General features: G+C 37.4%; 5 protein-coding genes, 1 non-coding gene and 1 pseudogene across 9 annotated transcripts in view; 3 read left to right on the top strand and 4 right to left on the bottom strand.

Annotated features, from left to right (window-relative positions):
• The first annotated feature begins 8,995 nt into the window (after positions 1 to 8,995).
• On the top strand, positions 8,996 to 12,708 carry LOC149015691 (TMV resistance protein N-like). The gene is made up of 5 exons (XM_089156573.1): positions 8,996 to 9,750; positions 9,883 to 10,984; positions 11,078 to 11,389; positions 11,485 to 12,135; positions 12,256 to 12,708. The coding sequence occupies exons 1-5, from the start codon at positions 9,092 to 9,094 to the stop codon at positions 12,706 to 12,708; spliced, it is 3,177 nt and encodes a 1,058-aa protein (XP_089012699.1). The 5' UTR covers positions 8,996 to 9,091.
• Positions 12,709 to 13,581: 873 nt separating this feature from the next.
• Positions 13,582 to 17,097, bottom strand: LOC149015690 (kinesin-like protein KIN-12C; annotated as a pseudogene).
• An 11,291-nt stretch (positions 17,098 to 28,388) lies between these two features.
• On the top strand, positions 28,389 to 29,206 carry LOC149015689 (disease resistance protein CHL1-like). Its single transcript, XM_089156571.1, has 3 exons — positions 28,389 to 28,464; positions 28,581 to 28,698; positions 28,846 to 29,206. The coding sequence occupies exons 1-3, from the start codon at positions 28,389 to 28,391 to the stop codon at positions 29,204 to 29,206; spliced, it is 555 nt and encodes a 184-aa protein (XP_089012697.1).
• Positions 29,207 to 31,959: 2,753 nt separating this feature from the next.
• On the bottom strand, positions 31,960 to 32,066 carry LOC149015688 (small nucleolar RNA R71). Its single transcript, XR_016173774.1, has one exon. It is a non-coding gene; the product is annotated as a small nucleolar RNA R71 (small nucleolar RNA).
• A 22,737-nt stretch (positions 32,067 to 54,803) lies between these two features.
• Positions 54,804 to 64,014, bottom strand: LOC149015687 (uncharacterized). 4 transcript variants are annotated; one of them, XM_089155182.1, is made up of 12 exons: positions 63,764 to 64,014; positions 63,457 to 63,610; positions 62,193 to 62,291; positions 61,167 to 61,308; positions 60,543 to 60,686; positions 59,055 to 59,207; positions 58,862 to 58,906; positions 56,138 to 56,324; positions 56,052 to 56,105; positions 55,879 to 55,982; positions 55,681 to 55,783; positions 54,804 to 55,584 (listed from the first exon to the last, which is right to left on the bottom strand). In XM_089155182.1, the coding sequence occupies exons 8-12, from the start codon at positions 56,274 to 56,276 to the stop codon at positions 55,118 to 55,120; spliced, it is 867 nt and encodes a 288-aa protein (XP_089011308.1). In that variant the 5' UTR covers positions 56,277 to 56,324; positions 58,862 to 58,906; positions 59,055 to 59,207; positions 60,543 to 60,686; positions 61,167 to 61,308; positions 62,193 to 62,291; positions 63,457 to 63,610; positions 63,764 to 64,014; the 3' UTR covers positions 54,804 to 55,117. The 4 variants fall into 4 exon arrangements, with proteins under 4 accessions (XP_089011308.1, XP_089011307.1, XP_089011310.1 ...); XM_089155181.1 differs by having other exon boundaries at positions 60,543 to 60,681; XM_089155184.1 differs by lacking the exons at positions 62,193 to 62,291; positions 63,457 to 63,610; positions 63,764 to 64,014 and having other exon boundaries at positions 60,543 to 60,681; positions 61,167 to 61,440.
• Positions 64,015 to 64,550: 536 nt separating this feature from the next.
• Positions 64,551 to 66,583, top strand: LOC149015686 (kinesin-like protein KIN-12C). The gene is made up of 6 exons (XM_089156570.1): positions 64,551 to 64,762; positions 65,235 to 65,358; positions 65,440 to 65,511; positions 65,645 to 66,012; positions 66,144 to 66,216; positions 66,323 to 66,583. The coding sequence occupies exons 1-6, from the start codon at positions 64,551 to 64,553 to the stop codon at positions 66,581 to 66,583; spliced, it is 1,110 nt and encodes a 369-aa protein (XP_089012696.1).
• A 1,591-nt stretch (positions 66,584 to 68,174) lies between these two features.
• The window catches only part of LOC149015685 (disease resistance protein RUN1-like), a 3,340-nt gene continuing 208 nt past the window's right edge, over positions 68,175 to 71,306 (bottom strand). The window contains exons 1-5 of the mRNA XM_089156569.1: positions 70,782 to 71,306; positions 69,482 to 70,589; positions 69,063 to 69,374; positions 68,325 to 68,966; positions 68,175 to 68,213 (exon numbers count right to left, since the gene is read on the bottom strand). The exon at positions 70,782 to 71,306 is cut by the window's right edge and continues 208 nt beyond it. Coding sequence (XP_089012695.1) covers positions 68,175 to 68,213; positions 68,325 to 68,966; positions 69,063 to 69,374; positions 69,482 to 70,589; positions 70,782 to 71,306 — 2,626 coding nt within the window. The remainder of the gene's footprint in view (positions 68,214 to 68,324; positions 68,967 to 69,062; positions 69,375 to 69,481; positions 70,590 to 70,781) is intronic.

Below are 71,306 nucleotides of genomic sequence, written 5' to 3'. Positions count from 1 at the left end.
TATTGTTGGGGCAGATGCTCTCATGACCCCTCACGACTCCCTGGCCGCTCCTTGGATGTCCATGAGCCCAAACCCTAACATATGCAACCCTACCATCGTATGATCAACAATGGACCACTGAGTCTCTGCACTAACTGATTACTGCTGTAGGATGAAATAGAGTCACATCACCATTATCACGGGTCATTCGGTTTCAATTCACCTATTGAAAGGGTAGTAGCATGTAAGGGTACCTAGCCATGCAATCTAGACTTCCTAGGTATGTCATCTAGCAGTCATGATAGTGATAGAGGCATCAGTGAGCATGTGTCCCATACCACAGCCCTCTAATATCCCAAGCAATGCATACCCAATTGGATACCCTTCCATCACAATTACATCACACTACACCATCATAATATAGTCATTCATTCAATATAATAAAGTGATAAAGTATATAAAAACATCATTTATGACATATAATCAATTACAATTCAATGACTTAAACAATTACAGCAAGTTATGTGATCAATGGGTAGTGTAAGAAAGATACAATTTATCATATAGCATGTCTTTACATATAGATAAGATAGTGTGTCCTCACCTATAAATATGTAAAAGCTTATTAGAATACAATTAAACTTCACCCACAACACTTCTAGCAAACTCAGAGAACACCTAAACATAAGGTTACAAGAATATATAGAAGACATGAGTCAAATCAGAGCAAAGACAAACTTCACAAAGCTACTGTGACCCAGCCAATCGCTTGGGGCGGTTGGTTGGGTCAAGCGACCGCCATAAGCGACCGCCTTGTTACAAACAGTCTGTAAGTCCGAATATTTGACTTTCAATCATCCAATTTTAATTCGATTTAGGGATGATTTAAGTCCGAATTTCATTCTTAAGAAGCCTATAACAAAGGTACGAAACAACAACCTAAAATTCTAAAGATTCATAATTCAATTCATCTCCTTTGATTAGATCCATTCTTTATTCGAATGCAAGGATCCGTTTTCGAATAGGATCTTCTCAAAATCATTGATAGAGAATAGAACCAATACAATTTAGTTACTACCAACAATAAAGAAATAGATCTACACCATTCCAAAAGATGAGGGAAGAGAATGGAGTGAGTGAAGATCACTTACCTCTTCAAGATTCACAAAACATATGAGGGATTGGTTCTACTTCGCAATCCACGCTTCTCTCACCTTCTAGAACGTGTTCTCTATGTCCAAACCATCCACAGTAGCAATCCCGAGTAAAATAATGAGTAAAAAGGTCGAGGTTTGCTATATATAGGGAACAAGGGGAAAATTAGGGCAAAACCACGGAAGCAGACCTAGCGGTCTCTTTGGGCGGTTGATTGGCTAATCAACTACCTTAAGAAATCGCCCCTAGTACTTTTTAGTACTTGGGTGCTTTGCTCAAGGGGTTGATCCCCAACTCCAACCTAACCCTAAACAACATGTGGGGGAGGTCTTACCTTCAATTCAGACATCTTCAAACACCTCTTGACTGGAAATCCACTTTCCCAATAAGACAAGTTCTTCATCAAGAGAATCCAGATCCATGGACTCAGGATATGGATCATAGACTTCAATCTGGATATTCCACAACTTATTTTGGCTTGACCTTCAGGTTATCGGACCTGCAATACGGATTTCGGGTTAGAAATATGGGGGTTGTTACAACATCAACTTTCCTTGTTTTGCATCCATTTCGTCTCCGATCATTAGGATTTGATCCTTATGCTATATACTTGTTTATTTAGGGTTATTTTGGTGATTTTTGACTTACCCTTTGACCTCTTTCTTCGGAGATTATAAATCAAATATAAGGTGAGTACGTTCACTCACAATTAACACGGTTACATGATTTGATATGTTAGAACTCGTATGCAAGCGTTAGCTACTGTAATAGTACTTCTTCTACAATGTTTTACTTTTGTAATTCCAGAATATGTTTCATTATGTAAATTTCATACTTGTGTGAATGTGATCAATTCACTTGTAAGTTGGACTTTATTGTGATATTTATGGAATCATGATTCAATGTGATTGCCTACGTGTGGTTTTGGAATGGGGAATGCCAATTGAGCATTTTTGTCATTGGACACCAGTGAAGGTGGTATCGGACGCATTCCTATGGTGCCCCTTGGCACTTTCCACAACTACCAGATGTCATACCTAGGACTTGTCTAGATGAGTTTGTTTAGGAAACCCATCATACCTAACCCCATTGGCAAGGGTATTGAGGCCGAGTGACACATGACAATAATGGGGATTGTGGGCGCTAAAGACCGGTAACTAACCCGTGAGAGGATGTAATCAAATTGTGGGAGCCATTCATTAGTAAAGTCTCACATAATAAGCCTGGGCTCATGGGCACTCAAGACCAGTAACCAACCTGTGAGAGGACATGAGAGCTTCCCGTTTATTATATGTGGATGACCAATAGGGTTAAGAGTCCGTAGTCTGAGTTGGTTGGAGCCATTGGCTACGATGAGTCTTGGGAGGGAGGTACTAGAATGGACTGCCTAGGCACGAAAGGGAGGCTATCATACCGGAACAGACTGTCTAGTGCATTGAAGGGAGGTATCCGACTCCAAGTTGATGTGACTCAGTAGAGGACTATTGTCAAATCCACCTAGCCAGTACCCTATTTGGAATACCTGAGTGTATGATCCACAGCCCCGAAGATCAAGTTTTGAAACGATCATATCCACTTATCACAATAACATAATCAAAAGCAAGAAAAAATCATTGTATTCAAGTAATTTAATAATAAAAGTCAAGAAAGGATCTCAGAAGGATCACAAAAGAATATCTTAGTGTGGAAAAACAAGATACCAATCAAAAGAAATTGTAGAGTATGGCAGAAATATACCCCACACACAAACGCGGTAGGTAGATCGAAATCTAAAGCAAAGCCTAAAGCTATCATAAATAAAATATAAGTCTAGAAGAACAAAGTAAACTAGTCAAAATCTTCTGTCTGCTCTTCTTCTTCTTCAGCCTTCATCTTCTTCATTGTCAGGTCATGCTCTTGTAGCTTCAGGTCATCATCTAACTCACGATCCCATCGGAAAACAAAATGATGCCGGCTGCCATCAATAGGAACCATCAAAGCAATCCAAACCTGTGAGCTGGCTGCCCCACTGGTCATAACCTTCTCTAGAGACTTTCAGAGCTGCACCATATAAGGAAGGGTCCTCCGTACCATAGTACGGGTTCTCTTCTGAACCTGCAAGGTCATCTAAAAATATGTCCCCTGAAGGGTAAGCTCAAAAAGAACTTAGCAAGTATCCAATCACAATAAACATCTTCACACACATTCCATGGCAAACATAAATGCAATGATATGCAACAATATATGCAAATATGCTTCTAACTCTATTTATGTATGCTGGTCTCTATTGGCAGACATGCTTTAAGTCATAGCACCATATTCATCTGGGTGGGTCTCAAATCACTCTCCCTCAGCCTTCTCGGCATCTTGGCACTACAAGAAAAAGGGCCTACGGCGGCATTTTCAAAATGCCGCCGTAAGTCTAAAAGTGTTGCTGTAAACTTTTCCCGGCATTTCAAGAACACCGCAAAAACGCCGACAAAAGCAATTGCCGTATTGTTACCCCAGCATTAAATGCAAACGACGGTAATGGTGACTTACGACGACACATTTGCCGGCGTTTTATATAAACGCCGTTAAAAGTGTTAAAAGTTGTTTATTGGCTATTTTTGCCCGTTAAAAGTTATTTATTGCGGCGTTTTCTAAACGCCGCTATAGACTTTAGCATTATTTTTTGCCGGCGGTTTTAATAAGTGCCGTCATATGTTACATTTGCCGGCATTTGTAAAACGCCGGGATAAGTTTCTTAATTAAAAAAAAAAATTTGTAACATATTCATCTGATTTACCCCACGATAAAAAAATCCTTACCTCGATCTTCATCCTCAACCATCTTTTCTGGGAAGATGGAAGTATCGTGGGTAAATATGTTACCAAAGTCTTCTCAGATGTAAGCTTCAAAGTCACTTGGCCCTTGCCAACTACAAAAGAGGAATCCGAATTTCCCATGAAGACTTTATCTCCAGAAATAACTGGAGTGTACTTTGAGAACATGTTCTGATCATTGCAAATATGTCTCATTGCCCCAGTATCGATGACCCAGTTTCTTGGTTTTTCAACTGAATTAATTTCTGTGATCATCGCTGTAAAGATGTCTTCCTCAATGAGATTAATCTTGGTTTTTTCAACCTTCCTCTTAACGCGACAGTCCTTCTTGTAGTGACCCGGTTTACCACATGTAAAGCAACTCCTATTCTTCTTCTTGAAGTCTTTATCCTTCCTCACTTGAAGACCTCTCTTGAAGCTTGACTGCTTTCCGGTTTCCACAAGATTTGCCTTGACTTTCTGAACTCCACTGCCCTTTTCTTTCTTGTCCCTTGCTCTGTTCCTCTCTTCAATTTTATTCGAACAACAACCTGCTCAAATGTCCACTCCTTCCTCTTGTGTTTCATATTCAACTTAAAAATATTCCAAGAGTTAGGAAGCTTCTCAATCAAAGAGTGAGTAACAAAAGCATCCGGCAGAATCATCCTTTCCTTGGCTAACTTGCCAATCAGAACCTGATATTGGTCAATCTGTGGGGAAATTTCCTCATCATCGTTCATTATGAAATTTAGGAAATTTGCCACCACATATTTACCACTGCCTGCATCCTCCAATGTGTATTTCTTCGAGAGAGCATCCCATATCATATAGGCATACTCAAACGTACAATACACATTATACAGGTTCAGAGAAAGAGCATTCAGAATCCGGTTCTTACACTGATAATCAGCTTGAACCCAAGCCATTCTCTTTGCCTCAAGTTTTGGGTTCTCTGTTTGTGTAGGCTTTGGCTCTGTCAAAGCAAAAATGACCCCTATTTGGGTCAGAGCGAACAGCATCATCTGTTTCCACCTTTTAAAATTCTAACCAACGAATTGGTCTATTTTGTCAAATTCTGACATAATCCGCATGTGGTCTATAGAAGACCTCAATACATGCACTGGTGGGATAACATTCGTTGGAACAGAATCATTGGTTTGCAGGACTGGGATGACATCTTGTGTGTTTGGAACAACACTATCAGGAGGAGTTTTGCCAGAGGCCATTGAATCAACAGCGGGTGTCTCCTTGTCACTGGCCATGTCTTATATTGTGTTTTCAATTACCTTAAGATTGTTAGAACCAGAAGACCAGAGGCACAATACAGACAGACTAATTACAGAATCAAAAAGAAATAAATATATAACGTATTCTTTATGTCAGTATCACTTACCCGAATGTAGTAGAATGAGCGAAAGGAAAACAACACGAACTTTCACAGGGTGAGTTGAGGTGTACGAACCGTACTTTTCCTTAAGGTATTTGAACGCCCCCTTTATGCTGCTGGGTTTGACCTTGACGTTCTTACCTCCAAGATACAACAACTCTTAGATCCGAAGGCAGCACTCCACCGGAGTCTACTTGCAAAGGAGATCCGAAGGTAATACACAGCACCGAATGAAGAAAACAAAAGAAGGAATTTTCTAACACTAGATTTTCGAAATTCTGTTTTTCACCAAAAACGGAATAGAATCTTGTTCAGAGCTTAACCTCTATTTACTGACTCGTATGGACACCTTCAGAGGGCTGCATATGTACGTAAGGTTACCTGTAGAGAGTTGTGAGTGTATGATCAGTCACCTCTCTACTGCAAAACCCAAAGCCGGGTTTTTTAGATCCATGACCCACGTCCCCAAGTCCAAGTCCCATCATAGACAACTTAATATTATTTATATAATATTACGGTGCCCCATGGCTTGGTTAGATTAGGGTCTACGGACCACTACCGCACCCATGGCTTGGTTAGACTAGGGTCTACGGACCACTACCGCAACCACGCTCGACTTGGTCCAGCTCGTTGCATGCGCGTAATCCACGCATAGCTCTCTACCAGCATACACCCCACTTAGGAGCTATTTACGATTATATAATCATATAATCATTAGCTCCATCCGATGTGGGACTAAACGCATATGGTAATCTAAATCACCTAATATACATCCAGAAGAGTCTTATAGCAACAAGAGTCCTAAAACAAAACTAGGGAGATAGAGTTTTAATGATTTTGAAACTTATCTAAATAGTATATTATATTATATATTTTTTAAAACAAAATCCAACAACAAATCGCAGACATTCTCACCAAAGGCTTATCTTCTCCAAGATTCTAAATTTTAAAATCTAAGTTCACTGTCTGTTCTCAACCAATGACCTTGCAGGAGAGTATAAATGATAAGTCTTTGAATTCAAATTCACATCCACCGTAACTAACTTTATCTTCGATTGATTTTATCTTCAACATATTAAGAAGAGTTTGAGTTATAGTTAAAGTATGAACAAATTGTAGAGTTTGATGATAAACAAGTTGTAATTCAAACTCAAATATATTGTAATTCAAATAATATTAATATACATCTTCTACTATTGAGCATGGAGAATTCTCTCAAAAAAAATTCTTTGATTGATTACAATTTTAAGAGGTCTATGTGTAATTTGTCAACCGCCATCAAAATAGTCATTTTGAGTCAACAATTAACACTTAAAGAATTCTACTAACCGTTAAGACGTATCTATAATTTTGGACGGCCAAGAGAATATCACTAAGCTTTATGTAAATCATGTGCACTCATTAAAATCTCAAGAATTTAAATTAAAAAAATCCTTCACCACGACTACATCTTCAATACGCTTTTTATATAATTAATTTAGGAAGGGAATTTGAACTCTGACCTCTTACGTGAAAATGTTGGGCTTTGCAAACGGAGCCACCCCTCGAGGTTCCAAAAACGCATGACTTGACTTATCAATTATTATTACTACTACTACCACCCTTTTGAATAGAATCTTATTTCTTTTCCGAACCACAACACCAGCAGCGGGTCTCACATTCTATCTTTTCACGGTTTCACATTGCTATTTCTCCTGCAACTAAATTCAAAACTCCTTAACCCAAAGACGCGTGACTCGGTTTAGTTTTTTTATCCCAGTAGTAAGTCCTACTTTCTATATTTTTCAGGGTTTCAGATAACTTTCCGCCACTCCTTGGGTCTCGATCAGATCAGATTCCTAATGTAATTTGAATCGAGTGCAGACTTTCCAAGCCTGTAGTTAAATATAACCAACAAGGAAGACTTCAAAGATTTGATTCGATTCACCTAAACTACTCTTCTGTCTTTCGTGCGGCATTGGAATTTTTTTGGTAATTGTTGCATTGTAATCTCGATATTCTATTGAGCCTCTCCTTCCATTTGAATACTATAAGTCTTGACTTGTCTTTGTGCCCGATCAGTCAAAAGATTCGGCCGCATAATATTTTAATCTAAAGTAGTCATTATATTTATCTTAATATTTGATTATAATATAATTACATGATTATTTTTTAACATGAGACTTTTTTACGTTAAGAATGAAAATAATACATAATCTGACGGTTTATTTAAATAATATATAAAATAAATATGGTTTACTTTCCCTTCTAGTTGATCGATGTTTAGATTTCTTCTGAATATTACTTGCATCTTTTTTTCCTTGGTAAAAATATCAAACACCTTATTTCATAATTGCTTAACTTTTCCAATTAAATTCTACTTGTATACTATTAAGTATTTACTTTTAAGCTTCAAATAACCCTTAATTCTATTTTTCAAAAGTTAAAAATCCCTTAATTTTATTTATAAAGAAATTTTCAGTATCACCCCTAAATTATCTGTTAAAATGAATGTTCCTTTCTAAGTTTTCCAATTTATTTTTAGACTTTTTATAAGAAAAAAATATATTAATGACATCTTTTTATAGTTAAAAAATCATAGTTAAATGTTAATGTAAGTAAATTAAACTTAAAAAAGAAAATATACCCTTAAATGAAAAATCTTATATTTTACTACATCTATTGTCTACAACCACTTTTTGGTTTTTTTACATTTTAACCTGATTTATATTCTTGCATAATTTTTTTTTCACCCAATAAGGTAAATTTTTTTTTTTTTTTGGTTTCTCCATATTCTTTCTTCAGGATGGGAGATAATATTGAAATTTAGTACGGAGCTGACGAATATGTGAAAACTATTGGGGAGAGAGCATCAATTTTAAGGGCGAGTGGCAATGTAGCATGAAGATTCGCCCTTGAGCAAAGGGGTCGACAAGTCACGAAGACATCTTTACTAGACTTGTAAATGGATGATCGAAATCCGTTTCCGAATTCGAATTTTATTCATTTAAGGGTATCCATATCTGAAATTTTTCTTACCGGAAAATATTTGTATCCGTCCGTTAAACAATCGGATTCGGATTCTGATAATTATCAGATCGGATAATATGCGGATAAAAAATTATCCGGATAGAGTAAAGTATTCAACATTTTTTTCTTTGAAAATGGATGATAATCGGATTCGGAAACCGTTAATCGGATAATTGAAAATAAAAAATTATCCGGTTAGAGTAAAGTATTAAACATTTTTCACAAAAAAAGGGTTGATATTCGGATTCCTAATCGGTAACCAAAAATTGTAAAATAAAAAAAAATGACAATTACCATTCAATAATCAGATAGTTTATCGAATCGGATTATTATCGAATATTCGATAAAGTTTCGATTCGAATTTAGATGCCTTCCCTAAAGGCACTAAGACATCTTTACCTCTCTCCCGATTTCTCTCTGAAAACACTGAAACAGTGCTATTGACGTTGGTGTCAATTACAATATATTTAATTTAATTTTAATCGTAGTGGACAACGCAGCCATCCACTATAGCCTGCTTGGATCCAGCTGTTTCTAATTCTATAATGCAGGCTGAGCACTTTCTTCTTACCTTCCCAGCAGTGATGTCTGACTTTTTTCTTCTTCTTCTTCTTCTGGGTTGTCCTCTCTTTTGTCTTGCACTTTCCCTTGGGATCCTATTTATGTCTTGCAGATATTCTCAATTGCATCGTCTCTTGTAGTCTCTGTTTTTCACTCGTCTTTGGGAGTCAAAACTAGAAAGTCGTTGTCCTTCTGATCTTTTGCTTAATTTCACGCCATGGAAGCCAACATGAGCTCCGGACCCTCGTCAACTTCTGATCTTTCGCTTAATGTCTCCACGGCGGCCAACATGAGCTCCGGAGCCTCGTCCAACGGAGCCTCGTCGACTTTTGATCTTTCGCTTAATGTCTCCACGGCGGCCAACATGATCTGCGAAGCCTCGTCCAGCGGAGCCTCGTCTTCGTTCGGTCAGTGGATGTATGATGTATTCTTGAGTTTTTGTGGAGAGGACACTCGTACTAACTTCACCGATCACCTCTTTAACGCCCTTATCCAAGAAGGTATTATTATGACCTTCAGAGACAACGAAGAGCTAAACAAAGGAGAGGACATTTCTTCACAACTGATGGCAGCCATCGAAGATTCCAGGATTGCCATCATCGTCTTCTCTCAGAATTATGCTTCTTCCACCTGGTGCCTTGATGAGTTGTTGAAGATACTCGATTGTAGAAATGGTGGCCGAATAGAAAAGGTTCTCCCTGTTTTCTACAAGATCGATCCGACGGATGTCAGGAAACAAAGCAACACTTATTCTCAGGCATTTATGAGACACGAAGAGCGTTTCGAGAATGAGATCGGGAGGGTGCAGAGGTGGAGGGCTGCTCTCACTGAAGCTGCAAATTTGGCGGGGTGGGATCAACAAAAGGTTGCAGATGGGTAAGTCTTATTAATCAAATCTTTTGGTTAATTGATTTAGTAATCTCTCTTCGTTCTTTTTGTTTTTTCTTTCTTTCATTCTTTTGTTCTTTGTGTTTTTATATATTATGATTTTTTCATCAACATGATCAGGCATGAGGCGGAACTTATAAAGAGAATTGTCACACAAGTGTTGGCAATAACAAACCACCCTGAATACTTGCATGTTGCAAAATGTCCAACTGGACTACAACCCCACATGAACGCCATACGTCGTTTGCTGCATAAAGGCGGTTCCAACATCATAGGAATATATGGCCCAGGTGGAATTGGGAAGACAACCATAGCAAAGGCCATTTTTAACATTATGGCTAGCAACTTTGATGGTAGTTGCTTTCTTGCGGATGTTAGAGAGGTTTCAAGTCACCATCAGGGTTCTCTAAATCTGCAAAAACAGCTTATTTGTGATATCTTGAAACGTGAAAGCATAGAGATCCCCAATGAACACCGGGGAATCACAGTGATCAATAATCATATACACCGTAAAAAAGTTCTTATTGTTTTTGATGATGTGGTGAAGATGATACATTTGGATAAATTGGTTGGTTGTTTAGATAGGATTTGTCCAGGAAGTCGAATCGTCTTGACCACTCGAGATGAACATTTGTTAACTGAGTTGGGTGTGCATGAAAAATATAAATATAGAGTTAAGACAATGAAAGAAAATGAGTCTCTTCGACTTTTCTGCCGCCATGCCTTCAAACAAGATTATCCTCTAGACGGCTATGAGCAGCTCTCAGAAAAAGCAGTACATTATGCAGGAGGCCTCCCATTAGCTCTCGTGACTTTGGGTTCATCTCTTTACCGACGAAGTCCAGCTGAGTGGGTATATCAATTGGAGAAACTAAAAGTGATACCCGATGCTGATGTCTTCAAAAAACTTAGAATAAGTTATGAACTATTAGATGAGCTTGATCAGCGCATATTCCTTGATATCTCATGTTTTTTTGTTGGAGAGTTCGAATCCTGCATAAGAGACATTTTAGATGCTTGCTATCCGAGCGGAGCAGCTGCAATTAAAATTCTCGAAGAGAGGTCTTTGGTAACTATTGATAAATCAGGCTATATACGTATGCATGATCTAATTAGAGACATGGGCAGGGAAATTGTTCGCAATGAGTCTATCAAGAATCCGGGAGAGCATAGTAGAGTGTGGGATATTGATGAAGCCCTTGATATACTGACAAACCTCACTGTAAGTACTACTAACACATACAACTGCACGATGATTTCTTTCTTCTTTCTTTTTTTTATTTTTGTTATTTAATAAATTATCTTTTTTTGTCAGGGAACAAGTAAGGTTGAAGGCTTTCGCTTATCATTTAGCGCGCATGAGGATTTTTGGGGAGTGATCAGAGGTTTTTCCAGAATGCCAAATCTAAGATTTCTTGAAGTTCGCTATTGGTCGGGTGATGCAAGAGGAAATGCTATAAATTGGAAAAAATCTCATCAAGAGGAAGTTATTTTGTTCAAAAACTTAGTTTGGCTTATTTGGGATGGTTGTCCTTTGAAATATATACCAGATAATTTTCATCTGGGGAAACTCGTTCGTCTTCAAATGCGTAAGAGCAGTCTTATTAAAGTTTGGGAGGGGACCAAGGTATGCGAAATTAAGTTTGCCGATTTTTTATTAGACTTTTTTAGTATATTTTATGATATGCAATTGATGAAAATTACGTATGTCTTATCTTCCAGGATCTAAAAATGCTGAAGGTCCTCGACGTTAGCCACTCTTCTAAGTTAACCCATACACTGGATTTCTCTGGACTCCGGGATCTTGAGAGATTGCTTCTCTCAGAGTGCCATAGCTTGGTCGAAGTCCATGAATCTATTCACTGTCTGAAGAAACTTGTGGAATTGAATCTAGCCGGCTGCACCAATTTAACAAATCTTCCACGCGGTATCAACGGATTGGAATCGCTTGAAATACTTGATCTTGATCGTTGCAAAGAGCTTGTGAATTTGCCTAAGGGATTCGGGAAATTGAAACGTTTAAGAACGCTTAATTTGGCAAGTTGCAATTTCATAGGCAATGATATGGCTAGTGATGGTCTTGGAGAGCTTCACTTGTTGGAGTCATTAAAGTTCTTAGATCTGAACTCCAACAGATTATTAAAGAGCCTTCCAATGCTTCCGTCAAGTTTGCAGTATCTTGACATAAAAAGTTGCTATAGCTTGGAAAGATTACCGCATCTGTCAAACTTGAAGCAATTACAGGAGTTAAATCTTAAAGAATGTAAAAACGTGACAGAAATTCAGGGCTTAGAGGGTTTGAAGTCTGCAACATTTATAGACTTGCGGCATTGCAAAAAATTGGAAAGTTCTATGCAGAAGAGAATCTTTCAGGTTTGTTTGTTTACTCACACTAGCTTTCTATCCCTTGAAAAGAAAAAGAAAAAAGAAATACAAATTTTCTAATCTCTTAATTTATATAAAGAACATGATCTGATTTAGTCTCATGGACAGGATATATGTAAAGAATTTGGAGACGGTGAGATCTGTGACATCTTTCTTCCTGGGAGTGAGGTTTCTGATTGGTTTGGCTTTCAACTTCCTAACATGGAGATGCAGCAACAACAAGAAGGGCTGATTGTATGCAGCACCTTTGAACCATTCCATGCGTTGACGTCATCTACCGGTAAATTCCATGTTAGATTTTCTAATAGGCGAAAGAATCTTACATGGACCCGTAAAAAGGAAATGCCCATTCCCTATGGGAAAGAGTTTATTTGGATGGTCAAGATACCTAGTAGTGCTTGTAAAAAAACCGCTGCTCAAATTGAAGACTGGGTTAAAGTAATTGCTTCAGCCTACTTTTGCATGGGGATGAAAAGATATGTCTCGGACAAAATCTCGCTTATCTTTTCTGTAGATAATACAATAGTCAAAAGACAAAGGTTGGCATCAAGTTGGTTCTGAGGATTCATCCATTCAATTATGGTTGGTGTTAGCTATGAATTGAGAACTTTCTTTTCATTTTTATTTTTTTTTTCATTTTTTATTTTCCTTTTTGTAAATTCAAAAAATAAAAATCTTTTGTTGTTTTGATGTTGGATTGGAAAGGGGATAGGTCCATACATGGATTATCTTATTGGGTGTCTTCTAGCACAACTTCTAGCTAAAGAGGGATGATGGCTCCTCTTTTATCATGGATCAACTAATATTTAGTTTAATATTTCATGAAAGTTACGGTTTCTCTGTTACCAAATAGAGGCTCTTCTTTCACTCAAAAAAAGAAAAATTGGTAGCTCTTCTAGTGTCTTGGTCATTCCCTTAGTTAAAATTTTTCATTTTTTTTTAACTTTTCGAATTGATTTTTATCCAGGCCAACTCATGCATGGCTTCACAACATTCTCAAGATAGCTTTTACATATAATTTAAATATACCAACAAGTTTTATCCACGACCTTAAGGAGATTTGAATTCTTAACCTCTACTATGAGTTGTTGGTCGTTTTTACTAATTGAGCCAATTCATTGAAGTTCCCTAACTTAAAATTCACAATGAGGTTATCAAATAAGTTAATGTAGGACCTACATTCATATAAGGTACTATAGGACTTACATTCATATAAGTATAAAAGGATGGTTCGACAGACAAGTTGGATGGAGAGGTAATTCATATGAATAATTAGGACAGTATGAGACCTACACTCATATGATTATAGAAGGATGGTCTTACAGACAAGGTGGGCAGAGAGGTTACTCAAAAAAAATACTGATGATCATAATATGCATATGGGTTACCCAAGCAATCTGATCAATAGTAAGGTTGTGTTTTATATGTAATTTATTAAAAAAAAATTAGAAGAATTGAGTTCTTCACTATAGCGAGATATTGTTTCATTCTCACCATCTCTATCTTATGCTTTGTTTTCTGTTTCTCCATTTGCTTCTTCAACTTCTCAATCTCTTGTTGAGCTATTGTGTAGTTCTCCTGCACTCATGAAAAAGTTGTCACTTTCATTAGTTTAAAACCTCATCATACTCTAAATTTAATTAAGAAATGGGGTTTCATAATAATAAGTTACATGTATGCTTACTTCTGCTTCTGACACAGCTTTCTCTGCCTCTGTCAACCTTACAAGGAGTTCCCCAGCTGCATGAACTGCTTCTGCAGTGTCTTTAAGTTGAATCCTAAGACCTGTGTTCTCTTTCTTCAAGTATTCCCTCTCTACTCTCAAGATTGAGAGCTCCGCAGCAAGTGATTTGATGAAACGGGACCAAGGTTTAAAGTATCCCACGATACCATATGATACTAGTTGATATGTATCCATATTTGACCCAATCGATATGATACATCTTGATACGTCTCTCCGTTGAATTACATTAAAATACATTAGCTAGAGTGATACAATACTCGATACAGGACGATACTTCTCTTAAAATCATCTAATCGATACGATACTCGATACCGATACTTTAAACCTTGAACGGGACCCCTTACACTTGCGTCCTGCTTTTGCAGCTGCATTTTTCACCTTAGCAATCCCTTTCATGATTTTCTTGTGTTTATCAAACAAGTCATTATATTTCTCTTGCAGCTCTACATAGTGTTCAATAATCTTAGCATGGCCAAGTACGACCCTGTTTATTACATCATCCAATTCCATTGTGCAATTCTTCTCCAGTCTCAATTTTGCCTCCAGCTTCTCTGCATGTTGATGGTTTGATTCAAGGTTGTTCTCAATTCATCGGTAAAAGAAATCCACTCACTTTCCTTCTCTGTCCACCTTTGCCTTTCCTTCTGAAGTTTTTCCTCAATCTTATCTTGAGTATTTACACTTTCTCTCATTTGGACTGATCCTGACAATGGATTAGAGCTGGACTGTTTGTCGATGGACTCACTTGAAAATGCTTAAGAGAGTCTTACTTTGGTTGTTTGATGGGGCTAAACAATATGCTAGTGTAAATTAAAGAAACAAACATAGCTGTAATAGATCAAACATTTAACACACAAACCACCACAGACACACATGAATTTTTAACGTTAAAAAACTCGCAAGGGAAAAAACCACGGGACTGTTATCGGAGTCCACCCAAACTTCCACTATCACTAATAATAGGCATACAATAAATATTTCATCTCTATGTAACACTAGAGGAACACAAAATCACAACCACATCATCAAAGAAATGGAAATCAGTGAGAATGGAGAGAAGTCACCAGAGAGGCTTCCCGAGAACTGTGGTAGAATAATATTCTGACCGTTGGATACGAAGAGCTAGGTGCCACGACCATTCCCTTCAAATCTCACTTCATTCCGGCAATGTATCACCGTCGAATTTGCCGAAGAAACTAGAAAAATATCCCTCTTTATTTTCTTCTCCTGCTTCGGCTCTCTCTCACTCTATTTCTCGATTTTTCCTTTCTCTCTCCTGTGTTATGCGGCTGCAGCTTCAAAAACCCTATTGCTTTGACACTTAAACACATGGGGCTCACATGGGTCATGGGCCATGGCCGAACCCAACAGTATCTTCTAATGATGATTTCCCAGATCTGTCTTCCTTAACTGGTAAATCTCCATTTGCCAATGCTTTAACCTGACTAGTTTTAATCTCCTGACTTCGTTGTGGAATGGAATTGTTATTACTCTCCTGTCTGTACTGCTCAACCTGCAGAATTTCTTATTTTGACTAACATGCACAACCTGGTACAGATGGAACAAGTAGTTATTGTGGTGGATGAGAGTTTCTCTCACCAGATAATTTAGCTGTTCAATTTTAGCTGCTTGTTTTGCACAAAGACTTGTAAGATCCTTTTCTCTCGTTTTTGCTTCCTCCAAAAGCTTTTCAGCATCCTAACAAAGTCCAAGGAGATCAAGACTTGAAGCAAAACTCTGCACCAAATAACTGCATATATCCTCCCCATTCCCAATTTGAGATGAATTACATGTGTGAAGTCAATTACATTAGGCACTTGTGTTGTATAGTCTTAGTCCCACATCTAGTAGAAGTAGGAGTTGTTATCCCACATCATAAAGAAGTGGGAGTTTGTTGAGAGTTTTAATCTCAGTTCGAGTAGATGTGGGAGAAGGTAGGATGGGGAGAGGCTATAAAAGATGCCTCCCCTTCCACATGTAATTCATCTCAAAATCTTCCTTCTTGTATATTTATTTATCTATAGTGGAGTTTTCTCTCTTGCCCGTGGTTTTTTCCCTTTAAGGGTTTTCTACGTAAATTCTTGTGTTCTTCTTTTCTCTTATTTGTTGATTGTTCTATTCGATGGGTTTTTCATAATCCAACAACTTGGACTGTCAAGCCCTCAGGAGGCCCACCTTCATTGACCGGCACACTGCACTAGTTGAAGCTATCCTGGCCTTAGGCCAAATCTACTTCTTTTGCAAAACATACACAGCAAAGAAGAATTATCTTGTGCTTCTGATATTTGCAGTTTTGGTGATGCTTGAACTCCAGCATCAGCTTTTTCCACTGCTGGATATGGCTTCGGTGACAAGTGTTCAAAGGACAAGGCAACTGAAGATTTATTTGATGTTGAGTTTCTCTGATGACAGTCAATAATCTGCAAGTCCCTGTGAAAGCTAGCAGCCAAGGACTTTGTGGAGTCGATGAATATTTTGCTTGACCACAAAGAGGAGTTATTATGATCACTTGCTTTAAGTGACTGTCTTAGGACCTCCGGGTTGATTGTAGAATTCTCTGAACTACGACTTTGACTGGTTCCAAGATTTGATGAGGTGGCTATGCTTTTCTTTAAGGTACCAGCAATTTTAGGTGACTCAGACAAGGCTGGGCCTTCAAGGACCGGAGACCATTGGCATGGTTTGATTGAAAGGCCACTTCTGATGGCAGAGTTAATGATACTAGAAGTGTCCGAGCAAGCAAGAAATTTCCCCTTACTTTCATCATTTTCATCAGTAGACAGTTCTTTGTCAGACTTTCTCAAATGGTTATCTTCAGTTTTACTTTCTTCTGGAAATCTGTTCGTGTCATGGTCACTTGAAACATAAGGATCAAAGTTTTCCTCCAAGAAAGATGATTGGATGCAATCTTCATTGTCAAGTAGCCCTCTTGATTTGTCATTAGAGGAACTATGCACATTGTCCAGCTAGTCTGGGAAATATAAATCGCTCAAACTTTTCATTGGAGGAACGCGCTTCCCAAAATAATAACCACCTCCCCCTTGTTTTTTCTTTTTTTTTGGGGAAATTTTGTTTTTCCTTCCCCCCCTCTTCCTAACCTTTCTGTCCTCAATTCACCAAGAAAGAAAAATTCTTTCAAATAAATTAAAAAAGGGGGAGGAGGGGGAAAATACCCTCTTTTTACGCTCGTTTGGCCCTCTCTCCATCAAATTCCCCCTTCCTACCACCCCCCCCCCCCCCAAAAAAACAAAAAAAAAAAAAAAAAAAAAAAAAAAAAAAAAAAAAAAAATAAGTGTTTTTTTGTGGGATATGGATTATTTTGTTTGGGGGGTGGTGGTTTGGGGGGGGGGGGGGGAGGGGGGGGGGGGGAAGAAAAAAAAAAAACCCACGCCCCACAAAAGTAAAATCTAATTTATGGGCAATATATTAACTAAATTAATGTGTATTTATGCTATCTTATAACATAACATATTAAAGTTATCAGTTAGTTATAAAGCATTGTAAAGTGTGGCCTCCTATGTGTAGAGACAAAATGCAAGTTAAGTTTATGAAATCAATATAATTACTAAACTTTATGATGGGTTAAGTTAGTAATTGAAACTGCTCAATATTGAGTAGTATAAAAAGGGTCATGGTCCCCAAGCCAATTGCATTGTTTTTTCTCTTTAAATTCCCGTCATTAGAGAGAGAATAGAAAGATCAAAGATCTTTTAAAAAGGAGGGCTTGCATTCAAGGCTTGGAAGATCAACGATCATCATTCAATCTCGGGGATTCAGATCAACGATCCAAATTGAATATTTTATAAATCTTATGGATTCAGGTAAATTTCCGCACTTAATATTTTCTCGATGATTTGACATGTTTGATCCTGGGTTAATTAAGATTCTATCAAGTGGTATCAGAGCCATTTCATGTTGAATCATTGGGATTAAGATCATATGAGAATGTGATTTGAGAATTAGGGATATTAAAAAAAAAAAAAAAAAAAAGGGGGGTTTATTCAGAAACGAAATCTATTCGTGAATTACTAATTTTCTTGTTGGCTACACATTTATGATATTCAAATGATTGTTTTTCATTATTATGGTTAATATGTTATTATTTTGTTCCCTTTATTCATGTCAATTAATATAGTTATTTAAGTGATTAATTAATTATGAAAGTACATTTCCTAGTTAGTTAATGTTATTTTCATTTGAAAATTCATTATGGATTAAGTATTTGAATTTTCGTATAATTTATAATTCAAATATTAGTATATGTATTTTGGAATAAATCGGTTGAAACAATATGTCGCCAAAGTGACCTCTTTGTGGAAATTAATTCCAAATTACAAATAGTTATGTGCATGTAACTTATGTGAATATTAATCCGCCCAAAGGAAGATTAATATTCAATAGAATTGCATACACGTTTGTGGTAATAAGCATGTGACAATTATTCAGTTTTACAAGTGATTGATAAATCAGCCCAAAGGAATATTTATTGATTCGACGTGTTCTTTATTATCTGTGTTTGATTATCACGCCAAGATATCAATCGTAAGTTAATATTTTTGTCCAAAGACTAAATATTAATGGAACGTCCGATATCTTGTGATGGGTTACTCTTATTTGAATTTATAGATTAAAGTTATTATTATTTGTGAGCATGTTTATTTGAATTGTTATATTCTCTATTTCAGCTATGGGTTCTGCTTCTAATATATCAGCCAACATTAATTCTATTCCTATGTTGAATGGTTCTAACTTCAAATCATGGCAAGAGAACCTCTACATAGTTCTCGGAGTCATGGATATTGACCTTGCATTAAGGGAAGACCCTCCAGCACCTCTTACAAATGAAAGTTCCTCTGATGAAAAAAGGAACAAGGAAAGGTGGGAGAGGTCAAATCGCATGTGTCTAATGATCATGAAGAAGGCCATTCCCGAAGCATTTAGGGGCACAATTTCAGAAAAAATAACTACAGCCAAGGAGTTCCTTAAAGATATTGAGCAGAGGTTTGCCAAAAATGAAAAGGTTGAAACAAGTACACTCTTGGCAAACCTAATCTCAATGAGGTATAAAAGCAAAGGAAACATTAGGGAGTACATCATGGAAATGTCTCATCTTGCTTCTAAATTACGAGCACTTAAGCTTGATCTCTCTGAAGATTTGTTAGTGCATTTAGTTCTTATATCTCTTCCCACACAATTCAGTCAATTTAAAGTGAGCTACAATTGTCAAAAGGAGACTTGGTCTCTTAATGAGCTCATCTCTCATTGTGTACAAGAAGAGGAAAGGTTGATGCAAGAGAAGACAGAAAGTGCTCATTTGACTAGTATTTCCAAGGACAAAGGGAAGAAAAGGAAGAAGGATAATAAGGTTGCAAATAGAGTACCTAATAAGAAACAACAAAAGGCACCAGACGGTAAAGGTTGCTTCTTTTGTGGAGCTGAAGGTCATCAAAAGAAGCATTGCACTAACTATCACGCATGGCGTGCTAAGAAAGGTATGCTTCTTAATTTGGTTTGTTATGAGGTTAATTTAACTTCGGTACCACGACACACATGGTGGATAGATTCCGGTGCAACAACTCATATTAGTGTGTCTATGCAGGGTTGCCTGAGTTGCCGAAAGCCAAATGATGGTGAAAGATACATCTATGTAGGCGATGGCAAGATGGTTCAAGTTGAGGCAATAGGAAAATTTAGATTATTGTTAAAAACTGGATACTATTTGGATCTTGATGAAACGTTTATTGTACCATCGTTTAGACGAAATTTGATTTCTATTTCTACTTTGGACAAATTTGGTTATTCTTGTTCATTTGGGAATGGGAAATTTAATTTGTTTCATGATTCAAAATTGGTTGGTTTTGGTTCTCTATCAGGCCATGATAATCTTTATTTAATTGAATTAGTTGCTTCATTTAATGAATCCCTACAGTTAACTACACAAGGTACTAAAAGAAAATTAACCAGTGAGGATTCAGCTTCGCTTTGGCACAAGAGATTAGATCACATCTCCAAACGGAGAATTGAGAGACTTGTGTCAGATGAAATTCTTGCACCCCTAGATTTTACAGATTTTCACATTTGTGTTAATTGTATTAAGGGGAAACAAATCAATAAAAGGAGATTTGAAGCCAATAGAACTTTAGATGTCTTGGAACTAATACATACGGATATTTGTGGGCCATTCCCTGTAGCCACTCGGAATGGTCAACAATATTTTATAACGTTCATAGACGATTTTTCCAGATATGGCTATCTATATCTCATTCATGAAAAAGCACAGTCTTTGGATGTGTTCAAAAGTTTCAAAGCTGAGGTTGAAAACCAACAAAGTAAAAGGATTAAAAATGTCAGATCTGATCGTGGTGGTGAATACTACGGCAGGTATGACGGTTCAGGTGAACAACGTCCAGGACCATTTGCTAAGTTCCTAGAGGAATGCGGTATTGTCCCACAGTACACTATGCCGGGTTCACCCACTATGAATGGTGTTGCTGAGAGGCGAAATAGAACGCTTAAAGACATGGTAAGGAGTATGATTAGTCATTCTACCTTACCTAAATCACTCTGGGGAGAAGCACTTAAGACTGCAACATATATCCTTAATAGGGTTCCGACTAAAGCAACTGCCAAAACCCCTTATGAGCTATGGACAGGTAAGAAGCCTAGCTTGAAGCATCTACACATTTGGGGATGTCCAGCTGAGGCAAGGCCTTATAGGCCTAATGAAAGTAAATTGGATTCAAGAACAGTAAGTTGCTATTTTGTTGGATACTCTGAAAGGTCTAGGGGTTATAAATTTTACGATCCCACTACTAAGACAATTTTTGAAACGGGAAATGCCCGGTTCTTTGAGGATGTTGAGGTTGCGAGGGGAGATAAGGTTGGGGATTTTGTCTTTGAAGAAGAAGAGGAATACGTTGAAATTCCTACAACTGCTATTGACATTGATCAGGGTCCTGTTCTCGACATTGTTCAAGAAGCAGACCAAAATCAAGACAATATCCAAGAGCCTCTCATTCCAGAAGAACAACCTCCACCACCTCAAGAACCTGTGCCACCAAGGAGATCCACTAGAGAGAGGAGAAGTGCAGTGCCAAATGATTACATCATATTTCTCCAAGAACATGAGTATGACATTGGTGCGGTGGAAGATGATCCAATCAACTTCCGTCAAGCCATGGGAAGTTCTAAAGCTCAAAAGTGGATCGATGCCATGAATGATGAGATGAAGTCAATGAAGGACAATAACGTTTGGGATCTTGTCCCATTGCCTATAGATGCGAAACCCATTAGTTGCAAATGGATATTTAAAACCAAAAGGGATTCGAGAGGCAATGTGGAGAGGTACAAAGCACGTCTTGTTGCTAAAGGCTTTACACAGATAGAAGGCATCGATTATAAAGAGACTTTCTCTCCAGTTTCAACGAAGGACTCTTTTAGAACAATAATGGCACTTGTGGCACACTTTGATCTTGAGCTTCATCAGATGGATGTTAAGACTGCGTTTCTCAATGGGTACATTGATGAGACAATCTATATGGTGCAACCAGAAAATTTTGTATCTGGAGATGCGAAGAAGATGGTTTGCAAGTTAAAGAAATCCATCTATGGACTTAAGCAAGCTTCTCGTCAATGGTATTTTAAATTTCATCAGGTAATCATCTCACACGGGTTTGAGATGAATATAGTCGATGAATGCATATACCATAAGTTCAGTGGGAGTAAATACATCTTCCTGGTTTTGTATGTGGATGACATATTGCTTGCCATCAATGATACAAGTATGTTGCATGAAACCAAGAGATTTTTCTCAAACAATTTTGAAATGAAAGATCTTGGTGATGCCTCTTTTGTGTTAGGTATACAAGTTCACCGAGATCGTCCTCGGGGTGTCCTTGGTTTATCACAAAAGAGATATATTGAAAATGTACTTAGAAGGTTTGGCATGCAAGACTGCAAACCAGGTAATATTCCTGTTGCTAAGGGAGACAAACTTAGTCTCAAACAGTGTCCCAAGAATGATTTTGAGAAAATAGAAATGCAGAAGATTCCTTATGCATCGGCAGTAGGGAGTCTAATGTATGCTCAGGTTTGTACGCCTCCAGATATTGCGTATATTGTTGGCATGTTAGGTAGATACTTATGTAATCCTGGAAAGGATCACTGGAAGGCAGCCAAGCGAGTCATGAGATATTTACAAAGAACAAAGGACTATATGCTCACGTATCGGAGATCGGATCAGATTGAGATCGTTGGGTATACTGACTCTGATTTTGCCGGATGCCAAGATAGTATGAAATCCACTTCAGGCTATATTTACCTGCTCGCTGGAGGCGCTATCTCCTGGAAGAGTGCTAAACAGTCTCTTATTGCCTCTTCCACAATGGCAGCGGAATTTATAGCTTGTTATGAAGCATCCAATCACGGGATATGGCTGCGGAATTTTGTCACTGGGCTGCGCATTATAGATGGCATTAAAAGACCACTAAAGATATTTTGTGACAATAAATCAGCAGTATTATATTCTAACAACAATAGGAGCTCGACAAAGTCGAAGTTTATAGACATCAAGTTCCTAGTTGTTAAAGAAAGAGTTCAGAGTGGACATGTGTCTATAGAACATATCGGTACAAACTCCATGATTGCGGATCCGCTTACTAAAGCATTACCACCCAAAGTGTTTCATGAGCACATTGCTTGCATGGGTGTGATTTCACTTGAGGATGTTCAATTTTAGTGGGAGTATGTAACTTTGGATGGTTTCTTTCGTTATAGACATGTTTTAGTATGATTTCGGTTTTTTGGTATTTTAAAAGTTGTTTCTTTGCAGTAAAGTATTCAGTTTATTTTCACTCTGATTTATGTGTAGTTTGATCTCACTAAGGTTTTAGGTGGACCAGTTGGAAATAGGCATGTTAAATCACATAACATGATATTTTCATGCTACACATCCACACTTGATCTTCACCATAGTTGTATAGATATATGTGATCATTGATGGGTCTAATCACGACATATAAGTGATAAAGATTGCCTTGGTCCTATGTCTATATAATTAAAGGAAAGGTTGTTAAGATGCATAATGTTTTGATAGCAAAATTAATGAGCTCATAAGGTATAATATTCATTTATAAACTTAAATATATTGCCCAAGTGGGAGATTGTTAGAGTAAAATCTAATTTATGGGCAATATATTAACTAAATTAATGTGTATTTATGCTATCTTATAACATAACATATTAAAGTTATCAGTTAGTTATAAAGCATCGTAAAGTGTGGCCTCTTATGTGTAGAGACAAAATGCAAGTTAAGTTTATGAAATCAATATAATTACTAAACTTTATGATGGGTTAAGTTAGTAATTGAAACTGCTCAATATTGAGTAGTATAAAAAGGGTCATGGTCCCCAAGCCAATTGCATTGCTTTTTCTCTTTAAACTCCCGTCATTAGAGAGAGAATAGAAAGATCAAAGATCTTTTAAAAAGGAGGGCTTGCATTCAAGGCTTGGAAGATCAACGATCATCATTCAATCTCGGGGATTCAGATCAACGATCCAAATTGAATATTTTATAAATCTTATGGATTCAGGTAAATTTCCGCACTTAATATTTTCTCGATGATTTGACATGTTTGATCCGGGGTAATAAAAACTATCACAAGCCACCCCGCCCCCTTCAAAGAAAAACAAGTGTTTTTAAAAAAAAAAAAAAAGGAATTGAAAGAAGGGGGGGGGGGGGGGGGTGGGAGTAGGATTAAACAAGGTATTGGTAGATTCGGGTGGGGGGGGGGCCGGTCGGTCGCGGCCTCTTTTATATATATATGGGGGGGGGGGGGTGGTAAAAAAAAATTTAAAAAAAAAAAAAACTTTTCCGGGGGGGGGGGGGGGAGGTGTGGGGGGGGGGGGGGGGGGGGGGGGGGTGTTACGGGGAGAAGATCCGGATTCAAAATTTCATACTGCATTACGAGCCAAAAATCTTCTTGTGTATCAGGTTAGCAACATTATGGGTCATTTTCTAGTCCATCTGGATCTGGTACTGCTGTTAAATATATAATGCTGCGGATCCCCATTATCTGAAAGTCGTTCAGCAGAATATTTTTTGTAGAATCTGAAGCATGGTATAATGCAGATAAAAAGAACGACAGGATTTGGGAAAGTTTTCCTCATCTTGGCCTAAGGAGAAGAGCTTTATTTATACTTGTGTTTTAATGTACAAGTGATACAAGTAGTGTATGGATAACCGAATACTTGTGTTTTGTTTCATGGTAAAACATTCGTAACAAAACGAATATAGGCACATCGTACCGAAAAATACCCTTAACTCTAAACCATTTATCCTCACACTTCTCATGTTAAAAGGATTTTATTTCGTGGTAAAACATATATAGATATATTTACCAAAAACATCCATGGAGACTAAAAAACCTCTTCTTGCATGCTTCTAAACTGCATTGGTTCAACATTGACCGGAAGGAACCCATCATTTCAAATATTTTTAGTTGCAAATCCATCCACTGTACTGGATTTGGAGTGGAAGTGGGAGTGACTCCCTGAGGAGGGAGCTCAGCAGGTAGCTCAGCAAATTTTACTGACGCTCTTGTTCTACAAGAGCCTATGTATCTTTTGAGGTCCATCCTCTTTGGCTAGCCCCATTCTTCTTAGCAATGGTGGTTTTCCTGAGATTTAGATCTATGATCTCCTGAATTTTCTCCAGCCATCTTTTTTTTTTCAAGAGTGTTTTGAAGGAAAAGCTATTAATGGCTCTTTGTTAGCATTTCCCATAGACGGCGCCAAATGTTGTCGTAAATGTATTCTGGGAGCTCCTTGGTTCGTTCCTAGTCCAGATCTGGTTCCTGAAGTCAAAACAATGGTAAGAGTGGGCTGCCCCTAAGGATGGGGAGTTACATCTAATGATTAAGTTAGTTCATGTAAGAGAACCAGAGTTTTCCTCATGAAGGGATGTTTACTCAATCTCGAACCTTTGGCAATGAACAATTTCGTAGAACATTGCAACAAAGACCTATCAAAGTACAAGAAGATATTGAGATTGTTCGATAGTAGAAAAGAAACAAAAATAATACATCATGTACAAATAATTTTTAAATTTAATATTTTAAACAATGTTTTGCCGATTTAGTGAGTTACATGACAAATGTTTTTTTTTTTATTTTTTATGTCTTATATATTTTCGATGTAGAGATCCAAAAAAAAGAAAAAAAGTAGTTTCAAAATTTGCTTTTTTTAGGGGGGATACAAAAGGTTTTTGTTTATGGAGTCATGAAAACTTTGAATTTAATTGTAAAAAACCAATTTGCTCTTGAATTTTACAAAGGCAAAACCCCCTCTCTTTCCCCATACTTAATTCAAATGACTCATATTAAAATGCATATTAAACACGTAAAATACAATTTCAATACACGACTTACTGGGCCGAATAATCGGAGACATAGTCCTTGCCATATGGATCGATTAATTATCATACGTATTCGCACTCAAGTTTTTACTAACCATGATGGGTTCTTTCTCTTTGTATTGATACCACAAGCTACTAAGGTAGCTGAATCACTTTCCACACTCACATTTTTCAATTGTAGTTCCCTAGTCCTTTCCAAACTTTTTAAGATTGCATAATTTTTGCGCCATAGTTTTGTATGTAACCCAAAGAATACCCAAAATGAATCAACCACTCCTATGTTTGCATCTCGTATTATTCCACCAACACCTCTATTGCTTGGTTTTCCCAATTGAGTTACCATCCAAGTTTAATTTATGCCAACCTATAGTGCATTCCAAAATATTTCCTCCAATTGAGGCTTTCTAGTTGGTATATTTTGTAGACCAATTCATTTTGTAATTAACAATTCCCTTTGGCTTATGCACTTGTTTAACTTTCATGAACTATTTTGAGGCTTCTTTCTTTGACCTTAGTTAATTATCATGGAAGTGGTAACCTAAATTTAGAATCATTTTGAAGTAGTAGAGTCAAAGAATGTACCAATCTTGGAGCTTTGAATAGGATAATTGGAGAAGCAACTTTAATGATGCACGCTGATCACTTTCCCTTCGGATCCTTTGTGTTCTTGTATATTGATAAAAAGGTTTTTGAAAAATTTAACTTACTTATATCAACACATAACTTTGATTTTTTGATAGTAGGAAAGGTTACTGATATATTTTCATTTTTTTAATAGAAAAATCATTTATTGAGGAGAAATTGAGGCTATAGGGAAAGATTTAGTGAGCCAAGGAGTGGAGAGCGGCCAAACAGTGGGCACCTCAACCGACTGAGCCTTCCTAGCTAGGTCATGTGCAAGTGAGTTCTGATATATTTTTCACGTACAGGTATAATTGACAAAAAATAATAATATAAAATAAAAAACCACATATGGAAGATCTTATCATTTAAAATAAATAAATAAATAAAACCTCGATTGATCAATTATTTAAATAAATCCAACATCTTATCATTTAAAATAAATAAATAAAACCTCGATTGATCAATTATTTAAATAAATCCAATCATTAACCAACGGGGGTTGGTCCAAGTGGTAAGTAGCTTGGTTTGCTTAAGCAAGGTTTCGGTATCGAATACTTGTGAATGTAAAAAATCTCCGCTAGGAGACTCACCCACCATAGCCAGGTTTCACCATTTTATCCAAAACCAAATCAAATCAGGAAAAAAGGGAAAAATGGGGAAAAGAGGGAGAGAGAAGAGTGCAAGAAAAGAAACATGGGATAATTCTTTGTTTATTAAAAAAGTATATTAAAAGAAAATTTGTTCTATTTCTTCCTTTGTTTGCCTGACACATTTCACAAGGAAAGAGCAAGGCCAAGTTTCATTAGAATACACAATTTCATTTGGAAGTGATCTGTCATGGAATATTTTAATTTTTTTTTTGGGTTTTCAACCCCGGTTTCTAAGGCTTTACCCTAACTAATCCGGTGTTCGACCCAGGTCGCACACCTGGCTGTGGTGGGTGAGTCTCCCAGCGGGAATTTTTTGCATCCACAAAGTTTCGATATCCGAACTTTGCTTAAGCGGACCAAGCTGCTTACCACTTGAACCAACCCCGTTGGTTATTTTAATTTTAATCACAATAAAAATTATTAATCATTCACAATTAACGAGGACAACTTATTATATACTAACACTTTTTCAATTGACATATATTATTATTTATATTTGATATCATTGTCCCATACAATACATGTACTTCCTCCTACTTTCTTATATCATTTTCATGATGGACACATTTGATTATTAGAATAATGTGCTTCCTTCTACTTTCCTATATAATTTTTATAATCAATGCATTTGATTATTAGAATAATAATTTCATTACAAACAAATTCCCTTCATCTAGACACTAAACTTGAATTTTATATTCAAACACTATCTATTTCTCCGCCATCTGAGCCAAGATGAGCTTCGGAGCCTCGTGGACTTCTGATCTTTCGCAAAATGTCTCCATGGAGGCCAACATGAGCTCTGGAGCCTCGTCGACTTCTAATCTTTCGCTTAATGTCTCTAGCTCCGGAGCCTTGTCCAGCAGAGCCTCGTCTTCCTCCGGCCAGTGGAAGTATGATGTGTTCTAGAGTTTTTCCGGGGAGGACACTCGTACCAATTTCACTGATCACCTCTTTAACGCACTGGTTCGAGAAGGTATTCTGTTGGATTTTGTTTTAAAAGAAAATAATAATATAATATAATATACTATTTAGATAAGTTTCAAAATCATTAAAACTCTATCTCTCTAGTTTTGTTTTAGGACTCTTGTTTATTCTTACTCTATAGGACTCTTCTGGATGTATATTAGGTGATTTAGATTACCATATGTGTTTAGTCCCACATCGGATGGAGCTAATTATTATATGATTATATATATATTGGATCTAGAAAACCCGGTTTTGGGTTTTGCAGTAGGGAGGTGACTGATCATACAATCACAACTCTTTGCAGGTGACCTTACTGACATATGTAGCTCTCTGAAGGTGTCCATATGAGCCTATAAATAGAGGTTAAGCTCTGAACAAAGGATCACTCGGTTTTTGGTGAAAAACAGAAATTCGAAAATCTAGTGTTAGAAAAATTCCATTTTTTGTTTTCTTCATTCCTGTGTTGCGTATTACCTTCGGGTCTCCTTTGCAAGTAGATTATGTTGGAGTGCTGCCTTCAGATCTAGGAGTTGTTGTATTTTGGAGGTGAGAACGTCAAGGTCAAACCCAACAGCATAAAAAGGGGCGTTCAAATACCTTAAGGAAAAGTACTATTCGTACACCTCAACTCACCATGTTCCAGTTCGTGCTGGTTTTCCTTTCGCTTATTCTACTATATTCGGGTAAGTGATTTTGACATAAGCTATACTTTATATATTCGTTTCTCCTTGATTCTGTTATTGGTCTATCTATACTGTGCCTCTGATCTTTTGGTTCTAACATATTCAGACTTTCAGAGACGAAGAAGAGCTAAACAGAGGAGAGGATTTCTTCAGAACTGATGGCAGCCATCCAAGATTCTAGGGTTGTCATTATCGTCTTCTCTCAGAATTATGCTTCTTCCACCTGGTGCCTTGGTGAGTTGCTGAAGATCCTCGATTGCAAAAGACACTGCCAAATAGAAAAGGTTCTCCCTGTTTTCTACAAGATCGATCCTTCGGATGTTAGGAAACAAAGAAACGCTTATTCTTAGGCATTTATGAGACACGAAGAGCGTTTCAGAATGACGAGGAGAGGGTGAAGAGGTGGAGGGATGCTCTCACAGAAGCTGCGAATTTGTCAGGGTGGGATCAACAAAAGTTTGCAGATGGGTAAGTCTTATTCATCAAATCTTTTGGCTAATTCATGCTGCTTTACAGTTGCAGCCTTCTGATTTAGTAATCTCTTTTCGTTCTCATTGTTTTTGATGATGTGGTCAAGATGATACATTTGGATAAATTGGTTGGTTGTTTTGATAGGATTTGTCCAGGAAGTCGAATCATCTTGACCACTCGAGATGAACATCTGTTAATTGAGTTGGGAATAGATGAAAAATATAAATATAGAGTTGAGACAATGGATGTAAATGAGTCTCTTCGACTTTTTTGCCACCATGCCTTCAAACAAGATCATCCCTTAGAAGGCTATGAGCAGCTCTCAAAAGCAGCAGTATATTATGCGGGAGGCTTCCCATTAGCTCTCGTGACTTTGGGTTCGTCTCTATACCAACGAAGTTCAGCTAAGTGGGACTATCTACTGGAGAAACTAAAAGTGATACCTGATGGTGATGTCTTGAAAAAACTTAAAATAAGTTATGATCTATTAGATGAGTTTGATTAGAGCATATTTCTAGATATTGCATGTTTTTTCAATGGATGGGAAAAAGACAATGCAATTACAATTCTGGATGCTTGCTATCCAAGTGGAGCAGCTGCAATTAAAATTCTCAAAGAGAGGTCTTTGGTAACAATTGAATTTAACAAAATATGTATGCATGATTTAATTAGAGACATGGGTAGGGAAATTGTTCGTAATGAGTCTATCAAGAATCCCGGATTGCGTAGTAGAGTGTGGAATACTGATGAAGCCATTGATATATTGAGAAACTTCATTGTAAGTACTGCTAACACATACAACTGCATCTCTTATCATAATACATGATGATTTCTTTTTCTTTTTTTATCTTTTTTGTCAGAGAACAACTAACGTTGAAAGCTTTTGGTTATCATGTGAAGCGCATGAGGATTTTCATGGACTGATCAGAGGTTTTTCCAAAATGCCAAATCTAAGATTTCTTCTAGTTGACCTTCGGTGGATTTATGGACGGGAAACCACTATACATTGGGAAGAATCTGATCAAGAAGAAGTTATTTTGTTCAAAAACTTAGTTTTGCTTGTTTGGGATAATTTTCCTTTGGAATATATACCAGATAATTTTCATTTGCGGGACCTCGTTATTCTTGTGATGTTTGGGAGCAATCTTATTAAAGTTTGGGAGGGAACCATGGTATGCAAAATTAAGTTTGATGATTTTTTGTTATATTTTTTTAGTGAATTTTACGATATGCAATTGGTGGAAACTACGTTTGTCTTATCTTCCAGGGTTTAAAATGCTGAAGGTCCTCGACGTTAGCAACTCTTTTGAGCTATCCCATATGCCAGATTTCTCTGGACTCTAGAATCTTGAGAGATTGCTTTTCTCAGGGTGCCGCAACTTGGTCGAAGTCCATGAATCCATTCATTGTCTGAAGAAACTCGTGGAATTGGATCTATCCGAGAGCACCAATTTAACAAATTATCCACGTTGTATCAACGAATTAGAATCGCTTGAAGAACTTAATCTTAATTGTTGCAACATGCTTGGAAATTTGCCAAAGGGATTCGGGAAATTGAAATGTTTAAGAATTCTTATTTTGTCAAGTTGCGATATTGAAACGATATTGAAAATATCTACAACTTTCCAGTTTTGAGTTTTTCCAAATTCCGAAAGAATAAAGGTCAAATCGACGGGTAAAGAGAGGGGATTCATTGTGTGCAGGAGACATAAAAGAGAAGCCAACCACAGAGAGGAAGACGGCGAATGCGGCTCTAATCTCTCTCATTGCTGAAGAAGAAGACCACATATCTCTCTCTCTCTCTCTCTCTCTCTCTCTCTCTCTCTCTCTCTCTCTCTCTCTCTTCTCTCTCTTCTCTCTCTCTCTCTCTCTCTCTCTCTCCCCCTATGTTTCATCTTTATTTTTCTTATGAACTTTATGATAATGAGTAGCTAGTTCCTTTTCTTTGGGATGTAGATGAACCATGCTTATTTCTTTAATTTGATTGTTCTATATCTTCTAGTTGATTGTGTTTGAGTTTGGCCAAAGATGTTCTATAGCTCAGCGAACTAAGCGTGCCAAGTTTCCGCGAAGGACGATAGTTTTGCGAAGATAGGGCATATCTAGGAAGACCATCCCTAATTTACTTTGAAGTATAGAGTTATATCGGTTAGGGAAAAGCATTGGGGATTCGAAATCCCAAAGATCTTCACATATTCACAGTTAACGTTTTTCATTAGTTAATAGATTTAGTTTAAATTTAGTTTTGTTAAATTCAATCTTAGTAACTTAGCCTTTTAGTTCCCCATAGTTCGACCCCGTACTTTTTGCTTGCTAGATTAGTATAGGATTTTATTTTTGATTGGTTAGCGACACGATCAAATTTTGGCGCCGTTGCCGGGGAACCAAAGCACGGTTGCTAGGATTGATTTTTGTCAATTAGGCATAATTTTTAGAGTAATTTTAGTGTTTTTTATTTTTTATTTTTCTTTGCTTATTTAACCAATCTCTTTTTCTTTTGTTTTGTAGGTAACTGCAAGAGTAGCGATTCGATAATTAGTTTAGGTTGTTATCTTTTCTTTCTTAGATATAATTGTATTTAGGACTTTTCAGTTGTAATATTTGCATTAGTTGGGTTGTTTAGGTTAATTTTTAAAAATCCCCATCCCTCAGATCCCACATGTGTAACTTTTGTTCGAAAGATCACGTGGATTGCGCTTTAGGTACGTCCTAAACTCTCCCTTTTGCTATAGTTATTTTCTTTTAATTTTACTTATTTAGCTTATTCTTTTTTTTATTTTTCTGTGTGTATGCATGGTCGTCGGTCCCTAAACCTTGAGTTGACTCCACTTGACTTAGAGTTAGAAGAGACTTTGGCCAACCTTAGAAGGCAAAGAACCATGGCAAACTATGAGCCTCCAATGAGGCCCTTGAGTGAGCATTTCATTCCTACAATATATACTCCGGTTTCTTGTATTAAGTTGCCTAACATAGAGGCGGCTCAATATGAGATCAAATCTAGTGTGATTCAAATGCTACCATCTTTTTACGGACTTGCCAATGAAGAGCCTTATAAGCACTTAGATGAGTTTTTAGAGGTGTCCTCCACAGTTAAAATTCAAAACCTCTCAGTTGATGCTTTAAGATTACTTCTTTTTCCATTCTCCCTTAAAGATAAAGCTAAGCATTGGCTTTATTTTTTGGACAATGTTAAAATTTCCACTTGGGTAGAAATGCAACAGGAGTTCCTTAAAATGTTCTTCCCCATTGGCAACCAATAGCATTAGGAGAGCGATAACGAGTTTCTCCCAACAAGAAGGAGAACAATTTCATGAGGCTTGGGAAAGACTAAAAGAATTACTTAGAAAGTGCCCCCACCATGCTATTCCTAAATGGCAATTGGTTCAATGCTTTTATGATGGCCTTAGAGACCGACATAGGAAAATGGTTGATTCTTCTTGTGGTGGGACTTTCATGCACAAGAATGAGAATGAGGCATGGGAACTTTTTGAGACCCTTAGTGAAAACTCCCAACACCATGCTTCAATAGCTAGGACTGAGATTCCATCCATTGGGCAACCAAAGAGGAGCGGTCTCTATGAGATCAATCCTACTATTGAGATGAGCACTAAGGTTGACTTGCTATCAAAGAAATTGGACCATCTCTTGTCATTAGGACAACAAACCCCATCTCCACTTCCTACAAGTTTCTCTCCACCTAATCAGATTGAAGCATGTGCTTTATGTTCTAGCCTATCCAATCATGTCACTGACTGCTATTTGGCTACACAATACCCTGAGTTTGTTAAGGAGCATGCACATTTGGCCCAAGAAGTCTCTAAATTGGGGAATGATCCATATTCCAATGCCTACAACCCAGGATGGCGAAACCACCCCAATTTTTCATGGCGAAACTCAATGCCCAATCCCTCTAATCAAATACCTTATAGGCCACCTCCATTTAATATGCACCAAAATGCCTATAGGAATGAGCAACCATCATCTTCACAACCCTCACATAATTCATCATTTGAGGATAAGGTACTAAAAGCACTTAGTGGCTTAGAGCAAAACACTCAATTGTTGCATTCCCATTCTCAATCCATTAACAAATTGGAAACTCAACTTGGTCAACTAGCTGATGCCATCAGTAGGAGGGAGGTTGGTCAGTTACCTAGTCAACCAATAGGTAACCCTAATCATCAAATTGGGTCTAGGAAAGAACAAGTCCAAGCAGTCTCGGTTGTGACACACAGTGGGAAGGAATATTATGCACCTTTGCCTACTCCTAAACCATTGCCCATTGATCTTGAGAGTCAAGAAGAGGTTGATTTGACACATGAGACTGGCAATGATGCACACAAGCCTAGAAAATAAACACCACCTGTGAGTATTCCCCATCAATTTCCTTGTAAGGGGTTGCACATTCCGATTGTAGAGGGTTCTACTCCTAAATCTTACACTCCTAAAGCCCCCCTCCCTGAAGCTCTTGAGTCCTCAATTCAAGATTCTAGAAAGAATGAATCATTAAGCCCAAATAGGGGTGAAGAGTGCTTTGCAATTAACTTTATTGATGAGGTAGTGGTTGATTATATTCCAAACATGCTTATTGATGATCCCCTACAACATTGCTTGCCATTTGGGGAATCTAACCTAAATATTGAGAAAGTCAACACATTGTTGGACTCTTCCACTTCTTTGGAGCAGTCACCATTCACATTTAGATTTGAGCCTCCACCTCCATTGGCTGCTTCTTACTGAGTCTGGCTGAAGACACTAAACTTAGCGCTTAATGGGAGGCAACCCATTTGTATAGATATTATTTCTTGTTCTTTTTCTTCTCTTTTCTTTGTTTGTTGTTAGGTTTTACTGTTGCGTGCTTTATCATGATTTCAAACATTGGGTACACTCTTTCCTCTATTTGCTTCTATTATTTTTTTTGCATGCATTGAGGTCATTGCATAATTTAAGTGGGGGGGGGTGTCAACTCGAGTAAGACTTGTTGATAGTTGGTAGAGCATTGTCACAAAAATAAAAAGTGCCCAATTTTTTCTGGCTTTGGTAAGATAAATGTTTTAATTCCTTGCTTAGATACAAAATGAGAGTTTAAGTGTTTTAGAAATCCCATCTGATGTAATGAACACCCTCTTGAGAGAATAGTAATGGGTTTTACATTTTGAGACCGAGGTTGAATCGGAAAATAGGAATTCCAGGTAGTCCAAAAGGTTTGACCATCTAGTTATCTTGTATTGCCTTGTGCTTATGGTGACAAGTTGAGACCGATTTTAGACTATTTAAATGTGAAGTGAATTGAAGTATAATGTGAAAAAAGAAAAAGGGGAAAAAAAAAAAATGCTGAAGTTTAAAGGTTAGACCTCCTTCTTAGTAACCGGGTCTCGGTGTCACCAACATCGTGCCTCGCGTCAAACAGTTGGGGTGTCTTTGGTCCAGTCTTGGCCTGTAGCCTAGTTGGCTTGAGTAAGTAAGTTCGAGGGGTATTCTACACCTAGTCCCTTAAGGCCATCTGGCTTGAGAGCGGCTGACCCAACACTCGTTACATAGGCCATCTAGAAAGCTTAAGAGGCAAGACATTGCACGGACTAGAACTGTGACCATTAAAGAAAGAAGTGAATTAATGTGCTTATAAAGGTGAAATGTCTAAGAAGGTCAATATTGCTTAGATCTTGAGTTCTTGGTATTATTTGGTACATAGTTTAGTCTTATCTGAGGGTGAACTGGTAGACTGAAGATAAGAAGAGACTTCTCGATTGAATTGTTTGCCTAGAGCTAGACTCAAGAGAGGGTGTAAGAGCTTAAGTGTGGGGGTGCCTATATTCCCTTTAATCTTTAGTGGCGTGTCTTTGTCTTGGAATCTAACTTTCTACTCTTACTACTGCCAGAATAATTAGAAGAGCACTTAAGAATTTTGTGTGTATATTCTCTGCAAACACTCACGAGACACAACTTGTCCACTAGGGTAACCTAGGGGTTTAAAGGCTTGTTGCACATGCTAAGTGCAACCGTGATTCCTACGAAAGTGAGTTAGGTTTTTCTTTCTTTATTTTCTGTATTAGTTTTATTTTTTTTGTTTTGCTCAGGACTAGCAAACACTCAAGTGTGAGGGTATTTGATAAGCATGCATTTACCATTATTTATTTGATTTAATTCTCCATACTTATTTAATTAAAGAGATCTAATTGAGTATTTTTGTGTATTTTGCATGAATAAGGAGATTTTGGATATTAGAGATAATATGGAGTAAAGTTGGCAAATATATTAGATATTGGTGGATTTTAAATCATGGCATTCAATCTTGCTGCTCAAGAAATCATGAAAAGTGAGATCTTAGCCAAATTGGAAATAGGTGGAGGTCTAAGGAACAAAATTGGTAATAAATCTGAAAATCGGGTAAATAGACCTACCTTCAGTATTTTGGGCATATCTCTCTCAAATGAGCTTGGATTTCAATGATTCAAGATGCTATGAAACAATATTGAAAATATCTACAACGTTCCAGTTTTGAGTTTTTCCAAATTCCGAAAGAATAAAGGTCAAATCGACGGGTAAAGAGAGGGGATTCATTGTGTGCAGGAGACATAAAAGAGAAGCCAACCACAAAGAGGAAGACAGCGAATGTGGCTCTGATCTCTCTCATTGCTGAAGAAGAAGACCACATCTCTCTCTCTCTCTCTCTCTCTCTCTCTCTCTCTCTCTCTCTCTCCCCCTATGTTTCATCTTTATTTTTCTTATGAACTTTATGATAATGAGTAGCTAGTTCCTTTTCTTTGGGATGTAGATGAACCATGCTTATTTCATTAATTTGATTGTTCTATCTCTTCTAGTTGATTGTGTTTGAGTTTGGCCAAAGATGTTCTATAGCTCAGCGAACTAAGCGTGCCAAGCTTCCGCGAAGGACGATAGTCTTGCGAAGATAGGGCATATCTAGGAAGACCATCCCTAATTTACTTTGAAGTGTAGAGTTATATCGGTTAGGGAAAAGCATTGGGGATTCGAAATCCCAAAGATCTTCACATATTCATAGTTTAAGTTTTTGCATTAATTAATAGATTTAGTTTAAATTTAGTTTTGTTAAATTCAATCTTAGTAATTTAGCCTTTTAGTTCCCCATAGTTCGACCCCGTACTTTCTGCTTGCTAGATTAGTATAGGATTTTATTTTTGATTGGTTAGCGACACGATCACGATTTCACAGATGATGATATGGCTGATGGTGGTCTTGGGGAGCTTCACTTGTTGGAGTCATTGAATCAGTTAAGTCTTGATTCCAACAAATTTAAGAGCCTTCCAATGCTTCCGTCAAGTTTGTGGTCTCTTACGCTATGGAATTGCTACAACTTGGAAAGATTACCACATTTGTCAAACCTGAAGCAATTACGGAAGTTAGACCTTGAAGGATGTAAGGAGGTGACTGAAATCGAGGGCTTAGAGGGTTTGAAGTCTGCAACATTTATAGACTTGCGAGATTGCCAAAAATTGGAAAGTCCTATGAAGAAGAGAATCTTTCAGGTTTGTTTACTCACACTAGCTTTCTAGCTATCCCTTGAGAAGTTAAAAAAACAAATTATTTGATCTCTTAATTTATATAAAGAAGATCGTCTGATTTGGTCTCATGGACAGGATATATGTAAAGAATTTGAAGACGGTGAGATTTGTGACATCTTTCTTCCTGGGAATAAAGTTTATGGTTGATTTGGCTTTCAACGTCAACCACAACAAGAAGGGATGATTATATGCAGCACCTTTAAACCATCCCACGGGTTACTCCATATATTCCATGTTGAAGTGTTTAATAATTCAAAGAATTTGACATGGAAGCATGACAAAGTAGCTCGCGTTTCCTGTGGGGAATGGTTTATCTGGATGTTCAAGATATCTAAAAGTGATTGGAAACCAATCGCTACTCAGCTTGAAGATTGGGATACAGTAACTGTTTCAACCTACTATACCTACAGCTTTGATGGAGGCAAAAGATATGACTCGGACAAAATGTCGCTCATTTTTTCTACGCATGATACAACTATCAACTTTGTCAGAGGACAAAAGTTGGCTCGGACAGAGTTGGTGTTAAGTTGGTTTAATCCTTTTAATAGTTGGTGTTGGCCGTGAATTTAGAACTTTCTTTTTTTTCTTCTTCTTTTAAATTTGAAAAATAAAAATCTTATGTTATTTCCATATTGTATTGGATAGGAGATAGGTCCATATACGCATTATCTTATTGGGTGTCTTCTAGGGCGACTTCTAGCTAAAGAGGGATGATGGCTCTTCTTTCATTATGGATCAACCAATATTTAGTTTAAAATTGCATTAAAGTTACAGTTTCTCTGTTCCCAAAAAAAAATGCCTCTTCTTTCACCCCAAAAAAAAATTAAAAAATTGGTGGCTCTTCTTGTGTTTCAGTCATTCCCGCAGTTGAATTTTTTGCTTTTTTCTTTTCGGATTGAGCTTTATCCAGGCCAACTTATGCATGGCTTCACATTCTCAGGATAGTTTTTACCTATAATTTAAGTATATTAAGAGGTTTTATCCATGACCTTAAGGAGATTTGAATTCTTAACATCTACTGTGAGGCGTTGGTCTTTTTATAAGTAAGCCAATTCATTAAAGTTCTCTAACTTCAACTTCACGATGAAATTATCAAATAAGGTAATGTAGGACCTATATTCATATAAGTATAAAAGGATGGTTAGACAGACAAGTTGGATGGAGAGGTAATCCATATGAATAATTAGGACAATATGAAACCTATACTCATATGATTATAGAAGGATGGTCTTATGGACAAGGTGGGTGGAGAGGTTACCCAAAAAGAATACTAATGATCATAATATGCATATGGGTTACCCAGGCAGTCCGAACAATAATAAGGTTGCGTTTTATATGTAGTTCAAAAAAAAAAATGTTTAGAAGAATTGAGTTCTTCACTATAGAATGAAAAAAACAAAAGGAATTTGGAGTGCACTAGGTTTTGGTCTGAAAAACATGTAATGTAATTAAATTCCGAGGAATCAAATCAAATTGTCAAATATGTGGACATGCTTTCAGCACAGGGTAGGAGCATACGTGGAGATTTTATGTTTGACTGTTCGAGCCTCCATCCCACTACACTTTGCACCCCCTCCATCCCAACACGTGGAGACTTTTAGGTTTAATTGCAACGATCCATATGAAGAGGAATCACACCTTTTGTAAATGGACTGATTCCGTTTCAATCTTTCCATCCAATAGTTGCAATTAAACCAGTTCACACTTCATATGCAATTAAACCAGTTCACACTCCAGTCATATACTACCAATCCTTAAGCTAGATATATGTAAATTACAGCTTTTTGTTACTATTAAATAGAGCTGAGATGAATAGCCCTTCAACCGAGAATCTTTGCATTCATATCCATTTGTTAATTTGTTGTATCTTCATATTGAAGGAATGCAATGAAGTGGGAAACTTCTATTAATATTTCAGTTGCAACAATTGAAGGGAGCAAATACCCATCAAAGACCGAAACAACTTTAACTAATTCTATAAAACAAATGCAGCAAAGGATGCCCAAAAGTGTGAACTGGTACTTAACGTACCCAAATGGGAGGGCATGAAATGGTTTCTGTAAGTCCTGGTACTTAGTGCAGCCCAAATGGGAGGGCATGAAGCAAGATTGAAAAGTGAAAAGAAAAGAAAGGAAATAATAAGAATAAAGGAAAAAATAAAATGTAATGGTTTCTATAAGTCCTGGTACTTAGTGTACCCAAATGGGAGGGCATGAAGCGGCTTCTGTAACTCCTGGTACTTAATGTACCTAAATGGGAGAACATGAAGCCAGACTGAAAAATTAAAAGAATAAAATGTTAATGGCTTCTGCAACTCCTGGTACTTAATGTACCCAAAAATGGGAGGGTATAAAGCAAGACTGAAAAGTGAAAAGATATACTAGACTTATGATGGCCTTCTGTAGAGAACACCTGGCCTTGTGCCAAAAGACTGAAAATGAAATCTCTTAATGAGAACCTCTAAGACTGAGACTGAGACTGATGCCACTTGTGTGGTTTAGACTGATGGTGCTCTCTAGCACTTAAGTCTGGTTTAATAATGAAAAAGGACAATGAAAATAAATATAAAAAAATTAGAATGCATGATGTTATATGACTTTGATGTGATAATTGATGCATAATGAATTATCTGACTTACTTACATGGTTGTCTATATTGCTTACTGGGCCACAAAGCTCACTATTGTAAATGTTGACAAGTCCTCATATACATGATAAGGGCAAAGGTGTTGCCACCTAACAATGTTTTAAAGTGGAAGAATGAAAACTTTTTTTTTTTTTTTTTTTTTTTTTTGCAACTGATATTTATTTAACTGGACTATGGATATATATATATTCTTTTGAGAATGCATGTATGTATGTACTTAACTAGATATTGTTGTAAGGTCAAATATAAATGTAACAGGACTTTAAACTGTACACATATGTTTATAAGTCAAACTGTCAAACGGGTTGTCTGTTTTTGCCCCTGAAAATGTTTAGTTAGCATTTTGCTTTACTGATTATAAACAGATTGATAATGAGAGGAACTGCCCTAGTTGAATGTCCATAATGTGGGTCCCACTAAGCATGTGAAAATTAGGGTCGTGACACAAATACATCGAGATTGACTTTCATTTTGTTCGTGAACAAGTTGCCACAAAAAAAATCTTTCAATCCTATTCGTTCCCACAGGAGACCAAATCGCAGACATTCTCACAAAAGGCTTATCTACTCCAAGATTCAAAATTTTATAATTTAAGCTCACTGTCTGTTCTCAACCAATGACCTTGCAGGGGAGTTTAAATGATAAGTCTCTGAATTCAAATTTAAATTTACATCCGCTGTAACTAACTCTATCTTCGATTGATCTTATCTTCAACCGATGAGGAAGAGTTTGAGTTATAGTTAAAGTATGAAGAAGTTGTAGACTTTGATCGTAAACAAGTTGTAATTCAAATTCAAATATATTGTAATTCAAATCATATTAATATACATCTTCTACTCACAAATTTGAGTATAGAAGAATTATTTTTTAAATAAATTCTAACTTGATAGATTACAATTCTAAGAGGTTTATATGTAATTTGTCAACCATCTGTAAAATAGTCATTTTGACTCAACAATTAACAGCTAAATAATTCTACTAACCTTTAAGACGTATCTATAATTTTGGACGGCCAAGAGAATATCACTAAGCTCCATGTAACTCGCGTGTGCACTCATTAAAATCTCAAGAATTTAAATTAAAAAAATCCTTGACCAAAAAACGCATGACTTGCCTTATCAATTATTAGAACTACTACTGCCACCCTTTTGAATAGAATCTTATTTCTTTTCCGATCCACAACACCAGAAGCAGGTCTCACATTCTATCTTTTCACGGTTTCACATTGCTATTTCTCCTGCAACTAAATTCAAAACTTCTTAGGCTACATTTGTTTGCTGGAATAAAGGTGAAATGAGAAAAAAGAGGTGGGTAAAAAAGGATGGAAAATTCTTGAAAAAAATGTAGATTTTTTATTTTTCTCTTAAATCCCAAAATTATAAATTGTTTGGTTGTTTAAGGTGGGAAAGTGAAAGATTCATCTGGTGATGTGACATCCCAATTTTTTCATTCCAAGTCATTTTAAAACCCCCACAAATTTAGGCTGCGTTTGTTTGCTGGAATAAAGGTGGGGTGGAAAAAAAGGGGTGGGAAAATTCTTGAAAAAAGTGTAGATTTCTTACTTTTCCTTTAAATCCCAAAATAGTACATTGTTTGGTTGTCTGGGGTGGGAAAGTGGGAGACAAGTTTCCTTGTCTGCTGACGTGGCAACCCAACTTTCCCACCCTATTCTATTTTTAAACCCCACATATTTGGTGGAACTTTGTGGGAAAATTGGAAAAAGTAAAAAGTGGGATCCACCCCTATCACTTTTCCACAAAACCCTTTCATTTCCTTTCTCCTCACCCCACTACACATGGGACCCACATGTTTTTTTTTTCCCACCCCACCTTTGCAAACAAACGCAGCCTTAGGGATTTTTATCCGCTCCAGTTCTGACATGGTACTGTTCCCTCCTGTTGGCCGTTAGATCGTGGACACGTGTTGGATTCTAATCTTCTGGCTACGATTATTCTAAGTCTTAGCCACTTCATTCTCTCTCCTGTTTTGGGTGTTTGCGGTCTCCCTCTTCACCTCTGGCGACTCCGACTCACCACCTGCACCAATGCCTCCAATCTCATTTTACACTCTCCCTCTTCAACTCCGGCATCACTGAACTCCCCACCACCATCATCAAGTCAACCTTGCCTGCTTTAATCTTAACTTCCATGAGGGATTTGAGCCCCATAACATCGTCGGGATTGGAATCCACTCAGTCGGTTGAGGTACCCATTGTTTGGCCGTTTTCCACTCCGTGGCTCACTGAATCTTTCCCTGTAGCCTCAATTTCTCCTCAATAAATGACTTTTCTACTAAAAAAAACAAAAATATATCAGTAACCCTTCCTACTATCAAAAAATCAAAGTTATGTGTTGATATAAGTAAGTTAAAATTTTCAAAATGCTTTTATCAATATACAAGAACACATAGGATCCGAAGGGAAAGTGATCAGTGTGCATCATTAAAGTTGCTTCTCCAATTATCCTATTCGAAATTCAAAGATTGGTGCATTCTTTGAGTCTCTCCTCCTTCAAAATGGTTCTAAGTTTAGGTTCCGCTTCCATGATAACTAAGGTCAAAGAAAGAAGCCTCAAAATACTTCAGGAAAGTTAAATAGGTGCATAAGCCAAAGGGAATTTGTTAATTACAAAATGAATTGGTCTACAAACTAGACCAACTAGACAGCCTCAATTGGAGGAAATTTTTTGGAATGCACTATAGGTTGACATATATTAAACTTGGATAGTAACTTCATTGGGAAAACCAAGCAATTGAGGTGTTGGTGGAATAATACGAGATGCAAACATAGGAGTGGTTGATTCATTTTGGGTATTCTTTGGGCTACATACAAAACTATGGCGCAAAAATTATGCAATCTTAAAAAGTATGGAAAGGACTAAGGAGTTACAATTGAAAAATGTGAGGGTGGAAAGTGATTCAGTTACCTTAGTAGCGCTTGTGGTATCAATACAAAGAGAAAGAACCAATCATAGTTAGTAAAAACTTGAGTGCGAATACGTATGATAATTAATCAATCCATATGGCAAGGACTATGTCTCCGATACTTCAGCCCAATAAGTCGTGTATTGCAATTGTATTTTACGTGTTTAATATGCATTTTAATATGAGTAATTTGAATAAGCATATGGAAACAGAGGGGGTTTAGTCTTTGTAAAATTCAAGAACAAATTGGTTTTTTACAATTAAATTCAAAGTTTTCATGCCTCCACCAACAAAAACCTTTTGTATCCCCCCTCAAAAAAAAAAACAAATTTTGAAACTATTTTTTTCCTTTTTTCTGGATCTCTACATCTAAAATATATAAGACAAAAAAAAAAATATAATAAAAAAAAAGAACATTTTTTCATGTAACTCACTAAATCGGCAAAACATTGTTTAAAATAACTAAATTTAAAAATTATTTGTACATGATGTATTATTTTTGTTTCTTTTCTACTATCGAACAATCTCAATATCTTCTTGTACTTTGATAGGTCTTTGTTGCACTGTTCTATGAAATTGTTCCTTGCCAAAGGTTCGAGATTGAGTAAACATCCCTTCATGAGGAAAACTCTGATTCTCTTACATAAACTAGCTTAATCATTAGATGTGACTCCCCATCCCTAGAGGCAGCCCACTCTAACCATTGTTTTGACTTCAAGAACCAGATCTGGATTAGGAACGAACCAATGAGCTCCCAGAATATATTTATGACAACATTTGGCGCCGTCTATGGGAAATGCTAACAAAGAGCCATTAATAGCTTTTCCTTCAAAAAACTCTTGAAAAAAAAATGATGGCTGGAGAAAATTCAGGAGATCGTAGACCTAAATCTCAAGAAAACCCCCATTGCTTAGAAGAATGAGGCTAGCAAAGAGGATGGACTTCAAAAGATACACAGGCCCTTGTAGAACAAGAGCGTCAGTAAAATTTGCTGAGCTGCCTGCTGAGCTCCCTTCTCAGGGAGTCACTCCCACTTCCACACCAAATCTAGTACAATGGATGGATTTGCAACAAAAAATGTTTGAAATGATGGGTTCTTTCCAGTCAATGTTGAATCAATGCAGTTTAGAAGCATGCAAGAAGAGGTTTTTGGTATATATATGTGTGTGTGTGTGTGTGTGTGTGTTTTACCACAAAATAAAACACAAGTATTCGGTTATCCATACGCTACTTGTATCACTTGTACATTAAAACACTTGTACATTAAAACACAAGTATAAATAAAGCTCTTCTCCTTAGGCCAAGATGAGGAAAACTTTCCCAAATCCTGTCGTTCTTTTTATCTGCATTGTACCATGCTTCAGATTCTACAAAAAATATTCTGCTGAACGACTTTCAGATAATGGGGTTCCGGAGCATTATATATTTAACAGTGGTACCAGATCCAGATGGACTAGAAAATGACCCATAATGTTGCTGACCTGATACACAAGAAGATTTTTCCCCCTTTCACACCTTTTATTAATTTGCTTGAAATTGTCATCCTTGCTGAATACAGATACAGGGCTGAAACCCTGAGCACATTAAGGTTTGGACTGCGAGTAAAAGCAATTCAAAATATCCCAGTGATAAATGAAATAACAGAGGATGATGTTAATGATTTGAGTAACCAGATTCGTCAATTGAAGGTATTGATGTTACAAGACCAGCTGGACAATGTGCATTATTCCTCTAATGACAAATCGAGAGGGCTACTTGACAATGAAGATTGCATCCAATCATCTTTCTTGGAGGAAAAATTTGATCCTTATGTTTCAAGTGACCATGACACGAACAGATTTCTGGAAGAAACTAAAACTGAAGAAAACCATTTGAGAAAGTCTCGCAAAGAACTGTCTTCTGATGAAAATGATGGAATTATGGGGAACTTTCTTGCTTGCCCGGACACTTCTAGTATCAGTAACTCTGCCATCAGAAGTAGCCTTTCAAGCAAAACAAGCCAATGGTCTCCAGTCCTTGAAGGCCCGGCCTTGTCTGAATCACCTAAAATTGCTGGCACCTTAAAGAAAAGCATAGCCACCTCATCAAATCTTGGAACCAGTCAAAATCGTAGTTCAGAGAATTCTACAATCAACCCGGAGGTCCTAAGACAGTCACTTAAAGCAAGTGTCAAAACCCTCTGCGGCAAGCAAAACCACCCCCCCCGGGGGCCGGGGGCGGGCCCGCCCGGGGGGGGCGGGGGGTTTTTCCGCGGAACCACAAAAAACCCCGCCCCCTGGGCGCCCCGCCCCGCCCGCCCCGCGGGGGGGCCACACAAGGACCGTCCGATCTAATCGGACGATGCGCTTTATCTTTTTATTAAAATAATCAAAAAATCTCTTAAAGCATGGGTTTGGTATTCGGTTCGGTCTAATGCATGAATGCGGTTCAACTTGGGCGGTTCGATCAAACGTTTTATACCTGTGTCAAATACGTAGATACGAACCACTCAAATATTCAAAATGTTTTGAAAAACACAAAACGAAACCGCCCAACCCTCATTTCGTGATTTCGATTTCGAGGTCCGACGAATCTGGAGAAGAAGAAGAAGAGGAGGAAGCAGGAGGTTGAACAATAATCTTGCTGCTTGGTTTTCCAGATTACCTGAATGGACGATCTGGGTTCTGCTTGTGGCCCTGACTGTGTACAATTTGGTTGCCGTCTTGGCCCCTGGCGGGCCATTGAAGCTCTTGGTTGAGCTTGCTTCGAGCAGGGAGGAAGAACTTCCGGCTCTGGTGTATGAAGCTCGCACTACCGTATAGTCGAACCATGGGAGTCGTGGATCGTCGACGGCTGCTGTCTAGGACTTATAGTCGCTAGGTCGTCGAAGTCAGGTTCTGTTGAAGTTGAACCGCCAACGAAAATCGTCTTGGAGTGGTCGATGCTGCAAATCTTCGGCCTCGACAGACAGATGACGGGATTGTAGATGCAGAGTCATCCCTTTTGGTTAGCTCCGCTGAGAGAATGCCTACGATCAGTGCAGGTTTTGAGTCTGACTACTCCACAGAGAATGTTGGGTCACTACAAGCTCAACTGTATGACAATCAACATACTGAGATTGTTGTTGATGAGGAAATGTCACCCCTTGTTAACATGCGTTTGGGAAATGAGCGCATTAATGGCGTAGGACCCAAGCAAAATTGCATCTCTGCCAGCGGCGACGGTTATTGACGAGGATCAAGCGTCTCTTGTGAAATCCTTGTTTCCCTTTTTCACGTACGCTCGTTCTTCTCGTCTCCAGGTTTTATTTTTAAAGAAAATCGCCATGGCTCTGTAAATCTAGTTTGTGGCCTGCCTCTTATTTTATTTTCCTTACTGTAGGGGGAAAAATAAAAGGTTTTGTGGTAATACAACAATTTAATTTGGATTCTCTGACTTGTTCCCTGTGGTGGAGGGGATCAGATCGTAGTCTTTGATTTGTCCATAGCAAGAAAGAAAAAATGATCAAGTTCATGAAGGATTTTTTTCCCCATTCAATGGATTCTTTCTCTGTGTGTGTGGAGTTTATTTCCCACTAAATTACGGGATTCAGTGGTATACAGGTGTGTGAATGTTATCTGTTCTTCATGTTGCTCACATACTACCAAGTGCACTAATGACTGTCAACTGAGGACAATGATATCAACTGCCAACTGTCCATGCTCTCCAGCTTAATAGGTTTAGCTTATTTGATGAGAACCTTGAAAATTTGAATTAGTTTGCTGCCTTTTGGTTTTTGGTTTTCAATCCAATGTAGGATGCATTTGAGCAGGATGACTTTGAAGGCTGAATTTTCATTATTGCTTTTTCCTAGTCTTCTTTTTCACAATATAACCACATTTTTATGAAATTAGTGGAGGCATCCCACATTATTTCCCACAGTTCGAACCCGGTCCAATTTAGCAGGTGTGGCTCACTTCCATTTCGTCTTTTCAGTCTTTGCTACTGGTCAATTTATCATTCCTCTTATTTTCTTGTTTTACAATAATTGGACTTTATGTGTTGTCATGAGTATTGAGTGGGTCTGCACTCCATGAAGGCACGAAATCAAATAAGTTTTCACGGTTTCCATCTCTAGTTGTATTGATACCTAAGCCAAAAGCAAAGGTCATTAATAAATAGCTCTAGATAATGAAGATATTATCAACATAGTGTGGACTTAAGGATCTATATCATTGCATGTGATATAGTAGGGGTTAGTTTGTACCTTTCATGATATCGCAGATTCCTACCAGATGAAAGCATGCATCTCTGGGAAAGATTGTCCTTCCTTCTGTTGGATAAACTATTTTTAAATGTTCTCTTATGTTATAATGATAGAGAACTTGAATTATTGTTCTACAATTTGCCAATGCTGATTTTCTTTAGCAAAGAATTGGTTGATCCTGGTTTTTGCATCTGGAAAACTGGTTCAAGTGCGATGCTTTCAGTTTTTAGTCAATGTCTAATTTTTGTCTTGATTTCTAGTGATACTCCTTTTATTCTGATGTATTATTCATTTTTTGTAACAGCATGGGTTTGCAAGGAACATGAATTGGTCTATTGTTGATTTTTCAAATGCGGATGGAAATCCCATCGTAACTCTGGAACTAAGGGATGCTCCTTACAGCCATTCCATGTGGGATTTCAGTTTCCAAGCTTTATACATGGTCAGTATTTACATGAATTCAGTAGTTCTCTAATTTTCTTTATTTTTTGTTCTGCTTTGAAACCTAACTTAGAGTTTTTATCTTTATGGTTTGCAATTTCAATTCCTTTGCAGGTCAGGTTGAACCCAAAGAGCCTTTCAACAGAGCTGACAATAAAAAATACAGATTCTAAGCCCTTCTCGTTTAATACTGCGTTGCACACTTACTTCAGTGTAAGACTCCTAATTCCATTCGGAGGTGCTAATAGGGGGCCAGAGGGAGTTGCTAAATTCATGTTTTCTGTTAAGGCATGAATCGGGTTGAATGTGGATTAGTTTAATGCAGATCCAAATTTAGATTCTGATCTATTTCAAGCCATATAGTGTCTGGATCTAGATCCAATGTAACCCATACTAGCTAATGCACATCGATTGTAACTTAAACTGTCAAAAATATCAATTGGATATGGGTTGGATCTTGATAGTTTTGCTTCATTCCATTGTTTGGGGAAAATGTGAAAAAGACTACTAACCTATGTCTGGATCTGACTTTAGCACAGATATATATAATCTTCAGATCCAAGATAGATATACAGATATAAATCAGAATGGATCATTTAGTTGTAGCCTTTTTGTTTTGTCTTAGTCGCTGGATTGTTTGTTAAACAAATAAGTGATTCATGATGCATATGTAGAATTCTACAGGGATCCGTAACAGGGGCATCAATAAAATCTCTCAAGGGTTGCAAAACATTGAACAAGGATCCAGACCCTAAAATTCCTGTGGAGAGCATTGAGGATAGGTTTGTATTCTCTTTGTCGTAACTATACAGTTTTCTCTAATAAATGCATGCCCCATTGTTTTGTAAAAGGTTGTTGGGTGAATCTACATTGATCACATTTTATACAATTCGGAAAACACTTATGGCTGAATTTACTTGGTACCTTGCAATAGAAACATCTCAATTATTAATCATAGTCCATTCATTCCTTAAAAAATAAATAAATAAATAAACTGAAGGGACTCAGTGTGCATGACAGGAAAGGGCAAACCCAGTGCAAAAGGCTTCCTCACAAGCAGTTCAATTTGGGTTTGGGCGGGGGGGGGGGGTGGGTGTAAGGGTGGTGATGCAGCCTTACCCAAACAATTTTTTGCTGAGATGCTGCTCCGATACCTTGACTTCAGGCCACAACTGTAGTCCACTGACCGTTGTGCCAAGGCCTGCCCCTTAGTGCATAGCAACTCATAGAAGTACCAATCAGCCCATCATCAGAAAGTAAATAAAGCCTTGAAAATTTTCCTGAAAAGTCAACATGTGAAAGGTGATTTTTGCAGCTGGAAATGGTTTTGGGAAGGTGCCTAAAAATTTGACATGTGATTAGCCATGGGGATCTCTTATCCATGCAGCAGTTAAAATGGTCTTTTTCATCTGTCTGTGCTGATCAATTACAGTTAAGCTTGGCTAGTTGAGCTGGGGAGCTAACCTTTTCCATTAGTCTGTGACTAAATGCGTACATACTTTCTATGTGGTAGTTGACATTTCCTTAACTGAAATCTTCCCTCTGTTGTACAACTTACTTTATAAAGGAAGTTACCATTTTGATGGATAAAGAACTCATTTTAGAGGCACCAACTTCTGTTTTAATATGAAGTATGAGCAGTATACATTTTATTACTTCCTAAATTCTGACTCTCTTTTTTCCCCACAATTCAGGGATGTGATCACTTTTCCAGGTTTTGTAGATTGTGTGTACCTCAACGCTCCTAGTCAGATAGAACTTAACAATGGATTGGGAGAAACAGTTACCCTTAAGAATACCAAGTACATGAATACAACCCATAATGTTCTTGCATTTTCAACATTTAATGTTTTCCTGAAAGGAAAATGGGGGAACAATCATGTATCTTATTCTTTTTGTACACTTCTGTTTTCTGTGCAGTTGGTCAGATTGTGTTTTGTGGAACCCTCATTTAATGATGGAACACTGCTACAAGGATTTTGTGTGTTGAAAATGCGAAGGTACCGAATCATCTGATGATTTCTTTTGTTTCCTGAATTGCAGAGTACACTATTCTTATCATAAAATGTCTTTTGTGTTGTGCAGCTTGCCTTCTACACACTCAACTCATCACGGTCTGCTTATCAGGCTATAACATTCAATCCTCATTTCTTTGATGTTTATACAATACTAGCAGTCCAGGTGCGATGTAGCATTCTCTTGAAGGTATGACTTTCCTCACCTCTAAATTCAGATTATGATTTGTGTCTTAGTTACTGCATTGGAGCATCATGCCACCTGTTACTTAATTTTCTACGGAAAGAGCCAGTCAGAAGAGGACCCAAATCCAACAACTAAGAAACAAAGTGTGGGACAAGGACAAGATTCAGCTCATATTGATAATAATGCTGCACTATTAGGTTTGTATTTTGCAGACTGTCGTCTTCTTTCAGCCAGTAACTTCGATTTGGCTTCCTATTTTGCAGACCATCGTCGTCGAGTTCTGGTGGTTTGTTGAGCTTCGATTTGGCTTCACACCCATTTCTGCAAAAAAGGTAACATTTCTATTCGATGCCTTCACTGCAATGGTATGAGACCTCTGGTTTCCTGAAGCATTTGCCTAGGTAGAGATCTCTGGTTTTCTGTTGCGGGGGTTTCGATTTGGCTTCACACCCATGAGTCATCTCTTTCAGGCAAACATACACATACAATGACATTGTGTTTTGGGGCTTTCTGGTTTCCAGTTTGTGAGTTTCTCAAGATTCTCTCTTTTCTCAGTTTCCTCTATTACAGAATTTGGGTTTTCAGGATTACTTCCAGTCCAGACTTTGGTTTGTTTTTAGAACCCTAGTGCTATAATATAAATCATTGACCTAGAGGTCTGTCCTAAATTCCAGACAAATTTATTGGGTGCATTTAATTTGAGCTTTACCGTTCCTTAGATCCACCCATGAGATCACTCTAACCCAATTTGATCCTTAACTGCTTTATCTGATCATTCCCATTTTTGCATGGGTTCATTAAAATTCTCCTAGTATTCATTGCTTAATATGTGCAAGTGTACGATTGCCATTTATGTCATGAGCTGTTAATTTGTATGATTTGTGTACCTTTAAGTTATTTCTAAATCATACTTGCTGAAAGCTTTTATATCTCTTATTTAATTAGAGAGTGTTATGTGTTTGAGTACTTTGCTTCTTTAAATTATAAGCCTCATCTATCTAGCAAAGTCTTTGTGATTGGATGCTACATTGTGATAAAAACTCCACATTTGAAATGTTGTTACTGATATAAAATTATTTTTACACTCTTGGTCTGCTTTTGTATTTATTGGTAGGATCAAGCTTCCCTCTGGTTCCAAAAAGATTGTACCAACCGGGTGCAGAGCTATGATTGGGCAAGTTGCAGTTGGAGGCAACTGAGAAACCCATGCTCAAGGCTGGAAATGCATACATATTCTTGTTTTTCATATATCCTTGCAGCTACCTTCAGGATTTTTTTACTTTGAAGTTTTGTAGTAAGAGGATTCAGTTAGTTTTGATATTGCCTTGAGACTTCAAGTAATGTTAATGGTGCATCATCATTTAAGATTTATTCTAGTGTTATATACTGGTATTTTCTTATAAACATTGTCCACTGAACGATTTTCCTTTTGAATTGCTTACTTTTTTGATCATGCGTTGTTTTTGCAGTTTGCTGCTGGGATGTGGCTAATTGAAATGCTTTGATCTATCTTGTGGATGACAAGTAGTTGATCTAATCCATGTTGTCAAGTGGTGAGTTGGTTCCTCTTCAATATTCCATCAAAACTAAGTGGTATTTTTCTGCTCCAGTGAATTTAAATGAAGGTCTACATGCATATGGCAGCTTATGTATAGTTCATGGTTGAACTGAACACAGTGGATTTATGGGTTTTTGGGCTTTTTATGGATCGTTCGAGGCATTCTTTTGGGTTTGCTCATGATTGGTCTTGGATTGTGTGAAACTTTTCAGGTCTTCCATTTGTGATCGGATTGATAAGCTAGTTTTTTGTGCCTCCATTCATCATCTTTGGTGATAGTGCAATCTCCAAAGATGGACTTTCAAATCCTGCTCTTCAGACATGATTTGGAATGTCATCTATTTTGACGTTTCTTTTAGATTGTTAGCTTACCTCCATCCCCATGTTGATGATACCCCAAGGAACAGATTCATTGTTGTATTTGGGTCTTAACTCCTTATTTCGGTCTTCCTATTAAAGACCTTGTATTCTTTTTTCTGTTCTTTAATATAATTATTCATTCATCCAAAAAAAAATAGCTTTGGCTAGATATATTAGTTCATAACAGTGCAGAATAAGTCAGTAGTAAGTATCAAATCATTCATGATTTTCTAACTGTTACATGCATCAATAAATAAAGTATTTCTTGAATGTCTATTGTGGTCTGCATTTTTTCTTCTTTTTTTTTTTTTTTGGGGGGGGGGGGGGGGGGGACTGATCACTCATTAAACATTTATTTGTTTTCACTTTCATTCACCTCACTTGAAGACCTAATTTTTATTTTCCTTCCCCACATTCCTAACAACCACACGAGGATGCTTATTTAGTAGTATGTAGTTGTAACATATGTTGGGAATTAATGACAGCATAAAGTTGATGCCTCCCACTTAACTATCAGTGTTCTAATTATTTTTATGTACAGATAACCTGAAAGAGAAAAGCTTTGCGCTAGTTATGTATACATCTTTGACTTCCATCTGTGTTGGTTCTTTTTCTTTCTACAGATGAGCATTGGGAGAAATGGAAGGAGATTATTGACGTTACTGATAAGATAACATACAGCTTCCATGTGAGTGGAGTTTGGTGATGAATGCTAACATTACATCCTTATTTGATACCATCTCCATCTCATGCTTATTGATTGTCCTCTTTCTAACCCATGAGTCATCCATTTGCGTATTGCAGGATGATTCAAGGAGTCAAAAATCAACTAGAGGCCGATACAATGTGTGAGGAAACAATTTTGGCTTTTTTTTTGATGTAGTGTGTGAGAACAATTTTGGCTTCTTGTTTTTGGGTTTGGGATTTCTCTTTTGGGGTTTTGGGTTGAGGAGTGCTCTGAGATGTAAACTGGGATGACAATTTTACTATCATTTTTCTTGTTGATCTGCTACACAAAAAGCTACCTGGAGTTTGTATTGTAAAACAACTTATTCTACTATGTACTATTATGCTTTGTCAGTGTCTTCTTTTGTGGTGATTTCCATACGATTAAGATTTATAAAATTGAACATTTGTTTGTTTTGGTCGTCTTCCCACCTCTATCATTTTATAATGTGGACAATGACCTATATATGTAATGGCTTTTGCACCAGCTGCTCTGGATCTACTTGAGAAATTCTCCTTGGCCAATCAAAACGGAGTAGTGATGTCTTTTAGTTTAGAATACACTTTGGAGGAAATTGACATACTTTGAAATTATGTTTCTTTTTAAACGGAATGATGAAACGGAGTCGTTCCGTTTAAATTGAAACCATTCCGTTTTGTCTATGAGTCTTATGAAACGGAGTAGTTTCGTTTAAACAGAAACCATTCCGTTTGGTATATGAATTTTATGAAACGGATCGGTGAAAAGAAAGTAGAAGTTGCAAACCTTGTTGCTCCAAAGCTTCCTGTCCTCATAAGATTCTAACTTTTCAAGTTCAGTCCTCTTGTGCTGGCATCCCATAGATAGCTGCAACATAAGAAAAGCTTATCAAAAAAAACAAAAAAATCATGTTTAAGCTATCAACTTTGCATGGCATGTAAGTGAATCGGGCAATTTCTGGATAATAGAACTTCATTTTAAAAATTCACTTGCCCAATCACATTTAAAGAAAACAAATTCAATTATTCAAGAACCGAGTTCTCAACATTGTCAATTTACACTGCCTATGGATCTCAATGAGACTTATGATGCCCCCCATCAATGCTATGGAGCTTTGAATGTCATTCAGTATTGGTTGGATTGCAATTTTGCTACTGTCATGCGCCATTAATGCGGTCCAACTGTTAGATTTGAAAATATAATAGAAATGGGTTGCATTCCATGATTGGTCCAACTCTCGATTAGTTATTATATTTTCAATCTGCAAGAGCCCGAACCTACTAGCTTCACTGATCATGTATGGTGGTAGTTATGAACGCCCATGTTGTATGGTGGCAGTTAAAGCACCAATCTTGTGAATCAAACGTAAATATTAGAACATTATAAATTGACCCCAATTTGAAATACAGTTAAAATATAACTTTTATTTTAACCAAGTTAGTAAAGCCGTCGATGGCCGTACAACCAGGGAATTCAAGAATGCTATGTGTTATTGTTTCAACCGCATTTTGGAGAAAATGGAATTTGTGTTTAAAGTTGGTAATGCATGTCAGACCCAGACGGTCGATCGTCTACCCAGACGGAAGACCGTCTGGATTTAGTAGTCCAGCGCAATTTCCGGTCCCCGCCCCTCAACGGTGTTTGAAATATAAAATCAGAAAACCAATTGGTTCCTTTTTAAACGGAACCATTCCGTTTCAGAAGACTCATTTACCAAACGGAGTGGTTCCTTTTTAAACGGAACCAACCCGTTTTAACATAGACGAAACGGAATGGTTCCGTTTTAAAAGGAACCACTCCGTTTCATAAGACTCATTTACCAAACGGAATGGTTCCTTTTTAAACGGAACCAACCCGTTTTAACATAGACGAAACGGAATGGGTCCTTTTAAAAGGAACCACTCCGTTTCTTAAGACTCACTGACCCAAACGGAATGGTTCCTTTTTAAACGGAATCACTCCGTTTCTGAAGACTCATTTACCAAACGGAATGGTTCCTTTTTAAAAGGAGCCAACCCGTTTTAACATAGACGAAACGGAATGGGTCCCTTTTAAAAGGAACCACTCCGTTTCATAAGACCCAGTGTTAAAACGGAATGGTTCCTTTTTAAACGGAACCACTCCGTTTAAGAAGACTCATTTACCAAACGGAATGGTTCCTTTTTAAACGGAACCAACCCGTTTTAACATAGACGAAACGGAATGGGTCCCTTTTAAAAGGAACCACTCCGTTTCATAAGACGTCTGTTAAACGGAATGGTTCCTTTTTAAACGGAACCACTCCGTTTCAGAAGATTCATTTACCAAACGGAATGGTTCCTTTTTAAATGGAACCAACCCGTTTTAACATAGACGAAACGGAATGGGTCCCTTTTAAAAGGAACCACTCCGTTTCATAAGACCCAGTGTTAAAACGGAATGGTTCCTTTTTAAACGGAACCACTCCGTTTCAGAAGATTCATTTACCAAACGGAATGGTTCCTTTTTAAATGGAACCAACCCGTTTTAACATAGACGAAACGGAATGGGTCCCTTTTAAAAGGAACCACTCCGTTTCATAAGACCCGATGATAAAACGGAATGGTTCCTTTTTAAACAGAATCACTCCATTTCAGAAGACTCATTTACGAAACGGAGTGGTTCCTTTTTAAACGGAACTAATCCATTTTAACATAGACGAAACGGAATGAGTCCGTTTTAAGAGGAACCACCCCGTTTCATAAGACTCACAGACGAAACAGGCTGGTTCCTTTTTAAACAAAACCACTCCGTTTCGGAAGACTAATTTACCAAACGAAGTGGTTCCTTTTTAAACGGAACCAATCCGTTTTAAAATAGACGAAACGAAATTATTCCGTTTCATAAGGAACCACTCCGTTTTATAAGACCCATAGACGAAACGGAATCGTGCCTTTTTATACGGAACGACTCCGTTTCGTCATCCTCTATAGATAATACGGAATGGTTTCTGTTTAAACGGAACTACTCCGTTTCATAAGACCAATAGACGTAACGGAATGGTTTCTATTTAAACGGAACGACTTCGTGTCATTATTCCGTTTAAAAAGGAACGTAATTTCAAAGCATGTCCATTTCCTCCAAAGTGTGTTCTAAACAAAAAGACATCACATTCGACGGCTTTACTCACTTTGTTCATTGGAGACAAGTTAAATTTAAACTGTATTTGAAACAAAATATTTAAAATGTTAAATGAATTGATTTAAGCTTTATAAGAACTGCGGGTCACATAGAACATAGGAGGCATCTTTCAGTTGGCTAATCCAATTTTCATACTCTACAGGTGATCTTCCTCTACATCACATTTCTCATGTACATTTGACCCCAAACATCTAAAATGATAAATTTGTGGGATTTCATAATTTTTTACAATCGAAAGTGTATGAAAGTGTATGAAGGCAATGTAGGTCCATGGCAAACAACTACAACCACATAATTTGTTAGATAGGCAGTCGTGAGAACCATATCACTTATTCGCTCTAATATTGAAATGGGACATTACACGCAAAAATTAAAGCATAAACAACTTATTACAAATGAGTTTTGTTTCTTTCCAACACACCATTTTGAACCCATACACCTCTAGGGCAAGGTACAATAACAAGTACCACATACAACCTGCCATTGTTATTATTCAAAATCTTATTTTTCATGGTAATTAGTTGAAGGGAGAAGTCTTTTTAGATCCACTAGATAAGAATGTAGATTACAAGATAAGCAGGTTTTAAACTAGTTTCACAACCAATAAGATTTGAAACCTGCTTTAGTCTTTCTGAGGTGACCAATGAAATTAAGAATTAATCAGAATCTTCTTCATTATCCTCAAAATCAGAATCACCAGCAGGTTCTTCCTCGCTCTCTGAATCATTGATCACATACGTGCTCTTACCCCGGGTAGCCCTTTGTGGTGTTGGCCTAGATGGAGGTGGCACAACATCAACCTGAACCTCACTCTCCCCATTGGAATCTTCAGAAGCAGGACTCAATTCTTCAGTAGTGCTTATTCCTCCAACCCTGCCCATGATAGAACCACTCTTCTTGTTAAATGGGGAGGCTCTCATTTTCCTTAATTTCTTCTCAGGTGACACCCCTGCATTTTTAGCAGGCTTCAGAATCTTTGTTATTAGCTTCGGATTTAACAAAGTAGGTGGTTTGTTGGCCTGTCCACACTTCTTTGTGGTGGCATTGGCTTTACTGGCACCCCTCTTTCCTGGTTGTTTCTTCCCCTGTGCCGGGGGTGCTTTGGTTGCTTCTGTCTCCATTTCTGTGAAAAGGAAAATAAAGGAGAAGTTATAATGGGAGTCTGTGATTATGGGAGGAACCAAAATTATTCGACTGAATTCTAGAATCAATATGGTACCTGTTAACAGTTCTGGTGAGGATTCAAGATTATATGCTGCCAATCGATCTTTTAGATTGAGAATTTCATCATCATCACTATCAACCGATTTGACCTTTCCTTGCTAGAAAGAACAGAAAAATACAACAACCAAAGCATAAGATTACTCCTTGGCAATCAGAAAATAAGCGTCACAAATCACAAACATGGGACTCGAACCTTCTTCGCAGGAGCTTTCCTTGTTCCAGCTTTGGCTTTGGGTTTCACTCCCTCAGGAACAGTAAGAGGAACATTCTCCGTCACTAAAGAATCCAATCCAATATCTGTTCTGCAAGCATTATTTAAATAAATTTACATAACCTTGGGGTAAGGTGATATGAAGATAGATGTACCTTTCTTTTCATTTGCGTATAATTCAAGCCTTAAATGAAAGAATTCCTCAAGAACTGCACTATGTAGAGGAGTGTAACATTCTTACTCTGCTCTGGGGTGTCATATTTCTTAATTACACATTTTGCATAAAAAAGGTGCATGTTGCTTGTGCTGATTGAAGTAGTGAGTTTAAACTTTTTCAACAGTCCCTCTTGCTTGGCTGCCAAAAGGCTTTCCTCAGACATGATGACTTCAAAATCAACAGTTCTGTCATCATTGTGCTCCTTGTAATCCTGCCACCAGAAGAGATGTAAGAACTCTGTCTGACTAGCCTTATTTCGGTTGACTGAAAAAAAAAGGGACCAATTGGAACTTTCAGATCTAGAAAGAAATTTACTTTGATGAATGGAAAATTTGTCATTTCCTGTCATTATAGACTCCAAGAACTCCTTATAATCCTGGGTCCACCTCCTTATGGGTAGTTCTGTGATTTACTTATGTTATTGATGATGTATAGCAACTATTAATGATACTAATGTACACTGGTTCTTTGTGGGCTACTTCTGAATTAAGTTAGGGTTTTGAAACCAAAGACACTGATCCTAAGGAATATATTATGTATTTCTCTGGTTCGCTCGTGATTATTAATTTGAGATGTCATCATTCTCTTCTATCTAATTTGAGTCCCATTGATCTATTTGGGATTTCATTTATGTCTTTCTTGTTCTTTGAATATTTAAATTTGAACCTGAAGGGGCTTAGACCTATTCTGGTTCTTGTCTAACAGTGTAGCCAAACTTTTTACCAGTTTTTTAGCCTCTTCAGCTGGTTGGTTCTTTAGTTATTGTGTTCAGTATTTCTGTCTTATTGTTCTCTAAATCAAGGTCAATGCAATTTAGCCAACATGTTAGTCAAATGTATTAGGACTGATATTGCATCACGCACAAAATCAACATATCTAAGGACTTCAATAGGTGCATGTTGAAGTGAGGTTCAATATTAGAAGGGGGAAATTAAAGAAAAGGAAATACCCAGACATGGATAAAAAGGGCAAAATACACCTAAACCAATCAAGTATCCAACAAAAGGAAAATCAACATATATAGAAAATCAAGCAGGCTCTAGCATATTACAAGTTAGGTGGTACCAAGAACCCACGTCTCACTCTACTTCATGAAAGTTGAAGCCCAAAAACAATATGTTGCATGGAGAAATAAGCCCCTCAGCCCAATTCAGATGTGTATAAAAAACAAAACAAAAACCCAAAAGAAAAAGTAAAAAATCAACTTACAAGGATGTTGGAACTAGGACAATGTGCATCATTTAGTCCAATGATCAAATGGTAATTAGAAGAAAAAAAAACCTCTGCCAATTCAGATGCGTTTAAAAACCAAGACAACCAAAATTAAAGGGAAAAAATCAACTTATAAGGGCAGTGGAACTAGGACAACGTGGATCATTCAGTCCAAAATGATCAACTGGAAATTAGAACGTTGGAACTGGACAACCAAACCACTAATTAATGCAATCTCAAAATTCAGACTATGCATCTTAAATGTAAATAGGCCCAATAATCGGTGGTAAAATTTGAATTACAAAAGCAACTGTGTTGTTAAGGGAAGAAACCAGATGAATGAAAAAGAACCAAAAAGAGAAAAGATCAATCTGCATTTTTAAGGAAACAATTTGCCTGCACAACTCCACAGCATCAAAACTCTTAGAAAATTCTACCCCCCCCCCCCCCCATAAAACCTCAAAGAAAGGCTCATTTATTCTACGCAAATCATCTCTAATCGATGAGGGTTTGTATGGCACATATAAATACCTTCTAATCGACTCATAAAAAAGATCCCTGATCATTCTAATACACTCAATAAAGCAAGTAAACTCAAGATAGAACTCCAACAAACTATTAAATAACTTAATCTAACTCAGCCACTGAACCACTAAGCCCAAGTGTTAAGTATCCTCATTTTATGAGTTCACAAATTAGGTTCACCATGCAACAAAAGTTCCCAGCCTATAATATAACTAGGCACATCAATCTCAGCCCATTGGACTGCCACCAGAACTTAGGGGTCTCCCATGCTCAAACTGGAACTCTCTCATTTTGCTTGAAAAGAAAACCTAGTACAACTGTAAAACTCAATTCAGAACAAAATCTATTCAAGGATAAAAAAGCAACTTAAATTATATCTAGATCCAAAACATGAAAATTTGATATTGAACAAAATGCCATTATACACTGAAACTGGGAGGTTCCCGATTAGCTCCCAAACAAAGAGAAGTATGAGGAATTACAATGAATATATGCAATGTATGTTTGTAAGACTAAAAGATTACTGAAATCTGTGCTATGCTGATGGAATGAGGAATTGGTCGATTAGTCAAGGAATGTTTCATGATTTCAATCCAGTTGACATTGCTAGAAATGTGTAATTTCATAATGATGCAGTCATTTTCGTTGTTGTAACTTAACAATGCTCCCTAGTCACTATATTAAAATCAATTCAGTTTGGACTATGAGGATCCCCTCATCCTCTAACTGCTATCTATCTGAAAAGTGTTTGAATGGTAAGGATCTCCTCAATACAACCCCTTCCCTGCTGCAACCGCAAACTGGCCGCTTATGTCTAGTCAAAGGTTAATCTTAATATATAAGCCCTCCCTCAACACCTCAAATTAGAACGAGAAAAAAGAGTTGATCAAAATATTCACAGCCAAAACGGCATGCCTATCTGCATAACAATTGGTAAAGCTACATCACAAAAAACTAAAAGGATAATAATCAAAAACATAGGACAATGAAAGAGAGCAAAGATTGGCCTACCAAATATGCAGTGGTCCCAACAGCAACAAGCTTGGTGCCATTACGCTGTGAAACAAAGCCAGACCCATGAGATTCATGCATGTACAAAGAGTGTCAATTTTTTTTAAATTGATAATTTAAGATACAATGAAGAATAAGGATGGGGTAAAATGACAGAATGCAGTTGACTCATAGATACATTTCATCTTCTCACCTTCAAGAATTCATCCTCAACCCCATGTACAACTGCACCATCAGTACTTGCTGTTGGTAGTTGATATTCTTTTGTGCTTTGTTGACCAACATTTTTCTTATCTTTTGCAGCTTCAAGAATTATGAATTAAGCGGCACACATATGGTATAAAATCTGCAGTCGAAAATGGATGTGTCACAATCATATAGTAGGTACACCACAAAAAGAACCAGAAAGAGAACCACTGTCAATTAAGGTGTTATTTCAATGTGTAAGGTAACCCAAAAAGAACAGCAATCATAATAACCCATTTGCAATGGTGAATAAGAAAGAGAACCACTGTCAATTAAGCTAGTTATAATTAAATCATGATTACTTTATAATATTACAATCAAAAAAATGCCAACCTCAGATAAGCACCTTGTCTCAAACTAAGATAGGCTGGCTTTGTTATGTTCGGAGATTTAAGTGAAATTTCTTTTTGATTAAAGAGATGCATGTTTGCAGATTTAGGGTGAGATAAGAACCAGAAGTTCCCTTCACCCACCCCACTTTTAAAAAAAAATTTGAATATCCAGAAAACTTCTCAGGGATGCTTAGGATCCTAAAGTTCTTGGTTGGACAACTTCAGAGATACGGAGAGAGGAGAGGTGGCGGAAAGGGACAAACATGATCTGCAATGGTAATAATACAAGTTTGGTTAAGCAGTTGGTAATTAAACAGGACTTCTACTTGGTACCCGGTGAGTGTCGACACTCAATTAGATAGGATCCAATCTTTCTAACTGTTGCCTACCAGAAGCAATATCTTTATGCCTAAGTCTTTGCTATAAGCAGTCAGTAAGCACTTCAGACCTGTGCAACCAAATACAACCTGAGGAAGAGGGCTACAAGAATGATCTACTACCAACGAAATATACTTAAAAAGTGATAGTTCATGGGGTATTTTAAGCCACACAACTCTAGGACCCCAGTCAGTGCTTTCAACATTTTCTTAATCACAAAGACAGTGGAATTCCCATTCCCATGTCCCATTGCTAGAAGTTTTTCTGTTGTGCATGTTTCTTATAAGGTATACTGATGACACTAACATTTTTCATCAAGAACCTCCTGGAGCTCACCATACAATAGCAAATAAAATCACTAGTCATGATATTTCTCAAGGTGGCTTCTCAGTCATCAACAGAAACACCAATCAGTAGAAAAAGACAATTACGGATTTTGTAAAACGCAAATGAACAACAAATGGATTAATGATTTGATGGCAACGCAGCAAGGCAAACATTGAGTTATTAATGAGGAATGCACATTACAAAAGCGAGCATCCAATCTAAAAGGAAATTAGAACTTGAGATTATTGTAGTATACTACTGCTTTTGATTTCGTGGATAACATCTAGACAATCTTTTAGAACGTCCACCATATCATTGAAAAAGTTGCAATTAGTAACTATAAAACCCAAGTGGCCGGTACAGTTGGGAAAAAGGTAAATAAACTATAGCAATCTAACCTTACAAGACACAACAGCATCCCTAGAACCACTGTGAATCTGTGATAGCATCATTGTTCCCTTTCGATATGCAAGCTCTCATCTGATCACAAGCTCCATTTCGCATAATGTTCTCACTTGACTTCGCACCACAAGTGGACTAATCTAGCAATGGAAAAAATGCATACTTTCTTTAGGCAAAAACATTAAGAAGGCCACACAAATAAAGCCCAAATTATTCTCTTCCATTAGAAGATCATCTTAAGCCTATAATACTAGAGAACTTGTATTTCAAATGCATCCCATATATGATGACCATTTGCAGGAAACGAAGGGATAAGGACAGAATTTCGCTTAACCCTTAGCAAAAAAAATAACTCAAACCGATACACAAGAAACCACCAGATCCTAACAACCATGCTATTAAATATATGCCAAAATTTTCCCCTTACTTTTCAATGAAAACACCAAATCATAAAGGAGAGTATCTAATGGTGTGACTTTCTATACCAAAATTTGCAATGGCCACAATGAAGACATGAAAAGAAAATGAGACAAGCAAAAGAACCAAGAGTCAAACCATTAGCCAAGATGGTAGCAAGCTACAAGAAGAGATGGCACAGAATAAGCAACAGATCATCACACCTGTGGGTATTTTTCCAAATTGGATAATAGGCCGTGAATTAATAATGCAAACATCTCCAGATTCAGGCAACTTCATTAACTGAAAGATCTTTCTAACTTGATATCGAACTGACGAACTGGTATCCATCAGACAATCAATCAACTGCAAATACCAGAAAGGTACAAAATTCAGAGTTAGTATACTGAGAAAAAAAAATTCTTTCAAGTAAAAGGAAAATATAGATGGTTCTACAAACTTCTATTAGATTATGTGATCAAATTAGAAGTATCCAGCTTTCTGCCGTCGATGTTTGACAGCTGCAAGACATCACCTAGGTGTCCAGGCACTTTGCTGATGCCTAGATGATGCCTTGTCCCCTTCGTTTCAACCCACACCCACCCCCCCAAAAATAAAAAATATGAGGGAGGAAAGAAAAAAAGTAAAAATAAAATATAAAAAAAGTCTAAAAAGCCTTGAATTGCCTACATTCTGTGACAACTACAAAGGTTTCAGAATTCATAGACTGTTTTGGTTAGCACAACAGGATGTTGGCAATGACAAGAGAATACCATATCAATGTGAGCTTCTTGCACCCGTAGATTATCTGACTTTGCCATATGGTGACTTTTCTTTTCGTAAGCTACTTTTAAATTACCAAGAGTCCTATTAGAGTTGTTTTGTACTAAAGAATGTCTCTTTTACTATTTAAGCACTTGTAATCAGCTTATTGAGGATGGAATAAAATAAATGAATTGAAGCTTTAGCTTTGTGTGTTTGCAGCCCCTCTGTCTCTCCTCTTCTTATTTTTCTTCTTATGAGTGTTCTTCTCCCTCTTCCCCTTCTTCAAGTCTAGTTCTTCTCAGATTTCCCCTTCTTTTCCCTATCTTATTTAACCTTATTCTCTCTATTCTGTCCCTCATTATTTTCTCTTGATTCAATGCAAGACGAATAAACAAACAAGAAGACTAAAGATGATGCATGAACTTGGAAGTTGAAACCTTCTTGAACAAAAGATGAAAAACACACTAGTGAGCTTGAAGGCATACCTCAAAGATCAGAGATCATTATGGCCCTAGCATCTACCCAAGTGGAGCTGATGGCCAGTACAAGAACAAATAAAAGCCTGAATCTCACACTCATTATGCCTGCAGCGAAAATTAGTTAAAATCCAACTAGTACAATCTCATTTTGGTTAAGCCATTTAAGCATCATGGATCCTTTTTCATTAATTTACATATTGTCGGTTCGGCAACAAGACCATTATAAAACTGACCAACAGACATACGACTTTATCACTGAGGGAGTTTAAAGACAAAATCATGGGCATAGTCGTCAAGGTGGCAGGCAAAGTGACCATGGCAGTGGAGAGGGTCCAAGAAGCAAGAGTTTGGATGCCTTGATAACTATGATCATATGGGCACCAATAAGATTCATAATTGATCTCAATACAAATGTATAGGCTATCTACCAAGAATTAGTTTATATCATAGAATCCAGGACAACATTTAAGTCAACAGCTATTCAGAAGACGTTCTCATCCCCAAATTCAGGAACAATATCAAACACAAAAAACTAGCAACTTGCCAAACAGGGTATAAGGATTTGGTAACTGTAGCTCATGAAAAGAACAATAAATCTTATATAGGAGTTCCAGAGCAAAACCTTCGAAGATAGCAGCTATGAGAATAGAACTCTGTCTCGGAAACTCCTCCCGTTGATTGATCCAGGAAGAAGAGTTATCTATTTATAATACTTAGTCTCTCACAATCCTATCATGGTACAAAGACTAAATAACACAAGTCTAGGTCTCGTATGATTTGTTTGAATTTGAATTTACAACAAACTCTAGTCTTTATCCTTAACAGAAGCAAGAAGGGGGGGGGGAAATGGGGCTATTCCACTTCGAGATTCATACCACGAAAAACCAAATCCCAACCAAAAGCAGCCGGGCAATAGTTCAAATATGATCTCGACAACACAACAAGTCATTCTACTATACTTAACAACATATGAATACACAAATACCACAAGAAAGCAGAGAAATAACACCAAAAACACATACCCAAAAGCTAGATTGTTCTTTTCCCCTTTCCAGCCAAAAGGGTAGGAGATTAAGAGAGAACTGATTCAATTACTGACCAACTTAAAGGGTTCTCCAAAAATATAAAGTTTAGAAGGAAAAATCAAAGACTGAGTGGTTTGTACTTCAGATTTTCAGTACACTAACAAAACAAAATAAAACTCAAAAGGAAAGCTTTATCGATTAAGAAGTAAAAGTTCGATTCAGAAGAAGAAAGAAATTGAGATTACCTGGGAAGAAGGAAAGCTTTAACAATTAATCTGTTCACAACTGTTGATATCATCAGGTGTGTTCAATCACTGCTGCCACATATGGCAGAGAAGCTATACAGCTCAAGAATTCCCCACCAACTCCAAGATCTAGATCCTCTCCAATAACAAATTGCTGGAGCCAATGTTAGTTTCGTTAATCTAGTTTGAATCTTAATTAATTGGAGTTGCAAGATTGAAGAAGAACCCTTCAAAACCCATCAACAAACTAATACTAAAATAAATTGGAAGAAATTAAAGCAAGGATGGAGTTGAATTAGATGCAAACCTGCATCGAACAACTGGGCAACCAGAAACAAGCTCCACACAGTGTTTGCAGATAGGGCATCTGGTCCATTGCTTCTTCTGAACAAGCTCAACAAACAGAATATCATTCCTCTCCCTTATCTTCACCGTTCTTCCACAATCAACACCTTCATGCCATGGAATTTGCAGAGATAACACAACAATTTCTTGCAATTAGGGCATTTAGTTTTCTTAACATTACTCTCTCCACACTCATTCAGGATCAACGGTGAACAATCTTGGTATGGACAATATACTCTCTCCCACTTTAGAACTGCTCCCTCGCTAAGCAGATCACACCATTTCTCGAACTGTTTCTGCGTAAGGATTGAACGACATGAAAATTAAAAACTAATAATCTTTTAATGGAATATCATATTGAACACCAAAAGAGGCAAAGAGAAGTCAGCCATTTGGTCATAAATCACATCAAATGAAACAACCAGTCATGCTTCAGAAGCGTTTCAAATAACATTATTTTCTTCCCGCAATAACAGTAAAAACTTATGGATGATTAAATCGTTTCAAGGAAAAACAAAGGCATTACACTAGTATAATACTTGCAGCAACTTTTGATTAAAGGTATTAAACAGACCTATTAGCTACTTTAAAGCTGATGCAGAAAACGACTAACTCTTTCACATGGGAAACCAGGAGATATGCGACCGTAAACCCTAAAAACAAACCAGGAGATATGCGAAGAAGCCTGGGGAAAGGGATTAAATGAACGACCTTGGACTGTAAGTCTTACCTGATACACACCGTTCAAAATGAAACACGAGTTCAACTCGTCTTCTCCTCTGCTTCCTCTTCTTCTTCTCCTTCGATCTTCAGACGGAACAGCGAGTTGGTTGTGCTTGCTGTTCTTCTTCTTCTCCTTCGATCTTCAGACGGAATCGGTCATAGATACAGTGGGCGGGGTGAAAACTGGTGATTTCAACGGTGCTTCTTCTTCTCTCCTTCAATCGTCAGAGCTCGAAAGGTTTGTGTGAAAGCTGCTGCACGTTTTGTGTGATTTTCAAATTTGAATTTGAGCCCCGATCTGTACATTGCGTGATTTCACTTTTGGATACATATTTGGTTTGACTGTATTATTAAAACGTATTCAACAAACTGTATGCAATACCACTACAAAACCCAACAAAACAAACCAACTTGAACCGTTGGGTTATGTTAGACCGAACCGTCAGCACCAAAACCCACGAACCGTCACACCAAAACCCACGCTTTAATGAGGTTTATAATTTTTTATACGAGGGATAAAGCGCACCGTCCGATCTAATCGGACGGTGCGCTTAACCGTCAAGCGCATTTATTACGCTTGACTATAGCAAAGCCCCCTCCTGAGGGCTTGATAGTCCAAGTGCCTAAGGTAATTGACTTCACACACTTAGAGAGAGAGTAGGGAATGGGGAGGATTTATGCATTTATTTGGTGCAGAGTGTTGCTTCAAGTCTTGATCTTCTTGGACTTTGTCAGGATGCTGAAAAGCTTTTGGAGGAAGCAAAAATGAGAGAAAAGGATCTTACAAGTCTTTGTGCAGAACAAGCAGCTAAAATTGAACAGCTAAATTATCTGGTGAGAAACTCTCATCCACCACAACTACTTGTTCCATCTGTACCAGGTTTTGCATGTTAGTCATAATAAGAAATTCTGCAGGTTGAGCAGTACAGACAGGAGAGTAATAACAATTCCATTCCACAACAAAGTGAGGAGATTAAAACTAGTCAGGTTAAAGCATTGGCAAGTGGAGATTTTACCAGTTAAGGAAGACAGAACTGGGCCGGAAATCATCATTAGAAGATACAACGAAGGTAAGATAAGACTCTCTTAAGCATTTCCAAGTGAGTCCATCGACAAACAGTCCAGCTCTAATCCATTGTCAGGATCAGTCCAAATGAGAGAAAGTGTAGATACTCATGACAAGATTGAGGAAGAAATTAGGTGGACAGAGAAGGAAAGTGAGTGGATTTCTTTTACCGATGAATTGAGAATCAACCTTGAATCAAACCATCAACATGCAGAGAAGCTGGAGGCAGAATTGAGACTGGAGAAGAATTGCACAATGGAATTGGATGATGTAATAAACAGGGCCGTGCTTGGCCATGCTAAGATTATTGAACACTATGTAGAGCTGCAGGAGAAATATAATGACTTGTTTGATAAACACAAGAAAATCATGAAAGGGATTGCTGATCAGGTGAAAAATGCAGCTGCAAAAGCAGGACGCAAGTGTAAGGGGTCCCGTTTCATCAAATCACTTGCTGCGGAGCTCTCAATCTTGAGAGTAGAGAGAGAAAGAGAGAGGGAACACTTGAAGAAAGAGAACACAAGTCTTAGGATTCAACTTAAATACACTGCAGAAGCAGTTCATGCAGCTGGGGAACTCCTATTGTAAGGTTGACAGAGGCAGAGAAAGCTGTGTCAGAAGCAGAAGTAAGCATACATGTAACTTATTATTATGAAACCCCATTTCTTAATTTAATTTAGAGTATGATGAGGTTTTAAACTACTGAAAGTGACAACTTTTTCATGGGTGCAGGAGAACTACACAATAGCTCAACAAGAGATTGAGAAGTTGAAGCAGCAAATGCACAAACAGAAAACAAAGCACAAGATAGAGATGGTGAGAATGAAACAATATCTTGCAGAGAGCCGGTTGCCAGAATCTGCATTACAGGCACTATATCCTCAGGATTCTGACATATTATACAACACCTTCACAGCCGCATCTCTAAATGATGATCAAGCATGGAAAGCTGAATTTGGATCAATATATCAAGACCACAGGGAACTAGACTAATCTTTGGTGGTGCGATTATAGTGCAAGCATAACAAGCAGCACTGCAGGCAAGAAAAGGAGTGATGCATCATATGTCAGGGTCCCTACTTGGGTCTCCATGCACATATGACTAGGTTGGTTTAGCCATCAATGTGGTGGTTTCTTAGCATTTCTTAGCTCCCTCTGAATGTATATCTTCAGTGATATGAAGTTCTAGATTTTATGACGATCAGGTGGATCAACTGAATTCTTGGATTCCACCAAAATATACACTACTTGACAATCTGATTTGTTTCCTCATGAATTTATTTACATTACATGTTTTTCAGACCAAAACCTAGTGCACTCCAAATTCCTTTTGTTTTTTCATTCTATAGTGAAGAACTCAATTCTTCTAAATACTTTTTTTTTGTGAACTACATATAAAATGCAACCTTATTATTGTTCGAATTGCCTGGATAACCCATATGCATATTATAATCATCAATATTCTTTTTGGGTAACCTCTCCACCCACCTTGTCCGTAAGACCATCTTTCTATAATCATATGAGTGTAGGTCTCATACTGTCCTAATTATTTATATGGATTACCTCTCCATCCAACTTGTCTGTCTAACCATCCTTTTGATAACTTCATTTTAAAATTTGAAGTTAGAGAACTTCAATGAATTGGCTCAATTAGTAAAAGACGACCAACACCCCATAGTAGAAGCTAAGAATTTAAATCTCTTTAAGGTCATGGATAAAACCTTTCGATATATTTAAATTGGATGTAAAAGCTATCCTAAGAATGTTGTGAAGCCATGCATGAGTTGGCCTGGATAAAACTCAATCCGAATAGAAAAAAAGGAAAAATTTTAACTAAAGGAATGACTGAGACACTAGAAGATCCACCAATTTTTTGGGGTGAAAGAAGTGCTACTATTTGGGAACAGAGAAACTGTAACTTTCCTGAAATATTAAACTAAATATTGGTTGATCCATGATGAAAGAAGAGCATCATCTCTCTTTAGCTAGAAGTTGCCCCAGAAGACACTCAATAATAAGATAATCCATATATGGACCTATCTCCTATCCAATTCAATAGGGAAACAACAGAAGATTTTTATTTTTTGAATTAAAAAAAAAAAATTAAGTTCTCAATTTATAGCTAACACCAACCATTGAATGGATGAATCTCAAAAGCAACTAATTAATGCCAACTTTTGTCTTCTGACTGTTGTATTATGTGCGGAAAAAATGAGCGAAGTTTTGTTCGAGTCACATCTTTTAGTATAGTGCACGCCATATATTTTACGCCGTCCATTAAAGTAGGTTGAAACAGTTACTGTCTCCCAATCTTCAATTTGAGCAGCGATTGATTTCCAAGCACTATTAGGTATCTTGATCATCCAAATAAACTCTTCCCCATAGGAAACGCGCACTTCTTTGTCATGCTTCCATGTAAAATTCTTTGAATTATTAAAAACTTCAACATGGAATTGACTACTATCAAAATAGTGGATGGTCCAAAGGTGCTGCATATAATCAGCCCTTCTTGTTGTGGTTGCATCTCGATGTTATGAAGTTGAAAGCAAAACCAATCAGAAACCTCATTCCCGGAAGAAAGATGTCACCAGATCTCACCATCTCCTAATTCTTTACATATATCCTGTTGATGAGACCAAATCAAACCATGTTCTTTATATAAATTAAGAGATCAAATAAATTGTTTTTTTTCCTTTTCAAGGAATAGAAAGCTAGTGTGAGTAAACAAACAAACCTGAAATATTCTCTTCTTCATAGAACTTTCCAATTTTTTGCAATGTCGCAAGTCCATTAATGTTGCAGACTTCAAACCCTCTAAGCCCTGAATTTCTGTCACGTTTTGACATTCTATAAGGTCCAACTCCTGTAATTGCTTCAAGTTTGATAGATGTGGTAATCTTTCCAAGTTATAACCTACAGAAAGAGACTGCAAACTTGACGGAAGCATTGGAAGGATCTTAAAATTGTTGCATTCGAGATTTAAGTGAGTCAATGACTCCAACAAGTGAAGCTCCTCAAGACCACCACTAGTCATATCATCACCTATGAAATAGCATCCTGACAAAATTAGAATTCTTAAACATTTTAATTTCCCGAATCCCTTTGGTAAATCTTCAAGCATGCTACAACAATTAAGATTAAGTTCTTCAAGCGATTCCAATTCGCTGATACAGCGTGGAAGATTTGTTAAATTGGTGCACTCGGCCAGATTCAATTCCACGAGTTTCTTCAGACAGTGAATAGATTCATGGACTTCGACCAAGCTATGGCACCCTGAGAGAAGCAATCTCTCAAGATTCTGAAGTCCAGAGAAATCCGGCATATGGGTTAATTTAGAAGAGCGGCTAACGTCGAGGACCTTCAGCATTTTTAGATCCTGGAAGATAAGACAAATGTAGTTTCCACCAATTGCATATAATAAAATTCACTTAAAATAATATAACAAAAAATCGGCAAACTTAATTTTGCATACCTTGGTTCCCTCCCAAACTTTAATAAGGTTGCTCTGAAGAATCCAAAGAATAACGAGGTTCCCTAGATGAAAATTTTCTGGCATATATTTCAAAGGAAAACCATCCCAAACAAGCGAAACTAAGTTTTTGAACAAAATAACTTCCTTTTGATCAGATTCTTCCCAATCTATAGTGGTTTCCCTTCCATCAACCGGCCAACAGTGAACTTGAAGAAATCTTAGATTTGGCATTCTGGAAAAACCTCTGATCACTCCACGAAAATCCTCATGCGTGCTAAATGGTAAGAAAAAACCTTCAACGTTACTTGTTCCCTAACAAAAAAGATAATTTATTAAATTAAAAAAGAAAAAGAAAAAAAACGAAGAAATCATCAAGTATTATGATAAGAGATGCAGTTGAATGTGTTAGTAGTACTTACAGTGAGGTTTTTCAATATATCATCGGCTTCATCAATATTCCAGACTCTACTACGCTCTCCGGGACTCTTGATAGACTCATTACGAACAATTTCCCTACCCATGTCTCTAATTAGATTATGCATACGTATACTGTTTAATTCATCAATTGTTACCAAAGACCTTTCTTTGAGAATTTTAATTGCAGCTGCTCCGCTCGGATAGCAAGCATCTAAAATCATACTTAGCCGATCTTTGTCCTCTCGAACGAAAAAACATGAGATATCAAGGAATATGCGCCGATCAAACTCATCTAATAGATCATAACTTATTTTAAGTTTTTTCAAGACATCACCATCAGGTATCACTTTTAATTTCTCCATTTGGTATTCCCACTCAGCTAGACTTCGTTGGTATAGAGATGAACCCAAAGTCACGAGAGCTAATGGGAAGCCTCCTGCATGATATACTGCTGCTTTTGATAGCTGCTCATAGCCTTCTAGGGGATGATCTTGTTTGAAGGCATGGCGGCAGAAAAGTCGAAGAGATTCATTCCTATCCATTGTCTCAACTTTATACTTATATTTTTCTTCCATACCCAACTCAGTTAACAGATGTTCATCTCGAGTGGTCAAGATGATGCGACTTCCTGGACAAATCCTATCAAAACAACCAACCAATTTATCCAAATGTATCATCTTGACCACATCATCAAAAACAAGGAGAACTCTTTTACGGCGTAGATGATCACTGACCATACTGGTTCCCCGGTGTTCATTGTAAATCTCTATGCTTTCACGTTTCAAGATATCAGAGAGAAGCTGTTTTTGTAGATGCAGAGAACCCTGTTGCTGACTAGAAACCTCTCTAACATCAGAAAGAAAGCAGCTACCATCAAAGTTTCGAGACATGATGTTAAAAACGTCCTTTGCTATGGTTGTCTTCCCAATTCCACCGGGGCCATATATTCCCATGATGCGAACATCGGATCCGCCTTCATGCAGCAAACCACATATGGCGTTCATGTGGGGTTGTAGTCCAGTTGGACATGTTGCAACATGCAAGCATCCGGGGTGGTTTGTTATTGCCAACACTTCAGTGACAATTTTCTTTATAAGTTCAGCTTCATGCCTGATCATGTTAATGAAAAAACCATATATATGAAGTCAAAAATAACAAAAGAATGAAAGAAAGAAAAAACAAAAAGAACGAAAAGACATTACTAAATCAAAAGGCTGCAACTGTCAAGCAACATTTTTTTTTTTCGTCCAATAACTGTCAAGCAACATGAAATAACCAAAAGATTCTATTAATATGACTTACCCATCTGCAACCTTTCGTTGATCCCACCCTGACAAATTCGCAGCTTCTGTGAGAGCAGCCCTCCACCTCTTCACCCTCTCCTCCTCATTCTGAAAACGCTCTTCGTGTCTCATAAATGCCTGAGAATAAGTGTTTCTCTGTTTCCTCACATCCGATGGATCAATCCTGTAAAAAACAGGGAGAACCTCTTCCGTACGGCCATCTCTTTTGCAATCGAGTATCTTTACCAACTCGTCGAGGCACCAGGTGGAAGAAGCATACTTTTCAGAGAAGACGATAATGGCAATCCTGGAATCTTCGATGGCTGCCATTAGTCCTGAAGAGATATCCTCTCCTCTTTTTAGCCCTTCATTGTCTCTGAAAGTTTGAATACCTTCTCGAACCAGTGCGTTAAAGAGGTGATCGGTGAAATTAGTACGAGTGTCCTCCCCGGAAAAACTCAAAAAGACATCATACATCCACTGGCCGGAGGAAGACGAGGCTCCGCTGGACAAGGCTCTATATCTCATGTTGGCCGCCTTGGTG

This window comes from Hakea prostrata, chromosome 5 (assembly GCF_041222555.1).
Source record: "Hakea prostrata isolate BN-2017 chromosome 5, UWA_Hpros_2, whole genome shotgun sequence".
NCBI lineage: Eukaryota > Viridiplantae > Streptophyta > Magnoliopsida > Proteales > Proteaceae > Hakea > Hakea prostrata.
This window is presented reverse-complemented; position numbering and strand designations above follow the sequence as displayed.

Bases quoted from the DNA above. Each gene is read 5' to 3' on its own strand.
- LOC149015686 (XM_089156570.1), top strand. From the start codon at position 64,551: ATGAAACACGAGTTCAACTCGTCTTCTCCTCTGCTTCCTCTTCTTCTT. The intron at 65,359-65,439 runs GTGAGAAACTCT...GAAATTCTGCAG, and splicing joins TTGAACAGCTAAATTATCTG to GTTGAGCAGTACAGACAGGA. The intron at 65,512-65,644 runs GTTAAAGCATTG...ATCGACAAACAG, and splicing joins AGGAGATTAAAACTAGTCAG to TCCAGCTCTAATCCATTGTC.
- LOC149015689 (XM_089156571.1), top strand. From the start codon at position 28,389: ATGGCAGCCATCCAAGATTCTAGGGTTGTCATTATCGTCTTCTCTCAG. The intron at 28,465-28,580 runs GTGAGTTGCTGA...GCTTATTCTTAG, and splicing joins TTCTTCCACCTGGTGCCTTG to GCATTTATGAGACACGAAGA. The intron at 28,699-28,845 runs GTAAGTCTTATT...TTGTTTTGATAG, and splicing joins CAACAAAAGTTTGCAGATGG to GATTTGTCCAGGAAGTCGAA.
- LOC149015687 (XM_089155180.1), bottom strand. From the start codon at position 56,452: ATGACAAATTTTCCATTCATCAAA. The intron at 56,106-56,137 runs GTAAGAATGTTA...TACATAGTGCAG, and splicing joins ATATGACACCCCAGAGCAGA to TTCTTGAGGAATTCTTTCAT. The intron at 55,983-56,051 runs GTACATCTATCT...CTTGCAGAACAG, and splicing joins ATACGCAAATGAAAAGAAAG to ATATTGGATTGGATTCTTTA.
- LOC149015691 (XM_089156573.1), top strand. From the start codon at position 9,092: ATGGAAGCCAACATGAGCTCCGGACCCTCGTCAACTTCTGATCTTTCG. The intron at 9,751-9,882 runs GTAAGTCTTATT...CAACATGATCAG, and splicing joins CAACAAAAGGTTGCAGATGG to GCATGAGGCGGAACTTATAA. The intron at 12,136-12,255 runs GTTTGTTTGTTT...TCTCATGGACAG, and splicing joins TGCAGAAGAGAATCTTTCAG to GATATATGTAAAGAATTTGG.